The sequence below is a fragment of the Lotus japonicus genome, chromosome 3, assembly GCF_012489685.1.
Source record: "Lotus japonicus ecotype B-129 chromosome 3, LjGifu_v1.2".
In the NCBI taxonomy this organism is placed as follows: domain Eukaryota; kingdom Viridiplantae; phylum Streptophyta; class Magnoliopsida; order Fabales; family Fabaceae; genus Lotus; species Lotus japonicus.
Window position 1 is genome coordinate 51849319 of NC_080043.1, and position 72089 is coordinate 51921407.

At 40.4% G+C, this 72089-nt stretch overlaps 4 protein-coding genes across 4 annotated transcripts; 2 read left to right on the plus strand and 2 right to left on the minus strand.

Moving 5' to 3' along the window:
• Window positions 1–20226: 20226 nt before the first annotated feature.
• LOC130744291 (uncharacterized) lies at window positions 20227–21359 on the plus strand. The gene is made up of 2 exons (XM_057596478.1): window positions 20227–20267; window positions 20363–21359. Exons 1-2 carry the CDS (start codon window positions 20227–20229, stop codon window positions 21357–21359), a joined length of 1038 nt encoding a protein of 345 aa, XP_057452461.1.
• Window positions 21360–21569: 210 nt separating this feature from the next.
• On the plus strand, window positions 21570–25009 carry LOC130743257 (enoyl-[acyl-carrier-protein] reductase, mitochondrial). The gene is made up of 8 exons (XM_057595421.1): window positions 21570–22098; window positions 22358–22501; window positions 22738–22840; window positions 23061–23160; window positions 23421–23497; window positions 23599–23677; window positions 24453–24571; window positions 24703–25009. Exons 1-8 carry the CDS (start codon window positions 21681–21683, stop codon window positions 24794–24796), a joined length of 1134 nt encoding a protein of 377 aa, XP_057451404.1. The 5' UTR covers window positions 21570–21680; the 3' UTR covers window positions 24797–25009.
• A 1460-nt stretch (window positions 25010–26469) lies between these two features.
• LOC130743258 (pentatricopeptide repeat-containing protein At1g14470) lies at window positions 26470–31844 on the minus strand. The gene is given in 6 exon segments (XM_057595422.1): window positions 26470–28069; window positions 28183–28261; window positions 28706–28779; window positions 28933–29268; window positions 29270–29333; window positions 29335–31844. Coding segments are annotated over 3 exon segments (2082 nt in total). The 5' UTR covers window positions 31251–31844; the 3' UTR covers window positions 26470–28069; window positions 28183–28261; window positions 28706–28779; window positions 28933–29166.
• A 2752-nt stretch (window positions 31845–34596) lies between these two features.
• On the minus strand, window positions 34597–41009 carry LOC130743259 (uncharacterized protein YKR070W). The gene is made up of 12 exons (XM_057595423.1): window positions 40817–41009; window positions 40633–40736; window positions 40489–40524; window positions 40049–40122; window positions 39713–39753; window positions 39506–39577; window positions 39207–39393; window positions 36198–36293; window positions 36019–36086; window positions 35587–35782; window positions 35418–35501; window positions 34597–34829 (listed from the first exon to the last, which is right to left on the minus strand). Exons 1-12 carry the CDS (start codon window positions 40921–40923, stop codon window positions 34770–34772), a joined length of 1125 nt encoding a protein of 374 aa, XP_057451406.1. The 5' UTR covers window positions 40924–41009; the 3' UTR covers window positions 34597–34769.
• Between the last annotated feature and the right edge of the window lie 31080 nt (window positions 41010–72089).

The following is a 72089-nucleotide window of genomic DNA, read 5'->3' on the forward strand; positions in this document are numbered from 1 at the left end:
TCATCCTTGGTGAACCATTCCCGTTATTCACCGAATGATGAACCATTCCCGTTATTCATCATTTATGCAAGGTGAACCATTCCCGTTATTCACCATGATATGCACAGGTGAACCATTCCCGTTATTCACCCGATTGAATGCAACGTGGTTAGCCAAACAACGAATCGCCCTTACCACGAAAGTGTCTAGCGCACAACCCAATCTCAAACAACCCAATGAGTTAGTGTCGGTCAATACAACACAACTCGGAGTAAGTGTCGGTCAATACAACACAACTCCAACAAGAAAACACAAGGGTCTAGTGTCGGTCAATACAACACAGCCCAAACAACAAGAGCACTAGGTGTCGGTCAATACAACACGGCTCCACAACACTCCCCAAGAGTACTAAAGTACTCGGTGACTTCAATCATCACCATAGCTCACCTTAGTGGCTTTCCCCAATTCCGATAACTCTCCAAACCCACAACAACGGTCGACTTTTCCCCGTCTTTCGTAAATGTTTTCCCCTTTAGTTCTCCTATAACTATTCATTTAGTAAAAACGTTTCGAATTGAATTAGTCAGGTTATGAGTTTATTTCTCAAAGTCTAAGTCTCCCAAAGTCTCTAGTTTATAAAATTCTATTCATTCTAGGTTTTCCGAAAACCAACCACCCAAAGGAGTTTCCCGGGGAAAGTCTAAGTAAACCAACGAATCCCAACAAATGGCTAAGTCCCAAACCCCTCGTTTGAACTTGCCTAGGGTTGCTCATCCAACCCGAAACATCAAAGATCACCAGATCAATGAATCTCCACTCCGAAGTCGCGTCAAAACGCACAATCCAACAAAGCACAACATCACAACATCAGTTCATCAACACAATCAACATCAAAGTAAAGCATAAGTCGAATTGATCGACGCCTATCATGCATTCATAGCTAATATATAGTGAGTTGCCCTAACCTCGAGCTGTTCCAGCTTCGAAATCAAGGTTGTCCTCAAACAGTTGCTCTGAATATTCCAAAGTTCCTTCAACTGAACCTCGGAGAAAAACAAAGCAGAATTCAAACAAAATCGATTAGTTCGATCGCAAAACAATACATAAACGATAGACAAAGCATCAAAGCTTCAGAGTACGACAAACGGGTACGAAAGGACAAGCTTTCGAAAACGAAAAACTCCCCCCCCCCCTTAGGAAATAACCCACGGCCATAAGGAGAAAAGGGCTTCGGCTCTTTTTCTTCGATCAAATCAGTTTACAAGGTAGTTTTAGGGTAAAACTAAGGCAAAGAAACTGTCAGAACAATTTTCGGACAATCGGGTCGAAATACGACTACGCAGGGGCATTTTGGTCCAAAATAAAGGCTCAAAACTTCAAAGTTATCAGTTCTGAAAACAAATTTGACAGCAACGATCCTCATGACATCCGTGACAACAAATCCTAAAGGCACGAAGTCAGATTATAGCTTTACGACAATAAAGTTTCGAAATGTGAGACAAAAAGAGTTCTGAGTCAATTTTTCAGATCCTGTACAACTGAATCGCAATCAGAGTTTACTGATAGAGGTTTTAGACTCAGGGGAACATAAGGAACATAACCCAAGCGAGAAATCAGAGAAATCGGACAATTTTAGAAAAAGCTCAAAACTTAGAGCACAGAAACGACTTCAGAAACTCAGCAGAAACAGAAATCAGAGGCAGGATTCATGATAGTTACCTCGATACCTAGAAGTAGGGACGAACTGCACGAAGATTGGTCAAGATTTCACGAAAATCTCTTCTCCCCCCAAGCTCTCCACAATTCTCGGCCAAAATGGGTGAAATGGAGAAGATATTTGCTTTTTCGCCTATTTATAGGCGGGTGAAATCGCGGGAAAATGAAAATTTCGCGATTCCGATTTTTGCCGCACGATCACCGTGGAATTCTAAGAGAGATTCTAGCGTCAGAATTCCAGAACTCAAAACAAATATCTAGGATTTGGAAAAAAACGATATCGAAAAACTCAAAAGCGGTGTCGGTTAATCTGCCCCGAAAAACTACTTTTTGCTGTGATGCTCAGACGACAAAACTTCCTACTGAAGAAAGATTGGAAATGTCGAAACAAGTCTGGCAACGTGGACGGAATCTTCGTTAGAAGTCCCGAATAGAAAAAGTCTTCATCCATTGCTCGAAAATAGGGTTTCGAAGCAAAGAAATTAGCGTCGGCGGACATCCGAAAAGTGAAACCTATCGTGCGTACAGTCCAGAGTTCCGAAATGAAACGTTGGTCGATGGAAAAATAAAGAGAATCTTTAAATTTTCCGAGAGTTCGAAATCTCACTCAAAACGTTGCTTTAAGAGCGAAATAGCCTAATCTGGACACGCTCGCCCTAAGGCAAGTGTGCAGACGACTCGCACTAACTCCGAAAACGACTACGCAACATTCCTCAAGCAATTCCTGAACTTTCTTCTTCATTAATCTTCCTCAAATATCCAACTCCTGTCACGCTTACACTGATCCTACGCGTGAGTCGGAAACTAGCTTGTTCTGAAAATTCAGGTCTTACAACAACTATTTTGGTGATGTGATTTATATTGATGCAACATATTGCACTAATAGTTCGCATAGGCCATTAGCAGTGTTTTCCAAATATAACCATCATCGAAGAACAGTGATATTTGGGGTTGTGTTGTTATATGATGAGACAACAGACTCGTACAAGTGGATCTTTGAGAAGTTTCTAGAGGCACATAAGCATAAAATGCCTCAAACTGTTTTTACCGATCAAGACCAAGCAATGATGAAAGCATTAGCTGAGGTTATGCCTGAAGCTTATCATGGACTATGTACATGGCACTTGATGCAAAATGACATCAAACACTTAGGAAATTTAATGAAGGGTGAATCTCATTTTCTAAGTGACTTTCAAAAGTGAATGTATGCGTATGAAGATGAAGAAATTTTGAGGAAGGTTGGTAAACCCTTCTTGCAAAGTATGATGTTGAAGAAAATACCTGTCTGCAAAGAATATACACAATGAAGGAAGAGTGATCTTATTTTCACATGCAGAAGACTTTCTCTTTGGGAATACTAAGTACCCAAATTAGTGAAAGTGTGAACGCCGATATTAAAAGTTTTACAAATGTGAACTTGCATAGTATCAAGTTTTTTAAGCGTTTTGAGGATGTGGTAGAAGAAAAGAGATATAATGAATTGAAGTGTGAATATGAAGCACGCCAAGAGATATGTTCCAATATTTTACAACAAGTGTTTGAGCTTTACACTCCCACTATGTTTGATATATTCCAAAATGAGTATGCATTGTTTGAAGCATGTAGAGTGAAGAGCATGGAAAAAAATTCATCACGATTTGATTGTGTTATTGCCATGGAAGAGGACTTAGGAGAGTCGCAAGTGTCATATGATTCTGATAAGAAGTCAACTTCTTGCTCATGTCATAAGTTTGAGATCTTTGGCATTCTATGTTGTCATTGTGTGAGAGTCTTTATTCATCTGGATGTCAAATCAATGCCTGAGCATCTTGAAGAGGTGGACAAAGTTATCAAGAAGTGGAACTTCACCTAGTGTTGTTGTTAGTAATATAGTTGAAGATGAGCGTTTGTCTACAGATGAGTGTTATGCAGAGATTTATCCTCGCCTTATCAGGATAGCCACTGAAGCATGTAGAAGTCCAGAGACAACCATTTTCCTAAGAAAATTTGTTGATTTATTGGAGTAGAAAATCCTTGAGATTCAAAATAAAAAAGAAAGTGCTGATGAAGTTGAAAGGTTGCTTAACAAAGTTGTAGAGATAGAAAAAAACAATGGTGGTTCAATACATGTAACGGGTTTCAAGAAAAGAGAGGGTAAGAGACGTTCAAGATGTATGAGAGGTTGGCTGGAACGCCAATTTATCAAAAGAAAGAAGATTAGGAACTCAAGTGCTTCACAAAGTCAAGAACCTACTATGGTCTTTTGAAATTATGAAGTTTATTAAAAGTTAATTCAATTACGTACTTATAACCACTTTTATTTTTAACTTTTTTTCCATGTACAAAGATGATGGTAAAAAAGGTAAAAGGAGTAATGAAAAAGGAAAGGTAAACAACAAATTACCAAAAAAAAAAAAAGAAATGGTGATTCAAGTGCTGCACAAAGTCAAGAAACTATGATGAGTTGTCCAATACAAATGCATCTACATGACTCAATCTTGTACACAACCAACAATCTATGGTAAGATAATACTGATTTGAAAAGTTAGTGAATTGATAAATATTTAGTGATTAACAAGTTTATTTTCTTGTGTAGGAAACTAATGACATTTTGAGCCAATTCAGCGTCATTAGCTTTACTAGTTATATAAGCATCACTCTTAAGTGGGGTTATGCCTTTCCATTTTCATATTTAAAATATTTACATAATCTTTCAAATTGTAGGCACCACTTTATGAGGATATCACAACTTTGACCAATTCATGAAGATGTGAAGTGAAAGTCATTTTTGTTTTGGGGTTATGTTATTTAGTAGAAGATTTGGGGCACAACTTTATAACTTTATTTATGGAGGTTATGCTATTTTGTAATGTATTTCAGAATGACATGTAAGAAATGTACACAGAAAGTTGGACTTCAAATATCATTTTATTGCAGTTAGAACTTTTGTTACATCATGGTAAATCTAACAAAGAGTACATCATACTTATTCTATATGTTCTTCACACTTTACTTTACAACTTCATAATTGATCTTCAATTTCTTTGGTGTAATATCTTGAATCCTTACAACTAACTTCACACTTCACTTTCCATCTTCAAACTTTTCCTACATCATGGTTGTAACGCCCCGACTTTTGGGGATCACGATAGTAACCTGTCTCAATAAATATGCAACATGTTTACATAAATAGTTCTCAAATGCGAATATTTTTTTCTTTTCAAAGAATTTCTAAAAAATGTCATGCATACTCCCAAAAATAAATAAATATGCATCTAGCCTGGACCAAGGCAAGTACCCGGAGGTAGCAACAGATGAACACAACATATAAAACATAACAAATAGAATTAGATTCAACAAGGAATTCATTATGCAATGACTCCATAGATTCGATATACTCCCTACGATTTCCACACCGGAGAATCGCAGGATAGAAATACACTGGGGCCTACCCAATTCCTCAAACAATACTCGTAAAATAATCTTGTAAGCTTTAACCAACAACGGTAAGGTCTCTACCCAAAGGCTCTGCCTTACATCCGACTCCACTCTTACGAGTCTTCTATTAATCCTCCATTGAACTCATAGGATCGTTCCACTCATCTCTTGAGGAATTTTCCTCATCGATCAACACAACAACATTCTCCAAGTAAGGTAGCATCTGCTCGTATCGTCACCAGCCATTGGCTGGAAGTTTGCCGACTGCCCAAACACAAACATACAAACAAGGCATGCGAGGATCAACTTTCTGGAATAATGTATATTACAAAACAACATATCAAAGTATAGCAATTTATAGTACATATTAACGTGATTAACAACGACATATCAGATAAAACATCTAATCATGTTATCAGTTCACAAGTAATGAATTCATCATCAACACATCATCAGGTATAGTTAGTGATATGCGTTTCTAATGCGATGCATGCACGACACAATCCGGATAACGCCACCCTTCTAGTGATGGGGCAAGACAACGGAATTGCCACTTAGGCTGGAAAAAAATTGTTAAACTTTTTACTAATGTTTTTTTTAAACATAGCTTGATATGTAAATACAAAAATAATACATTAAAAATGTTTATATTTTCTGTTATATAACTACTTAATTATATTTTTAACAGTATGTAACTATTAGTATGTTGTTAATTTATTTAAAAATTATTATTTAGTTAACAACCGGTTCAATCACAGTTCAACCTCGGTTGAACCTTTAAACGTTGAACTAGTACTTCGACCGATTCAATGAGCGGTCCAGTTTTCTAAACATTGGTAAAACTTACGTAAACAATGAAACAAAAAAGTTTTCCCCCAAGACCCCACCCCCTCGTGCGTCTCAAATTGGGAATACTTCAAAAAAGTGGTGGAATTCACATCTCTCTCTCCCCTCCATTTTAGATATATAATTTAGTGACGGAATAACAACCGTCACTAACAATTATAGTTAAATTTAAATATAACAAACTTACATTATATATTACTAAAGTTAATGTCATTACTGATTTTCTCATTCAAAAACTTTAAAATATATATTTAATTCATTTTATCAAGTAAATTAATTATTACATTAAAAAGTACCTATATATAATTAAAAATTAATTATTAAACTTAGAAATTGAAGAAAGAGATACCTTTCCTATCTAACTACTACTCTGCTCGTCGTGGGCTTGGGAACCTACTGACAGTATGGGCTCTTAAACAGCTCATCCACTCTAAAGATCCCGATGTGGTGTTTATTTCAGAGACAAAGTTACATGAAGCGGAGGCCCTTCGTCATAGAGGATTGGGGGGTCTTTATAACATTTTCCCAGTTCAATGTGCAGGTCAAGGGAGATCTAGAGCCGGTGGTTTATGCTTATGGTGGCGTAGTGAACTGAAATTGGAGGTAATTAATGCATCTATGAATCATATTTTGTGTAAAATTTTGCATCCTGAGGACCAGACATCTATGTCACTGGTCGGTATTTATGGCTTCCCGGATGATCGTTTAAAAAATGACACTTGGACTCTTGTCCGAAATCTTTTGCCGAATGGCACTGATGCATGCTTAAATATAGGAGATTTTAATGATATCCTCTCTCCGGCTGATAAGCAGGGAGGGGATCCCCCAGATTTTAACCATATTCAGTGGGTTTCTAGTATGTGCAGGGATTCAGGGCTCCATGAGGTGGATTTCTCAGGGGATCGCTTCACTTGGTCAAATAATAGGACTGATCCAGAGACTATCCTAGAGAGGATTGATTATGCTTTAGTAAATGAGGCTTGGGATGCTATGTGGTCGAGAACCTCTGTGACGCATTTTGAGAGACACCAGTCTGACCATAGCCCTATCCTTTTGACATGTGGAGCAAGAAGGGGTAGAAGAGAGCTGAAGAGGACCCACATGTTTCGGTTTGAGGAGATGTGGCTTAGAGAGGGTAAGGAGTGTGCAGAGGTGGTGACTGAGACATGGTGTAATAGGGGGGATCATGTACTGACCAAATTAACAGGGGTGGGGAATGCACTTGATGGTTGGGGAAGAACAAAGTTTGGGGATCTTCCAAAGAGAATCAAGGCTCAGAGGGACCTGCTTCAAGAGTTACAACAGAAAACACAAACTGAGCAGGTTAGACTGGCAACAGTGGAGGCAGGGAAAGAGTTGGACTCGCTCCTGGAACAGGAGGAGGTGTGGTGGGGACAGCGATCTAGAGCGTCCTGGCTTAAGCATGGGGACCGGAACTCGAGGTTTTTTCATCATAAAGCTTCCTAGAGGAAGAAAAGGAATATGATAGAGCTCATCAAGGATGATCGAGGTAGAGAATTTGAGGATGATAAAGATATTTCGAGTGTCCTAATGGACTATTTTACTACACTTTTTGCAACCTCTCACCCTTCGGGGATTGGGGAGGCCACTTCTCTTGTTGCAGGTCGTGTTACTCCTTCTCACTTGGGGATCCTGGCGGAGCCTTTCTCGAAAGAGGAGGTGGAAGAAGCACTTTTTCAGATGCATCCGACGAAGGCCCCATGAGCGGATGGCCTTCCTGCGCTTTTCTATCAGAAATTTTGGCATGTGATTGGAGATGAGGTAGCTGCTTTCTGCTTGCAGATTCTGAGTGGAGATGTATCTCCAGGTATGATAAATCACACTTTATTGGTCCTAATCCCAAAGATAAAAAAGTCTGAGCATGCAACACATTTTAGGCCAATAAGTTTGTGTAATGTTATTTTTAAAATTGTCACTAAGACGATAGCGAATAGACTTAAAGTGATTTTACCAGATCTTATTTGTGAAAACCAGAGTGCCTTTGTACCAGGGCGTTTGATTACTGACAATGCGCTAATTGCATACGAATGTTTTCACTATATGAAAAAAAGAATCTCAGACCGGAATGGCATTATGGCACTAAAATTGGACATGTCCAAAGCGTATGACCGGATCGAATGGTCTTTCCTTGAATCGGTTTTACTTCAGATGGGTTTCCCTGTGAACTGGGTAAGACTCATCATGAATTGTGTCACATCTGTGTCTTTCTCTATTATGCTAAATGGTAATCCGCAGGAAAAGTTTTTCCCTCAAAGAGGACTCAGACAAGGTGACCCATTGTCCCCATATTTGTTTATACTTTGTGGTGAGGTTTTTTCAGCTATGATTGAGAAATCCATGGCTGCATCTGAAATTAGTGGAATAAAAATTAGCCGGCATGCGCCTGTGATATCTCACTTGCTTTTTGCAGATGACAGTGTTTTGTTTGCACGAGCAACTATGGAAGAGGCATAATGCATAAAGAACATTCTTGGCGCTTTTGAGCGTGCTTCTGGACAGCGGATTAATTTTGACAAATCAATGCTTTCTGTGAGCCGAAATGTGCATGATAATTGTAACACCCCGATTTTCGGGTGTCACTTTAGTAACCAAAAATAAACTTTACGCGGAAAACAGGTAATTTTTTTTTCGTTTGATTCCTTAAAGATAAAACGATAGAAAATAAAGACATAACCCAACACTAACTAACCCATATACAAATATATACACATGTACAGCCTCAGCTGTACTCCCACGTCACGCACACTCGCGGTGACTCCAAAGTAGTGTGCCCGTAGGCAAATATATACAGACCCAGAAGTTTGAGTGAGAAAGTGATAAGTACAATCCACTAAGAGAAAGTCGGCCTCAAAATGGCCTAAGCAAAGACCCCTACAGTCCGACTGACTCACTGTGATCCCTCCATAAGAGAACCACACGAAAAGCCATGCATCGGGAACCTACCCTGTCCCAAAAGTAAGACAAATCAGAGCTCTACACAAAATATGACGCCTGCCTAAACCTACCATCCCATTACTGCTCACATAACCGAGTCCACAGCGAACTGAAGACGGCAAGTTGAAGCTCAGCTCCATGCGTCGTAGAACTCTCTCCGTCAGACGTCCACGCTCGTCAGTACGGTCCTCCAACTCGAACCTGATCCCCCCCGAGGGAGAGACCATCGAAACCCAATCCACCGTCGACATCTGGCAGCAGGCCGACCGCCCAAACACAAACATGAAACCAAAGCCAAGGCGCTAGGGTCAACTCACGGAATAGAGTAGATATACACTCAACATGTGATATGGGGTGTAGATATATATATGTTGATATATATATATATATATATATATAAGCAATCCTAGCATGTTATTGGCTCTAACAATGCTTCAATAAATCAAACAGCACACAATTCCAGTCAGAATGAATGTATACATGAAATGCAATCAATATGATCCGGATTGTGACGCGTTCCCGTTCACCACAAGTGAAGCATTCCCGTTCTTCACTATGGATGAACCATTCCCGTTATTCATCCTTGGTGAACCATTCCCGTTATTCACCGTATGATGAACCATTCCCGTTATTCATCATTAATGCATTGGTGAACCATTCCCGTTATTCACCAAAAGATGCACAGGTGAACCATTCCCGTTATTCACCCGATTGATGCAATATGGTTAGCCAAACATCGAATCGTCCTCACCACACAAGCGTTTAGCTCAAACCCAATCTCAAAACAAACCCAAGAGTTAGTGTCGGTCAATACAACACAACTCAGAGTTAGTGTCGGTCAATACAACACAACTCCAACAACCAAAACCCAAGAGTTAGTGTCGGTCAATACAACACAACTCGAATAACAAACCCCAAGAGTTAGTGTCGGTCAATACAACACAACTCGAATAACAAACCCCAAGAGTTAGTGTCGGTCAATACAACACAACTCGAATAACAAGAGTACTAGAGTACCCGGTGACTTTCAATCATCACCGTAGCTCACCTCAATGGCTTTCCCCAAATCCAAAACCCACAACAGAAGTCGACTTTTCCCGTCTTTCGTAAATATTTTCCCCTTCAGTTTTCCTATGCTTAAACGTTAATAAAAATTGTTTCAATTCGAATTAGTCAAGTTATGAGTTTATTTCTCAAAGTCTAAGTTTCCCAAGTCTTTAGTTTTCGAAACTCTATTCATTCTAAATTTTTCCAAAAACCCACCAAAAGCAAATCCCGGGGAAAGTCTAAGGATACGAACAAATGGCTAAGTCTCAAACCCCACATTTGGACTTGCCTAGGGTTGTTCATCCAACCCGAAATATCAAAGATCACCAGATCAATGAATCTCCACTCCGAAGTCGCGTCAAAATGCACAATTCATCAACATCTCAACATCACAAGTTATGTAAAACACCATAACATCAATTCATCAACATAATCAACATCAAAGCAAAACATAAGTCGAGTTTATCGACGCCTATCATGCAGTCATAGCTATTAGTAAGTTGCCCTAACCTCGAGCTGTTCCAGCCTCGCAATCAAAGGTTCCTTCACTCAAATGCTCTGAAGATCCCAAAGTTCCTTCAACTGAACCTCGGAGAAAACAAAGCAGAATCCAAAAAAAATCGATTAGTTCGATCGCAATACAACACATAAACGATAGACAAAGCATTAAAGCTTCAGCATTGTTGGCCGTGGATTGAGGAGAGAGAGGGAGAGGAGATTTTTCGCCGAAACTCGACCGATCTTAGGGCAGTTCGTTCCTACTTCAAGGTACCGAGGTAACTAGCTTGATTCTTACCTCTGATTACTGTTTCTACTGCGTTTCTGTAGTGGTTTCTGTGCTCAAAGTTTTGAGCTTCTTGTAAAACTGTCTGTTTTTCCTGTTTTCTCGCTTGGGTTATCTTCCCTACGTGCCCAAGAGTCTAAAACCTCCGTCAGTATTCGCCGATTGTGATCGAGTTGTCCAAGATCTGAAAAACTGATTCAAAACCCTTTTTGTCGCACATTTCGAAACTTTACTGTCGAAAAGTCGTAATCTGACTTCGTGCCTTTAGGATTTGTTGTCACGGATGTTGTTAGGATCATTGCTGTCAAATTTGTTTTCCGAACTGATAACTTTGAGGTTTTGAGCTTTTATTTTGGACCAAAACGCCCCTGAACAACCGTATTTTGATCCGATCGTCCGAAAATTGTTCCGACAGTTTCTTTGCCTTAGTTTTACCCTAAAACTACCTTGTAAACAGATTTGATCGAAGAAAAAGAGCCGGAGCCCTTTTTCCCTTATGGCCGAGAACTATATCAATAGGGGGAGTTTTTTGTTTTCGAAAACTTGTCTTTTCGTATCCGATTGTTGTATTCTTGAGCTTTAACACTTTGTCTATCGTTTATGAGTTGTATTGTGATCGAGCTAATCGATTTTGTTTGGATTCTGCTTTGTTTTTCTCCGAGGTTCAGTTGAAGGAACTTTGGGATCTTCAGAGCATTTGAGTGAAGGAACTTTTGATTACGAGGCTGGAGCAGCTCGAGGTTAGGGCAACTTACTATTAGCTATGACTGCATGATAGGCGTCGATGAATTCGACCTATGTTTTACTTTGATGTTGATTATGTTGCTGAACTGATGTTGTGATGTTTTACATAACTGATGATGTTGAGATGATTGTTGGATTGTGCGTTTTGACGCGACTTCGGAGTGGAGATTCATTGATCTGGTGATCTTTGATATTTCGGGTTGGATGAACAACCCTAGGCAAGTCCAAACTCAAGGTTTGAGACTTAGCCATTTGTTGTGTACTTAGACTTTCCCCAGGAATTGCTTTTGGTGGGTTTTTGAAAAAAACTTAGAATGGAGCAGATTTTGAAAACTAGAGACTTTGGGAAACTTAGACCTTGAGAAATAAACTCATAATTTGACTAATTCGAATCGAAACAATTTTTGTTAACGTTTAAGCATAGGAAAACTAAAGGGGAAAATAATTTTGAAAGACGGGGAAAAGTCGACTTTTGTTGTGGGTTTTGGAATTGGGGAAAGCCACTGAGGTGAGCTACGGTGATGATTGAAAGTCACCGAGTACTCTAGTACTCTTGTTATTCGAGTTGTGTTGTATTGACCGACACTAACTCTGGGTTTTGACTTTGGGTTTTGTTGTTGGAGTTGTGTTGTATTGACCGACACTAAACTCCCGAGTACTTTAGTACTCGTGTTGTTTGAGTGGTGTTGTATTGACCGACACTAACTCTTGGGGTTTGTTATTCGAGTTGTGTTGTATTGACCGACACTAACTCTTGGGGTATGTTATTCGAGTTGTGTTGTATTGACCGACACTAACTCCGAGTTGTGTTGTATTGACCGACACTAACTCTTGGGTTTTTGATATTGGGTTTTGAGCTAAACAGTTGTGCGGTGAGGACGATTCGATGTTTGGCTAACCATATTGCATCAATCGGGTGAATAACGGGAATGGTTCACCTGTGCATCTCATGGTGAATAACGGGAATGGTTCACCAATGCATTAATGATGAATAACGGGAATGGTTCATCATACAGTGAATAACGGGAATGGTTCACCAATGATGAATAACGGGAATGGTTCATCCATAGTGAAGAACGGGAATGCTTCACTTGTGGCGAACGGGAACGCGTCACAATCCGGATCATATTGATTGCATTTCACGCATACATTCATTCTGACTAGGATTGTGTGCTGTTTGATTTATTGAAGCATTGTTAGAGCCATAACATGCTAGGATTATCTATATGTTTATATAACAACATATATATCTATACCCCATATCACATGTTGAGTGTATATCTACTTTATTCCGTGAGTTGACCCTAGCGCCTTGGCTTTGGTTTCATGTTTGTGTTTGGGCGGTCGGCATGCTGCCAGATGTCGATGGCCGACTGGTTCTCGATGGTCTCTCCCTCGGGGGGGATCAGGTTTGAGTTGGTGGATCGACATGCCCCCACCGCTTGGGTTATCGATGTTGTGGGTCATCGAGCGACGTACCGGGGAAGGGTCATGAAGGACCGGACTGACGAGCGTGGACGTCTGATGAAGGGAGTTCTACGACGCATGGAGTTGAGCTTCAACTTGCCAACTTCAGTTCGCTGTGGACTTGGTGCTGGGAGGGTAGGTTTAGGCAGGCGTCATGTTTTGGGTAGAGCTCTGATTCGTTTTGCTTTTGGGACAGGGTAGGTTCCCGACGCATGACTTTTTGTGTGGTTCTCTTACTGAGGAATCACATTGAGTTAGTCGGACCATAGGGGGTTTTGCTTAGGCCATTTTGAGACCGACTTTCTACTGGTGGATTGTAATTACAACTTTCTCACTCAAGCTTCTGGGTCTGTATATATTTGCCTACGGGCACACTACTTTGGAGTCACTGCGAGTGCGCGTGACGGGAGAGTGCAGCTGAGGCTGTACATGTGTATATATTTGTATACTGGTTAGTTAGTGTTGGGTTATGTCTTTATTCTCTATTGCTTGATTTAAAAGGAATCAAACGAAAAAAAAAAATTACCTGTTTTCCGCGTAAAGTTTATTTTTGGTTACTAAAGTGGCACCCGGAAATCGGGGTGTTACATTGTGGTATCAGAGCTTAGTCGAGTCTTTTGGGAGTCTTTGGGGAATAGGTCTTCTGTGCTAGGTTGTGTGACTCTACAAAGAGTGAAAATTGATTGTCTGCAGAGCGACTTTCGCTCTAATTGTTTGCGTTACCACTTAACCATATTGGATGGTTTGTCTAGTGCTACCTTATGGTTAGTACTAATTGGACGTTTGATGAGACATAGGACGGTGGACCTTAACCGAATGGCAGAGGCAATAGCTACACTGATCGAGGCAATGATGAACCAGGCTGCGGAAGACGCTTATATGCGCGTTGAAGAGGCTGCACGTGAGCATCACCAACGACTGATGGCAACGGCGATGTATCAACAAAGAGGAATTAACCGAACAGGAGCTGGGGGACCAATGAGGTCAGGTTCCCAAGCCTACAACAGAAGGGAGAGCTACTATCAGTGGGGACCGTATCAGCGTCCCGAGAGAAGAGACCTTATCTCAAGAGCGTACAAACCAACGACTGCTGATACTGGAGGGAAGCCAGTTGGCGACAAAGGTGTGACTTGTTTTCGTTGCGGAAAGTTTGGGCATTTTGCTAACAAGTGCTCAGGGATTGGACGAAGATGCTTCAAGTGTGACCGAGAGGGGCATCTAGCTGTGAACTGCAAGACACTCCAGGGGGAACGTCTAACGGTAAGATGAAAGGGAATGATGCTACCGGAGGGACAGGAAACAAGATTTCGGGAAAAACAGTGTTGTGTTACAGGTGCAGGAAAGTGGGGCACTACAGTAACAAGTGTCCAGACGGGGGATCTCTATGCTTCAACTGTGGGGAAAGCGGGCACTATGCCAGTAGGTGCAAGATCAAGGAAAGTCTATGCTTCAATTGCAACCAACCGGGACATTTCTCCAGAGATTGTAAGGCACCCAAGGGCGAATCATCAGGGCATGCTGGGAAAGGAAAACAACTTGCTGCAAAGGAAGAGGTTTACACCAAGGAGGGTGCAAGAGCTGAGGAGTTGAACGAGGAAGAACGTGGGAACGATGGTAATATTTTAACTGTCTTCTTATTCTAGGATAACTTACTCTTTTATCTTCGAAACGAGTGTGACGCGCCTAACTTGTATTTACTACTTAGACTATGATCTTATGATTATTATTCCTAGTAGGACCTTATTCGAAGTTGCTCTTGATTTAACTATAGAAGTTACACGAGGTCTAGAATAGCACGCTGAGCTAGGAAGTTGTTTTATCGATACGTCGATAAGGAAGCTAGGATCTCAGGGAAACTCCTTATGGGTACGATACGTAGGATTTTAGAGCGTTTAGTTTTGAAGCGGAGTCGTTAAAGGATCTTTCGGCAAGAGGGATTCATTCGACCAAGTGTTTCACCATGGGGAGCGCCAGTGCTTTTAGTCAAGAAGAAAGACGGGAAGTTGAGATTATGTGTGGACTATCGACAACTAAACAAGGCGACGATCAAGAACAGATACCCGTTACCGAGGATAGATGATTTGATGGATCAATTACGAGGGACTGCCGTATTTTCCAAGATAGACTTGAAGTCAGGTTATCATCAGATCAGAGTGAAGGCTGAGGATATACCAAAGACTGCATTCAGGACACGTTAAGGACACTACGAGTACCTAGTGATGCCGTTTGGAGGGATGAATGTACCTGCTGTTTTCATGGATTACATGAACCGCATCTTTCATGAATTCTTAGATCGGTTTGTGGTGGTGTTTATTGATGACATACTGATATATTCAAAGGACGCTAAGGAACATGAAGAGCATTTGCGCCAAGTTTTGCAAGTGTTGAGGGAGAAAAAGCTGTATGCGAACCCTTCCAAGTGTGAATTCTGGCTGGAGGAAGTTAATTTCTTAGGCCATGTTATCTCAAAGGAAGGCATAGCTGTGGATCCAGCGAAAGTGGAGACTGTTTTGGCTTGGGAGCAACCGAAGACAGTGACAGAAATCAGAAGTTTTGTGGGCTTAGCTGGATATTATAGACGCTTCATTGAGGGATTTGCCAAGATTGTTGGACCTTTGACTCAACTGACGAGGAAGGATCATCCTTTTGCATGGACTGAGGCGTGTGAATCAAGTTTTCAGACACTGAAGGAACGTTTGACGACGTCACTTGTGCTTATTTTGCCACAACTGGAGGAACCTTATGAAGTTTATTGTGATGCTTCGCATCAAGGCTTGGGATGTAATATCAGGATATTTGTGACTACTGGAGGATAGGAACTCATTGTCTGCTCCAGTGGGTTTTTCTAAATTTCCACCTTCGATGTATTAGGCCTGATCAACCTAATATTGAGGGGGTGATATTCGGAATCACAGCTGGTCATGGACTTTGATAGGAGGATGTGTAAGATGAATTTGAATCGATCGAGGATTAGTCTCGGGTTTGGGAGGAAAGTTCGTGTTAAGTAATTGATTTTCCTTGGGAAGGAGTTGTAGCTTTAAGAAATGAATATTCATTTAAGAAGTGTTGAAGAGTTAAAGGATATTGGTGGTCCAAACTTAGTGAAGGTTTGGATTTTAAGCCAAATGATTTTATCCCAAACGCGTGAGACATGAAGTCTTGTCAGGTTCTGATCGAGAGGCTAAGTGTTGGATTGATTGGAGGATGATTAAGTTACAGAAAGAAAAATGTTAGTATTAAGATGAATACCTGAGGTTGTTATATTTGAACAAGTTTCGTAGAGTTTAAGAGTCAATGGAACTTTGTTATGGATTTTGATGATGCATATTACGGATAACAAGTGAATTTTTGCTAAGTTGAATGAGAATCCTAGAGTTAAGATTGACTTCGGGAGTTGAAAATCATGTACGAATAAGAGATTTAGTGGTGTTGGCAGGTTACGATAGTAGTTAAATCTCAGAAGGTTGAAGGATCGGATGATAAAATGACTAGTTAAGACCCTTGAGGTATAGTTATGATTTGATCTTCTAGAGGATAAGTCTCGATTTATACGAAGTGTTAGGGATTTCAGTAAGTGTAAATTGGTTGGAGTGAGGAAAGTTTTGAGGACGAAGACGATAATAATGGATTGTTAGATATTAAGAGGAGGATTAGCTTATAAGTTGTTGATAAGTTAATGTTAAAGGGAATGAGTCTTGTGATGCACAAGGTATTAAGACTCAAGTCGAGTTTTAATTCGAATAGTGACTAAGTAGAAGTTTGATTTCTCGGTGTGCGTAAAGATAGTTACGAAGTTGGAGGTGTTTTAATGGACTAGCGGTTTCCAAGGGGACAATTCGTCTAGGAGTTATCGAACGGACAAGTGGAGTTTTGGACTGTAGATGAAGATCACGAGGCCAAGTTGAGTATTTACTTTGAAATGACAGAGAGACACCGAGTTTAAGAAGAATTACGGACGACCAAAGGTAAAGAAGCAAGTGGTTAAGATTGTGCGACTGCACGGAGTGCCAACTAGTATTATTTCAAACGGAGACCCGACACAAGTGGTCGACCCGGACAACATAGAGCTGAAGGATGATATGTCTTTTGAGACGCCGCAGGTCAGCATTGAGGATAGAAGACTGAAACAATCAAACGGAAAGCAGATTGTTTTAGTGAAAGTGATATGGAACAACGATACGGGAGACGCTACATGGGAATTGGAAGACAAGATCAAGGAACTGTATCCCGGACTTTTCGCAGAACTCTGAGTTTCGAGGACGAAACTTTCTTTTTGGAGGGGAGTATTGTAAGACCTGGATTTACAGAACAAGTTAATTTCCGACTCACGCGTGGAATCAGTGTAAGCGTGACAGGAGTTTGATGTTTGAGAAAGATCAATGAAGAAGAAAGTTCAGGAATTGCTTGAGGAATGTTGCGTAGTCGCTGTAGGAATTAGTGCGAGTCGTCTGCACACCTGCCTTATGGCAAGCGTGTCCAGAATAGCTTTAGAGCAACGTTTTAAGTGAGATTTCGAATCCTTGGAAAATTTAAAGATTCTCTTTATTTTTCCTTTGACCAGTGTTTCATTTCGGAACCCTGGACTGTACGCACGATAGTATTCACTTTTCGAAAGTCCGACGACGTTAATTTCTTTGCTTCGAAACCCTAGATTCGAGCGATGGATGAAGACTTTTTCTATTCGGGACTTCTAACGAAGTTTCCGTCCGCGTTGCCAGATTCGTTTCGACGTTTCCAATCTTTCTTCAGAACAAAGTTTTGTCATCTGACCATCATAGCAAAAAGTAGTTTTTCGGGACAGATTAACTTACACCGCTTTTGGGATTTTAGATATCGTTTTTCCCAAATGTCAGAGATTTGTTTTGAGTTCTGGAATTCTGTCGCCAGAATCTCTCTTAGAATTCATCGGTGAATGTGCTGCAAAAATCAGAATCGCGAAATTTTCATTTTTCCGCGATTTCACCTACCTATAAATAGTCGAAAAAGCAAAATATCTTCCATTTCTTCCCATTGTTGGCCGTGGATTAAGGAGAGAGAGGGAGAGGAGATTTTTCGCCGAAACTCGACCGATCTTCGCGCAGTTTGTTCCTACTTCAAGGTACCGAGGTAACTAGCTTGATTCTTACCTCTGATTACTGTTTTTACTGCGTTTCTGTAGTCGTTTCTGTGCTCAAAGTTTTGAGCTTCTTGTAAAACTGTCCGTTTTTCCTGTTTTCTCGCTTGGGTTATCTTCCCTACGTGCCCAAGAGTCTAAAACCTCCGTCAGTATTCGCCGATTGTGATCGAGTTGTCCAAGATCTGAAAAACTGATTCAAAACCCTTTTTGTCGCACATTTCGAAACTTTACTGTCGAAAAGTCGTAATCTGACTTCGTGCCTTTAGGATTTGTTGTCACGGATGTTGTTAGGATCATTGCTGTCAAATTTGTTTTCCGAACTGATAACTTTGAGGTTTTTAGCTTTTATTTTGGACCAAAACGCCCCTGAACAGCCGTATTTTGATCCGATCGTCCGAAAATTGTTCCGACAGTTTCTTTGCCTTAGTTTTACCCTAAAACTACCTTGTAAACAGATTTGATCGAAGAAAAAGAGCCTATGGCCGAGAGCTATATCAATAGGGGGAGTTTTTCGTTTTCGAAAACTTGTCTTTTCGTATCCGATTGTTGTATTCTGGAGCTTTAACACTTTGTCTATCGTTTATGAGTTGTATTGTGATCGAGCTAATCGATTTTGTTTGGATTCTGCTTTGTTTTTCTCCGAGGTTCAGTTGAAGGAACTTTGGGATCTTCAGAGCATTTGAGTGAAGGAACTTTTGATTACGAGGCTGGAGCAGCTCGAGGTTAGGGCAACTTACTATTAGCTATGACTGCATGATAGGCGTCGATGAATTCGACCTATGTTTTACTTTGATGTTGATTATGTTGCTGAACTGATGTTGTGATGTTTTACATAACTGATGATGTTGAGATGATTGTTGGATTGTGCGTTTTGACGCGACTTCGGAGTGGAGATTCATTGATCTGGTGATCTTTGATATTTCGGGTTGGATGAACAACCCTAGGCAAGTCCAAACTCAAGGTTTGAGACTTAGCCATTTGTTGTGTACTTAGACTTTCCCCGGGAATTGCTTTTGGTGGGTTTTTGGAAAAAACTTAGAATGGAACAGATTTTGAAAACTAGAGACTTTGGGAAACTTAGACCTTGAGAAATAAACTCATAATTTGACTAATTCGAATCGAAACAATTTTTGTTAACGTTTAAGCATAGGAAAACTAAAGGGGAAAATAATTTTGAAAGAAGGGGAAAAGTCGACTTTTGTTGTGGGTTTTGGAATTGAGGAAAGCCACTGAGGTGAGCTACGGTGATGATTGAAAGTCACCGAGTACTCTAGTACTCTTGTTATTCGAGTTGTGTTGTATTGACCGACACTAACTCTGGGTTTTAACTTTGGGTTTTGTTGTTGGAGTTGTGTTGTATTGACCGACACTAAACTCCCGAGTACTTTAGTACTCTTGTTGTTTGAGTGGTGTTGTATTGACCGACACTAACTCTTGGGGTTTGTTATTCGAGTTGTGTTGTATTGACCGACACTAAGTCTTGGGGTTTGTTATTCGAGTTGTGTTGTATTGACCGACACTAACTCCGAGTTGTGTTGTATTGACCGACACTAACTCTTGGGTTTTTGATATTGGGTTTTGAGCTAAACAGTTGTGCGGTGAGGACGATTCAATGTTTGGCTAACCATATTGCATCAATCGGGTGAATAACGGGAATGGTTCACCTGTGCTTCTCATGGTGAATAACGGGAATGGTTCACCAATGCATTAATGATGAATAACGGGAATGGTTCATCATACAGTGAATAACGGGAATGGTTCACCAATGATGAATAACGGGAATGGTTCATCCATAGTGAAGAACGGGAATGCTTCACTTGTGGCGAACGGGAACGCGTCACAATCCGGATCATATTGATTGCATTTCACGCATACATTCATTCTGACTAGGATTGTGTGCTGTTTGATTTATTGAAGCATTGTTAGAGCCATAACATGCTAGGATTATCTATATGTTTATATAACAACATATATATCTATACCCCATATCACATGTTGAGTGTATATCTACTTTATTCCGTGAGTTGACCCTAGCGCCTTGGCTTTGGTTTCATGTTTGTGTTTGGGCGGTCGGCCTGCTGCCATATGTCGATGGCCGACTGGTTCTCGATGGTCTCTCCCTCGGGGGGGATCAGGTTTGAGTTGGTGGATCGACATGCCCCCACCGCTTGGGTTCATATATGGAATGATAATTGGGTACTAGGGGGTGCACCCCTTATTTATAACCAGGATTTCGTTGATGAATTTCACTTAACACATGTCTCTATGCTTATTGATCATGCTTTGCACAGGTGGAGGACAGATTTGATTGAGCTTGTCTTTAATCCTAGCACTGCAGCTCGTATATTATCAATCCCTTTAGGGGTGCATGGTGGCCCGGATGAGTTCCATTGGCCTAGCACTACCAATTGTCATTACACATGCAAGGAGGGATACAAGGACATGAGAAACCTTCTGTCCATGGCTGAAGCTTTATCTTCCACGGCTGTCACGTTAGAGGCCAAGTTCTGGAATTTTTTATGGTCATCCCGAGCTCTCCCACGATGCAAAGAGACATGTTGGAGGGCTATCCAAGGTTACTTACCCTTGAAAGAAAGGTTGTTTAGCCGTCGAGTTGATGTGGATCCAGGATGCCCTTTTTGCGCGACGGAGAGGGAGAATGAGGACCATCTATTCATCCATTGTCCAGCAGCGAAGCATGTTTGGTTTGCTTCTCAACTTGTTGTCCGCGTGGCATCTTTCTCCACTTTTCGTGAACTTTGGCTTGCGGTTTTGGAGCTGCATGATGAGGAGGTCTTGGCCCTTGTACAGTCCACGGTATATGCTATTTGGGAGGCCAGGAACCATACTATTTTCCAGCAGCGGCAGTTCACGATGGATAATGTGCTCGGCCGAGTACGTTGCTTGACGGAGGAGGTTCGGGTGCGAGATCAGATGCGTGCACCATCGGTGGCCTTGCCTGCGACGTGGAAGACGCCAACTTCAGGTACTATCAAGTTCAATTTTGATGCTTACTATCATGTGAATGGTTCGACTGGATTGGGCATGGTGGCACGAAATTGTAATGGCGAGGTGATGGCTGCTGCATGCTCCTATCCCCATTCAGCTCTTTCACCACTTCTGGCGGAGGCTATGAGCTTGAGATGGACAATGCAATTGGCTATTGACCTTGGTTTTCGGAGGATTTGTTTGGAGACAGATTGTTTACAGCTGTTTAACTGCTTGAAAGCAAAGGAGAATGAGCGTTCTTATTTGAGCTCTATTATTAGGGAGTGTTGCACGCTCTGAGGTGCTTTTGATGTTGTTACTTTCTCTTTTGTTAGACGCACGGGTAATGCCGTTGCGGATTTTCTAGCTAGGAACGCTGAAACCCACGCTAATTTAGTTTGGGTGGAGGAAGTTCCGGAAGCTGCGTTATCTTTAGTTATTTCTGATGTACCAACTCGTTTGCCGAATGGCTATTAATGAATTTTCAGTTTACTTTGAAAAAAAACTACTGCTCTGAAGGAATGGGTATTGGGCAAGTGACTGAAGTGAGTGAGGGTGCAGAACAGCACAAGCACAAGCAGCGGAACTTGAGCCGAGCGAAGAAGAAAGTGAGTGTGAGTGATGGCACTGTTGCTCCGATCACTGCCTGCGAAGGCTCTAAAAGCACCATTCAATCTCAAATCCACGCTAATTCGCCGCGGCGTCGGCTTCCAATCCTTAACCACAAGAGCATTCTCCTCCGCCGCCGTATCACCGCCTTCGAAGGCCATCGTGTACGATTCGCACGGCCAACCCGACGCCGTGACGAAACTGGTGGAAGTTGCACCCGTCGAGGTGAAGGACAACGATGTCTGCGTCAAGATGCTCGCCGCTCCTATCAACCCTTCCGACATCAACAGGATACAAGGCGTCTATCCCGTCCGGCCTGAACTGCCAGCTGTCGGCGGCTACGAAGGCGTTGGAGAGGTTCTCTCCGTCGGCTCCGCCGTCACCTCTTTCGCTCCTGGTGACTTGGTCATTCCCTCTCCACCGTCCTTCGGTGCGTACCTCCTCCCTTAAATTCATCAATTTGGGAATAATTCATGAACGATTCTTTGAAGTTCTGGCAATAACTGAGTTTTAGGGCTTACATAACTAATCTTTTCATGAAATTCACTTTTGTTGAGCCTGTTTGATTTTCAGTTGGGTGAATGTGAAAGCACATTTTGTTGGCCGAATGTGCATTGAAAATTTCGTGATCTCAAATGCCAATGCTTCAAATGGACTTCCTAACTTTAGAATTTTTTTTCCGGGTGCAGGGACATGGCAGACATACATTGTGAAGAATCAGAGTGTGTGGCACAAAGTAGACAAGGGTGTGCCTTTGGAATATGCTGCTACCATTACTGTCAATCCCCTTACTGCTTTCCTCATGCTTGAACACTGCATTTCTTTGAACTCAGGTACTGTCCCATTGCAACAATTGTTCATTTTTGTTACTGTTTTTTGTTGTTGTTGATTCATGACTAGATTTTGGGTGTGTGGGTAAACAACTTAAATAAGCGTATGACAATAACCACCCCCTTATGCATAAACGCATATGCTATAAGGTAAACTCAAATAAGTTCGTCCAAACGGGACCTTTGTCTTTCATGCTTTTGTATGCCTGTGTTAACTTGGTAATTCTGGGTGTAAACAGGGGATGCTATTGTGCAGAATGGAGCTACCAGCATGGTTGGCCAGTGTGTCATTCAGCTTGCAAAATCTCGTGGCATTCACAACATCAATATTATACGGGACAGGTGCTCATTTGAAGGTCCTTTGCTTGTTTTGTTAACTTCTGAATATTGTTTTTACCATGATTTGCTTATTTAATTCTAATACACATTTTTCCTTCTTTTTAGAAACAGAAGGAATCATGATTAACATTCTCTTTTCCCTGGATTCCCCTCTCCCCTTTCCAGCTGAAGAAGAGATTTATGAAGAAACTTATTGTTTGCTCTACTAATCCTTTTGCTGCAGGCCTGGGGTTGATGAAGTCAAAGAAAGACTAAAGGATTTGGGTGCTGATGAAGTTTTTACTGAGAAAGAACTGGAAGTGAAGAATGTCAAGAGTCTCCTGGTATGACTTGGACTTATTGTTGCACTTTCGGATTATGCTATGAGGTGGATGCCAAATTTTCAAATGAATGATGCTGATAGTTATTGGTTAAGCATGTTGGAAGTGTTATTTGGATATGATTCTTTCTTTGTTATTTGAAGTTTTGCACTTAAACTCCTGAGATGCTAAGGAAGCTAGCTGACAAGCAAACAACTTTTTTTGAAGAATTATATTCTATATTAAAATCAAATGGCTTACTTGACATGAGACTTATGTGGTAGGGTGGTATACCTGAACCTGCACTGGGGTTTAACTGTGTTGGTGGCAATGCTGCTTCTCTGGTTCTCAAATTTTTGAGGTTTGACATGAAATATTGGTTTAAGACTTTAAGAACAAAAGCTTTTATTTTTATTACTGTATATCATTATTTTGAAGATTTAATTCAGTTAATCCTCGCAGGCAGGGAGGAACTATGGTGACATATGGTGGAATGTCCCTAAAACCTGTCACAGTGTCAACCTCATCCTTCATATTTAAGGTCTGGCTGTAACTTCTGGCTATTGTCTTCCTACTCATTATTGATTACTTCAGTCTATTATGCAACACAAATCTAGTTAAAATCTTAATGTATCTTGGCTAACAAGGATTGACATGAAACATAATAATCAATCATAGACAGTTTAATTTAATTAACATATCTGGTAAAATTTGTGTTGGCCTGCTTGAGGTTTCTCCTTCCACTGATATACATGCCAGGGCATTAGTTGGCACCTGGAAGTGATTGAAATTAATAAGGTTTCAAGTTAAGAAGTTATTCAGATAATTGATTGCAGTTCCCTAACAAATTGATAATATATATTTGACTGAATATGTAGAAGTTGGGTATAAATGATACTGGAAAAGTAGTCCTGGGCTCCTGGCCATTTAACTTGGGTTTCTTGAAAGATTAGCTGAGAAATACTTCTTAATGAACCTACTCATGGGTCCAGGACCCATGAGTAATACTTCTCCATATGAACATGTTTTTAGCAGGGTACTAGTCATGTTTATCAACTATCCATCCACTGGATACATTTTTGTTTTGAGTGGTGTAAAACTCTGTCTAGTAGCCTCAAATGAATCAAATTTTAAAAGTTCTGTGAATGAGTTCAAGACATAATTTCAGAGTTCCAGACCTTTGTAGTGCTGGGAGATTACTTATTTCAGAGTTGCAGACCTTTGTAAACTTTCAAATAATGTGTCTATATTTTTACTATATTAGCATTGCTCTAGTTTGTTAAATGTAACTATAGTATAAAACCACATATTTGCAGGATCTTTCCTTGAGGGGATTCTGGCTGCAGAAGTGGCTGAGCACAGAGAAAGCTGAAGAGAGCAGAGGAATGATAGACAAGCTTTTGGGTCTTGTACAAGACGGGAAATTAAAATACAAGTATGTTTCTAGCTTTATAGAAAAGGAAAAGTCTGGGATGGGTTGATATCACTTCAGGGGTCAAGTTGCTCATGAAAACTTAATATTCGTGTCCATAAATTTCTGATTCTCTCATTGGGTTCTGTTTGCAGGATGGAATTGACTCCCTTTAACGATTTCAATACAGCATTGGATAAAGCTCTAGGAAAACTTGGGAGCCAACCAAAGCAAGTGATCAAGTTCTAAAATTGTGGGATCAGATTTAAGGCGTTTGTGTGTTGGTATTATATCTTTTTGTGGGAGAGTGAGCTCTGTATTTTAGTTAGCATTTCGATCTCACTGTTAAGTATCACATGATGAAGAATCCCATTTGTACAGTTTACAAATACGAATACCGAGTGACCTATAAATAAAATTCATTTTAGAATATGCAGAGTAATGAATCTGTTTGTTGGAAAACGTTAATGTATGTGCACCTTGTATAGCTTTCATGCTTAAGACCTTGTCTTTTTTTAATAAAAATACTATTATTGGTCTTCAAAATAGTTTATCCTTTTATTGCTGAGGGTATAAAATAACTAGCAACAGAGTGGAAGAACTATATATTTATAGACAGAATTTATCGGACATTTTTTAAGACTATATTAACTGAGTTATTTATTATTTTCACTCATACGTTATAAAGTTTCATGACTTGGTACCATTTCAGTCATGCTTTTGTTTAGCTGAGGCTGATGAATTTAATAGCGAAACTCCCACACAAATGAACTTACAAGCACAACAAAGTGTAGTTAATCTTTTTTTGGTTACAAAAGTGTAGTTAATCTGAAGCAACTAACTAAAAGCTCTTAATCTATCATAAAAAGAGAGCAAACATGAGAGGGTGAGTGAATAATAACCAATTTAAACCAATGTTTCATAGTACAGAGATTCCAACTCACAGGTGCCAAGAGTGCCTTTGCTGTTCTCCGGAGTTTCCAGCTGAGAGATACACTAACTGAACATGCTGAAAACTGAGAAATTGGAATGTTAAAAGAGCTTGAAGAGGATAATTCAATGGTGCAGAAGTTCAAAGGAACGAACCTAAATCTTTAACCACTTTCAGGTGACTTTCAGAGGCTGAGATGCAGGAAAAGAAGAAAAGGGAATGATTCACATGTGATGAGAAGTATGAAGGAAAAGGAAAAGGGCCTCTAATCAGATTGACTCACCAAAGGAATTGAGATTTAACTAACCTAGAGAATTTGATAATCAATTGAAATTCTATATCTAAACTCCATGCTATAAACCATAACATAGAGTAAGAATTGGAAGGAGTCAAAACCTAACCACTACTGTTACTGTTGAAATTTCAATTACTTGGGAATTCAGTTCATTGAGGTTCTCTTATTTCATCCTCATTAAACTCCGCACCTTAAAATTCAGCTTCATTTTACATTCTGCACTTTAAATTTGTGCCCACATTTTAAATCTCAATTTCAAATTCACTCAATAAGATGCTCTCCTGGGATGATCCTTGTACTCATCACTTGAACTACTTGTACAATTTGGCACATTTGCCAGTTTGTCAACATCAAGTTATCGTTCAAAATTTCAAATATGATTAATATAAACTGATAAAGTTGAAGCAGCTAGAAAGTGTCAACCTTAGTTGAATGTTTCTCATCTCAAATTTGGATCCTTGGAGTATGTATTGTAGTTTTTCCGTTTCAAGTTTCTTCTTTCTGTTTTCTTCTTTTTATTTCATTTCATTTCATTTCTTGTTCTAGGTATGAAATGCAGATAAATTCATGGCCCATGAATAGCACAAACACTCAATTACTCTCATAAGGAATTGCCTTGTGCACATAACATTAAATCTCATAAACTAAAATCTAAACATAGAAGCAGTTTAACTAACACAGGCTGATTTTGCTCTGCTGAACATCCACCCAAGTGGATAGCGTTGAGCCCTAAACTACCAGTTAGGTACAAAAAACCCATCAGCAATTCGGTTTCCCGTCGTGGGGGAGACCAAAACCACTAATATTGTGTGTTTCATTTCACGTACAAATCATGCTGCTTTGTGAGAAAGAACGGCTGCACAACAATTAAACTTTCCATTAAATTTTCGATGCTTATGGTAAAAGCTGTATAATTATATCATTTGCTATTTGTAATCTTGATTCATACATATTAACCATAAAATCTTTAAGTGCCCACTAGGGTGGACCTTTATTATTTTGGTCCACCGATGCACCAAGGGTATTACAGACTTTGCATAAGGGCTATTTCAGACTTTACCCCTTTCTCTCCTTCTCCCTCCCACTCTCCTTCCTCTCCCTGCCTCCCAGACCAATCTCTCCACCATTGTCGCACCAGTTGCTCTATCATGATCAGCACAAGGATGTCCATCCAAAGGAGAATAAAGGATCAAAATATGGGTTTAAGTCTGTGGTAATAAAGGATCTTCTCCAATATGATTGCTTTTAATGTTTGACTATTCCGATATTGTGCTATCTCTTTAGAAAGCCACTTGTAAGGGTCCTGAAACTTGGATATCTCATCATCAGAAATTCCAACACTTCTCATAATCTCCCAAGGTACTACCTGTGCTCCTGATTTAGCAGCAGCCTTGGACTTCTTCCCTTTGAATTTCTCATGAGGGGCACCTTCATTTGCATCCATAGGTGTCTGTGTGAACAAGGTACGATTATCACCCAATGGTGCGACATGCAACAGACAGTGAAGAGGAAATATGTGATCTTGGGGCAACAAATGGGAAGACGATGACAGCTTGCTCGCTGTGATCTGAAACCCATCGCCGCCAGCGGCGAGTGAGGACGATGACAGGGGTCTGGGTCGGAGTTGCCGGTGAGGGACGGGATGAAGGAACTGGGAGCAAACACCCCTAAATCAAACACCCTCACACCCACCAATTTCATCATCGCAAGCTTCTGCACCACCATCATTCACCCAACCTACATCTTTCTCTCTCGGGAAAAAATCAGATCTGGAGGTTGCAATAGATTTCTTCAATATAAGGGAGAGTGGCTTGCTGGACCAAGAAGAGTGGTGAGGTGGCGGTGGCCAAGATTGGTACCACGCCGGAGATAAGCTCTGCCATCATCTCGTCCTTCCACTGTTGGGGTTGACAAGCTAGGTGAAAGAGGGTTTTCAGTGCATTTTACATTTTTAGCCTTTCATCCTTCATTCAATCATAACCATTTATTTGAAGAATATTCTGAGAATCTCTAATCCAATGGTGTTTAATGAATGCTCCACCGGTGGACCAAAAAATTAAAGGTCCACCCTAGTGGGCACCCAATCTTTGTAACCTGCATGTCCCTGCTCCAATCAACAGGATCGCTAACTATGAATACTGCTTGAACCATTTCAGATAAGACATCATTCCTTGAAGCACACTCATTAAACTTAGCATTTTGAGTAGTAGCCAGCTTGGTCGTCCACCTCTTGTAGGGTCCCAATGGATCAATGTTTTCAAAGCATGATGCATATTCATCCATTGAAAGAACATTTCTGAAGATAAAAATCAACAAAGTAAAAAATAATTAAGATATGGGATATGATGTTGGATTGATTATTCAACAAACCCATGAAACATCAGACAAGCCAATATCTTAAAACCTTACTTAAAACCATATTCAGAGTTCAGACATCACAGCAGCAGGTTTCCCTTTTCCCACAGCAACAATGAGTTTATTCTCAAATCTGAAAAGTGAAAGATCTGTAAGATAAACATAATGCAACAAATAGACCTGAAGACCCTGCAGGCGTATGTTAACCTTATTGATTTCACATTTCAGCATGTAATATTAACATGCAACCATCATCAAATAAGAAGCATATTCATACATCCAGTTGTTTAAATGATGAATGGCCCTGTAAAACCTGCATAATGATGATAACTTCAAGAAAGAAATTCAGAGGGAACCAAAGTGAGAAGACAATCTTTTAGTGTAGCTTTGGACAAAGACATGCATGCAGCGAATAGACCACAAAATTAAACCAAACGTGTATATATTGATGGATAATTACAATATCAATAACTCTAAATACTCTTAATTTCTAAAGGAGTATTGGAATTATTTTTATGTCCTTAACATATTAAATGCATCTACTTTTTCATTACACAGCAAGACTCTTCCAACACACCTGTGAAGGTAAGACGTTTAAACCCAAAAGTTGACTCAGCTCAGAGGCTCTTTTAGCTTCAGGAAAGCCTCCCCCTGCATGAAAGACAAAATTAACATTAAAATTAGAGGCGCCATTAATTGAACCACGCTCATGCAGCAAGGATATTTCAAGTATCCATCTGAACCTAAATACACAGAACGAGACAATTTCATAACAGAACAAGTAAAATTAGGGGGAGAACTTACCATTGGTGGGGAAAGCAAAAGGGATTTTCAGTCTACCTGACAACACAAATGGATCAACAAATTCATGAGCCGATAATGGTAAATAAGAAATGGCGGAAATGAATAGAGAGTTTCTTTTATTATACTTTTTTGGGGAGAAAACTTAGGTGCAATACCCACCGTACAGTTTTTACTGTCCGCTAAATTGTGTAACAAACTCAGATTCATTCATTCAATAACGGAATCATTCACAATTCAGTTCTCTGAGTCACATTTACTTTGAATCTCCTTTTCTTTTTTATACAGCATCCTCAGTATGCAGCTATTATCAGATACATATCCTTCCCTCCTCAACTTCACCTTGATTGAGATCTTCCAGTAGCTTATAGATATCATTTGATCGTTTCACAATGAACATGTGAGGGATGCTCCACCCAGCTCCAGGCAGTTATTTTCTTCACTCCCTGTTTTCTCATTATATTCCTTACATTGCCAACCTCTTTCCACCTACCAGCCAAAGCATATATGTTAGAGAGCAACACGTAATTGCTAGAATTGTGCGGCTCAACTGTGAACAGTTTAGCTGCAGCGAGCTCACCGAGCTCAACTTGTTTATGAATGCGGGTAGCATTTAAAAGAGATCCATAAATTCCTGCATGGGGCTCCATTGGCATGCTATGAATCAATTTCATAGCTTCTTCCAATTTACCGACTCGACCTAGCATATCAATCATACACGCATAATGGTCTACATCAGGAACCTTGATCGATTCAAAAACTTTCTGACCCTCTTCCAATAATCCTGCATGACTACATGCAGTCAATATACCAATATATGTTATGCGGTCTGGTTCAATACCATCTTCTTTCATTTTTGATATTAGCTTGATGCATTCAATTCCATGTCCATGGGATGCAAGCCCTGAAATCAATGTGTTATAGGAGACTAAATCTCTGGTTGCCATTTCTTGAAATATTAATGTGGCCTCTTCCATGCTCCCACATCTCGAGTACATGAAAATCAATGAATTGTATCCTAAGATGCTAAGCTTGATTTGATATTCATTAAGGATGCTCACAGCCCAAATTCCCAAACTTAGTGATCCGAGGTGTCCACAAGCAGAAAAAACACTCACCATAGTAAGCTCATCTGGTTTTGAGTCATTAGTAGAGATCATTTCCTTGAACAGCTTGATTGCCATCAGTGACTCGCCATTTTGAGCATAACCAGCAATCATTGAATTCCAGGAGACAGTATCCCGTTCTGGCATCTTATTAAAGAGGTCTCTTGCAAAAGATAAATCCCCTAGTCTTGCATAAGCAGAGATCATGGCATTACAAGAAACAGAATTTCTATACACGCCCAATTGGTCAAAAATCTCCTGAGCTGCCTTGAGGTTCCCGCATTTTGCATGCATATCAAGCAGAGCTGTCTTGACAAAATAATTTGAGTGGAACTTCACTTTGTCTAGCTTTCTAACAATTGACTCTGCAAGACAAGGATCACCAAGAGATGAACAAGATGATATGACAGTCACCCATGTTGTTTCATCTGGTTCATTTCCAGAGCTAAGCATGTCATTGAACAATCTTACAGTCTCTAGTGGTGCTCCACTCTGAGCATATCCTGATAGCATTGCATTCCAAGATACCACACTTCTTTCAGGCATCTTATCAAAATATATCCTTGCAGTCTTCAAATTCCCAGACTTTGCATACCCAGTAACCATGGTGGTCCAAGTAACGACGTTCCTTTGTGGCTCACCCATCATATGAAAAAGTTTACTTGCTTCCTCTTCATTCCCGCTCTTCCAGTATCCAGAGATAATTACATTCCAATCTGCAACGGTTCTATCAGACATTTCATCAAATTGTTTCCTGGCAAGCTGTATAGATCCATATTTTGCATACATGTATAAAATTGAATTTCGAACATAATGATCATGACCATGTCCCAGTTTCAGGACATGAGCATGAAACAGCATGCTGTCCTTTCTAGCAGATTTTATCAAAAGCGGATAGAAAGATGTATCAGGCTTTATGTCATAGCACCGCATACATTTAAAGAGAGAAACTACTTCTGAGTGAGCATCAATTTGGGAGTAGTATTTGAGCATTCTGGTGAAGACATGTACATCAGGGCATTGTGCAACATGAAAAATGTGGCAGGTGTAGCTTGAGGGCGCAAGGAGGCGCGTGCATTGGGTCAGGAGAAGCGCCACCCACTGGTTGTGGTGGTGCAGGGAGTGGTGGACAAGCTGTGCATGTAACTGTGTAAGATGATGGAGATTGGTAATTTTGCTTGCTATGTTTTTTATGTTCAAAATCAATGGTGGCATGACAGGCGCAACTATGCACTAATCTGTGATGGAAAACAAAACTCTGCAGATTTAAACAAATCTGTGATGTTAAACAACCACCCTTGAGTCCACTTTCATGAGTTTCTTCCTACTCAATCATACTGCTTCTCATTGTCCTTAGTTATACTATCCATGGTGTTTTTCGTTTTTCTAGTGTGTCCATGGTGTCCTTTTTTCTATCTTCCTCTTCTTACATCCATTCCTTATCTGAATCAATATTAGTAAATCTTTTAAAAGTACACATGTTCACCTCCAAAGATGATGCTAACTTATGACATTGTCACCCCCTCTCCCTTTGTCTTCCAGCAAAGGTAATGTGATATGCACAAATGAACCATCAAATATGTCCTTTTTCCCACTCAACAGAACCAATAAACTGTAATTGGCCCCAAAACAACACACCTTCTTCTTATCCTAATTCTAGTTATATTCCCATTGAATTCCTCCAGAAAAATTGAAAAAACAACAACATCCATATTTACAATTTAACATTGGTGCATTCATGTTGGATTGATCAAAATCATATCAATAAAAAAAATGGCAACCCAACAGTAAATAGCACAGCAGAGGAGTGTTCACCTAAACGCTCACTTCTAGTACCAGCTCTTCGTGGCGCCCGAAACACTGTCGGATTTGCAAGAATTTCCAGTTGCCGGTGACACTTTCTCGGGAAAATAGAAGAGAGAAAGTATTGAAACGTGGCCAGAGGGGTGCGGTGCGTCGGTCACGACGAGTCGGCGACGTCGAGGCGGTGAGAGATTTGTGGTGGAGAGAGAACCCCGCCGGAGACGGCGTCGGTGGGAGGCAGAGTAGGGAGGAGAGGGTGTACTTGGCGGCAGAAAGATGAGTAATATGACTTTCTTCAGAGTTACGGAGGATTGGAAATGCTGGATTGTACAATAATAAGGGAATAAGAATCGGTACCCTTCTTTGAATTGCTACCTCCTTATTTTCTAAATAAATTCAAAATTGCCCCCATGTTTTAACACCCTCCCTTCTCCTTTTCTCGAGCCTTTGTGTTCTCTGCAGTGCATCACGTTCCTCTTCACTTTCTCCCCAGCTTTAGGGCTCGGGGCTGAAAGTTATTTGCTTTAGGGCTCGGGACTGAAGTTGTTTCCTTACGTTTTCCTTACCGAGGTTTAAGGTTCAGGAATTGTTCCAATTTCTTCAAGGAAGATTTTCAAGGTTAGGCAACCTCGGGAACACATTTTTCACATTCCAAGCTTGACAAACCTCGGGAAATCCACGTTTATAAATTGCCGAGGCATAGCCCTCGGAAGGATTCCGGGAATTAGACCATTGGGATGTTCCCGAGGTAACAAAGCTCGGGAAATTCATCAAGAAAATTATAATATATCTCGAGACTTAAAGCTCGGGAAATTCATTAGGAAAATTATAATATATCCCGAGACTTAAGGCTCGGGGTGTTCCCGAGGTCCCAAAACTCGGGAATTATTTTGGCTAAAAAGCATTTTTGGCCCCTGATGTTTCAAGTTTGTGCAAATTCTGCCCCTACTCTATTTTTGTCGATGTTTCTACCCCTCATGTTTTCAAACAGTGCATCGTCTACCCCTCATATTTTCAAACAGTGCATCGTCTACCCCTGACGGAGGGGTAGACGGTGCACTGTTTGAAAACATGAGGGGTAGAAACATCGACAAAAATAGATAGGGGCAGAATTTGCACAAACTTGAAACATCAGGGGCCAAAAATGCTTTTTAGCCAATTATTTTTAACATGGATATTTTGGAGATTTCTCACTTTAAAGCGGGTCGCAATTCTAAGAGTGGGGTACCAATTTTACATCTCATTGCACAACCCTTCTCTAGCACTACATTGCACTACCAGTTATAATTAACACTCAATGAATGTGTCGTGCTATATGGCATCGTGTCATATAGCATTGTTGTGTTAATTATAAACGTAGAGGAATAAGGGAATCCCTAAAGGAGTTGTAAGTATGATAAGTGTTGATGTTATAATTCGAGGTTGAAAGGTTTTTGTTAAGAAAAAGTTTTAAACTATGTGAGGGACCTCAACATAACGAAACCCTGAAGATGGCGAAGACGCACCCATCCTTGCAAGACAATCAGTAGCATTGTTACGAATCCAGTTAACATGATTCCACGTCACTCTCTAATCTTTGTCTAGTATCTCTCGGATCTTCTCAATTAAAAGACAAAATGACTCTCCTCATTCTACAATGCGAAAGGAAGATCAACACAATCTACCTCACAAATATCATCTTTGTGGCCCCGAGACCAAACCAACACGAGACCATCCCTCTTAGCACTACCTTCAGCCAACAATGAGCCCCCCCCCCCCCCCCCCCCCCTATATGAGTGAAAACCATAAAGCCACAGACCCTTATCATCACGCACCAATATGTTTCTTCCCATGTAGTTCTCATACTCCCTGAAGCTACCATCAACATTAAGCTTCATAACACCCACCAAAGGTGGTGACCATCTATTGCTTATTCCCATAGAATTCACGCCAACACTTTGCTAGTCCAAAAATGTAATGAAATCGTCGTGATCATGGCCGATATGATGCCAAGCTTCATGCACCATCCATGAGTGCGAACAAGCCCTTAGATGAATTATTTATTAAGTGTTTGGATAGTCATTTGTACTTTAATTAATTCTTTTCAGGAAAAATTATATTTTAGTTAGCTAAATTGCAGGTAATGGGTACGAGCATATAAATATTATGCGATGATGAGTATTCAAGTTGCTACTCACGCAGGTATGAGGATGGGGTGCAGGTACTTTTTGTAAACGCGAGTATAGAAATATGCATTATAGTACCCTACCCTACCCTAACCTATCCATTGTCATCCTATAAACTGTTCAAAACACCATTTTCCATCAACTGTGTGACTGATTACATGATGTCATTTTTAGTACTTATTTGTTCTTTAGATCAAAGATGCATGCCTAAACCATTTAAAGCCGAAAAGGTGTTCTTAAAACAAATTTTAAATGGTATACATGAGAGATTAATAATTTTAATTTTTAAACAATATGAATGTACTTTTTTCCAAATTTCTCTATTAACTGAGTAATTTACTTATTTAGAACTTTATAAAGTTTCATGATTTGGTACCATTTCATTAATACTTTTTTTTTAAAGTCATTGATTCATACTTCAATTCAGCCCAAGGCTGAGGAATTTAATAGCGAAACTCCCACCCAAATGAATTTTATTTTTGAAAGGCCCACCCAAATGAACTTACAAGCACAAGAAAGTGTAGTTAAACTGAAGCAACTAACTAAAAGCTCTTGATCTATCAGAAAAGCAAGCAAACATGGGTAAACAAGGGTAGAATGAATAAAAACCAATTTAATCCAATGTTTCATAGTGCAACTTGTCATCAAATGAATGGCAGGAATAAGCCTTAAATTATTCCATTCTTTATTGATCACTCAAATATCATCTTTTAAGAATCTTCCTCCTTAAAAAATCAGAGCCTTCGCCATGTAAAGCTGATGGGATTTATGAAGCGGATTCCCTTGTCAAGATGAAGTCCACAGCTTCTTCTACAGTATCAACAACCTGCGATGGCAAATGCGAAGTTGTATTGTAATCCCACCCCCAAGTTATTTTACTTGAGAGTAGCAATTTCAGTTGCAAAATGCAAAATAAACACAAGGCTGTTATGGTGTGGTGTTGTCTTGATTACTACTTCATAGTTCACACACATTTCAGGCAAAATTATGCTTTGTATAATTCAATCCTATGGTGGCATTATCTGTGTCAATATCACCGAGTCCTCCATCCTTTTTTTCATTAGGTAAAAAATTCAAACATGACAACTAACACAACTGTCTTTTTCCACTATATTGAACCGGCTAGATGAATTGATCAGATATCAAGTATACAAATAATATTCCTTAGACTTACTCTATCCATAATTACTAGACTATCCTGATAAAACATTTTTTTTGTTTATCCTGATTCTATACTATATGTCCAACTCAGATTACTCACAAACCCACAAGAAAAAGAAAAGCATTTCTATACCTTTATTCTTACATCTCCAACTATCTATGACGGCTACCTTCCAACGAAATTAAAATAACAAAGTGGGGAAAAATGCATTTTGTGTATGAGATTTTTCTAGAGGAACTTGAAAGAGATTACCAGATCTGCTGGAAATTTGTCATGATTTTCCTTCCCTTTGAAAACTCCAGTTCTTGTGAGAATAGAAAACCAAGGATGCCCAGTCTGAAATGTGATGTTTTCATTAATGGCATTTGTCACCAAATAAATTTACCTATGATACTAGTGAATCTAGCTGCAAGAGACAAACCTGCTGTGCACCTCTAATGTCAACTGCAGGATTATCTCCAATCATATAAAGTGTTTGAAAATATTGAGCATTTTTATTATTAAAATCATTGAGATCAACACATGGCACGAATTGTTGTAACACATTTTCTGCATTCTTGAATACAGATGGATGAGGTTTTCCAAAACATGTGTACTCCAGGGAATGAGGGGAAATCCTGCATATAGAGTGTTTCAGGATATAGTCGAAGATTCTTGAAAGTCTAGATATTAATTAAATCAGCACACACCACTACACTAATTTGGCTGCAGTTTTGAATAATGAATATGCTTAAATGGTTTCTTATGTAACTTGTATGTATATGTATATATTGAAGATAGATTCTAGTGCAATCCAGTTAAAGGAGCTAAAGTATAGAGCTGCCATTAACAGTTAGATAATAGGCAGTCGTACCTATTGAAGATAGATTCTAGTGCAATCCTGAAAGCTCCCATGCCCAGACGTTCAGAAGGAAATTTAGTCTACCTTTCGCGGGACCTTGTGTCAGTAAGTATAGTAGTATAGTATTTTTAATTGGATCCATATAATGTCTTCTTCTGTATAAGACTTTTCAGTAGCAAACATCAACCAACCTGGTACTCAAGGTCATCATTTGCAAAATATAAATGTGGCTGCTGTCCAATGTTTCTTCCAGGAAGGCCTCCTGATTTTAAGATGTCACAGAGAACCTGAATGAAAAGTCTTGGTTAGTCCCCAGATCCATCAATTCCATGCATAAAACAAAAACAAAAATCTAAGAACTTCTAGCAAATACTGTTTTTTTATTTGTTTTGGCTTCTTAGAAATACAATCCATGTGATAAATCCACGTTTGAAGTTGATTGATATAGTTAGTTTGTAGTATTTTTTTGATAGTTATGCCAAGATGTGTCCAGAAACTAGGATATGTGATTGTGGTGTTAGACCACTTATTCCATTGGTCAGTTTATAATGTTTTAATGTAGGAATTATCTTAAGGGACCAGGGGAGCCAAAGATAAATAGAAAATGAGATCACTGCTGGTGCTTGTTGGCTGGAACATCCAATGGTGGTACTTAGAACATCCAGGGATAAATTCATTCAGTGTCATTTTAGACTCTGCACTTTAAGGGCCTGTTTGGTTTGAGAAAACATTTTCTATTTTCATTTCCGGTTTTCATTTTCAATTTTTTAACATTTAGAAAACGTGTTTGGTTTAACTTCATATTTTCCATTTTCTCAAACTGAAAATAATGGAAATGTGTTTGATTCAACTGTTTTCAATTTTTGAAATAATTGAGGAAAATACACTCACCAATGTTTGTCATAATTTATAATATATTTTATATCTAATACTAATTATATTTTCAAATATAAAAATTGGTATATGTGTTTTATATTACTATTATAACAAAAAACTATTATTCAAGTGTTAAATACAATTGTCACAACACGTTGCAAGTAAGAGGAATATAATAAGTATTATTGGTCTTAAAAATAAAAATTATACAATTCTTCTTAAGATTTATGGTAATTTTCCCACATTTGATCTGCATAAGTTTGGCACCTTGATTAACATCAACATTGGCACCTTGCTGATCTACTCTAAGCCTTGTGCATCCATAATAATGGGAATCAAGAGGTATCCTAACTTAGTACAAGAAGAGAAAAACAGAAGAAAAAAAATCAAGCAGAGAAACAATCATCTGCACCTCCTGTCTTATTTTCGTAAGGACTAGAGTAAAAAACCAAAGCTGTCAAAACTAGGCCATATTCCCAGCCAATACAACTCAGACCCTGCAAAGCACAATTTAAAGAAGCACAAGAGACAAGCATGTATATGGATGCCATAGCATTCAGTTTATTGATAAGACCATGCAACATTTTTTTTATGAGCCAAAATCAAAAGTCCCACCAAATTGACGGGAAAGGTTAATGGAGGTAGCAGTGAGGAATTGAACCCAATTAAATAGCAATCCTAGATGCTTGAAGAATAGAGCAGCGAAGCCCTTCATCACAAAGAGAACCAGCACCTGTCATTGGAAAGCCAACCCAGATGCAAGAATTCCTAGATATCTTGAGCATCCATGTGTGACCGTACATAAGCTTTCCAAAGCCAAAGTAAAATGTTTCATGTTTTCTTTTTTTTAATGTCAATTTGCTCAAATTTCTAACAATTGAAGACAGAAACTCAAATAAATACAAACAGATCAGCGTTCATAGTTCTTGTTCCGCCAAAATTTGAAATGGAAAAAACTATGCAACACAAAAAAAATAGCAAGCCATATAAGTAGAGGAGAACAACAGAGTTCCTTTAAACAAGGATTGGAACACCAAACAAAAAAAGAAGCTCCAAAATCAACCAAAACCCATCAAGTAAAGCACCCAAAAATAGAGGAACCAAAGGTTCATAGCAGATCGGACCTAAAAAAGGCATAAATAGGTTCCCAGTGAAACCAGGTAATCGAAATTTGAAGAGGGAAGAAGGAAGAATCTTGGCTGTGAGATGAAGCAGGTAGCAGAGAATAACGCAGAACTGAGATGTTAGGGTTGGCACCAACAGATGCACTTCTTTCAGAACGAAAAGAAAAAAAAAATCAATGTGATTATAATTACAAGTATGCCACCGCGTGTTTTCATCATTCCCGTTTCCGTTTTCATTGAAAATGTGAAAACGACTTTTTTTTATTTTCAAAATTTAACCCATTTTCGAAAATGTTTTCAAAGAAAATATTTTCAAAATTTTAACCAAACACATTTTCACATCTATTTTCTGTTTTCTCTGAAAATGGAAACAGAAAATGGGTAAACCAAACAGGCCCTAAATTTGTGTTCACATTTTAAATCTCAATTTGAAATTCATTCAATTAGATACTCTCCTTGTATATCTTCCTATGTTACCAAAAAAAGATACTCTATTTGTGAACTGGTACTTGGATTTCAAATCCCTATGGGATGATACTTGCAGTCATCATTGAACTAATTGAATAATTGTCAACACCATGTTATCATTCAAATTTTCAAATATGATTAATCTAAACTGAAAAAGATGACAGCAGCTTGAAAGCGTCAAACTTAGTTGTATGTTTCTCACCTACAATTTGGATCCTTGTAGAGTATCTATTGTAGCATTTCCGTTTCTTATGTTTCTTTTTTCTGTTTTCTACTTTTTATTTCATTTCATTTCTAGTTCTAGCTATGAAATGCAGACAAAATTCATGGCCAATGAATAGCACAAACACTCAATTACTCTCACAGGGAATAGCCATGTGCACATGCATTAGATCTAATAAACTAAAACCTGACCATAGAAGTAGTCTAACACAGCTTGATTTTTCTCTCCTGAACATCCACCAAAGTGGATGGCATTGTGCCCTAAACTAACAAAAAAAAAACCTCAGCAGTTCGGTTTCCCATATGGGGGAGACCAAAACCACTGATAATATACTTGTTTGTTTCATTTCACATACACATAACGCTGCTTTGTGAGAAAGAATGGCTGCACAACAATTAAACTTCCCATTGAATATTTGATGTTTATGGTAAAAACTGTTTAATTATATCATTTGCTAATTGCTATTTATAATCTTGATTCATACAAATTAGTTATAGAATCTTTGTAACCTGTATGTCCCTGCTCCAATCAACAGGATCGCTGACTATGAATGCTGCTCGAACCCTTTCAGATAAGACATCATTCCTTGACGCACACTCATGAGTAGTAGCCAGCTTGGTCGTCCATTTCTTGTAGGTTGCCAATGGATCAATGTTTTCAAAGCATGATGCATATTCATCCATTGAAAGAACATTTCTGAAGATAAAAACCAGCAAAAGCAAAATAATAAGACGGAGGATATGATGTTGGATTGATTATTCAATACAACCGTGAGACATCAGACAAGCCAAATATCTTAAAACCTTACTTAAAACCATATTCAGACATCACAGCAGCAGGTTCCCCTTTTCCTACAGCAACAATGAGTTTATTCTCAAATCTGAAAACTGAAATTCTGTCAGATAAATATTATGCAACAAATATGCCTGAAGATCCTGCAGCGCATGTTAACCTTATTGATTTCAGCATGTAATATTCACATGGAACCATTATCAAATAAGAAGCATATTCATACCTATTGACCAATTGTTTAAATGGTGAATGGCCCTGTAAAACCTGCATAATATGATAACTTCAGTTAATGACGCTTTGCAATTTCAAAACAGAAATTAGGGAACCAAAGTGACAAGGCAGTCTTTTAGTGTGACTTTGGACAGAGACATGTATGCGGCGAATAGACCAGAAAATTAAGCCTCATGTGTATATATTATGATTACGATTAATGAATCTTTCCAAAATGAATAACTCTAAATCCTCTTAATTTCTAAATGAATGTTGGATTTATTTTCATGTTCATAAGATATTAAATGCATCTTCTTCTTCATAACATAGCAAGATATTTCCAACACACCTGTGAAGGTAAGACGTCTAAACCCAAAAGTTGACTCAGCTCAGATGCTCTTGTAGCTTCAGGAAAGCCACCACCTGCGTGAAAGATAAAATTAACATTAAAATTAAGTGCTAGTTTGAATTTCGTTGAACTCACGTGTCATAATCATGCTTCTCCGATCCATATTAAACTCAAATGTCACACTCTAGCTTCTCTGTACTGCCATGAGATACGTGAAATCACATTTGTCTAGGCTCTAAGGCCGAAACAAACATGCACTAAACTGACTAAAGCAAGTAGCGTTTAATTTCAAAATAATATAGTTGCCAGAAGAGCCATTAATTGAACCACACTCGTGCAGCAAGGAAATTTCAAGTATTGATCTGAACCTAAATACACAGAACGAGACAATTTCAAAACAGAAAAAGTAAGATTAGAGGAAGAAAGAACTCAGAACTCACCATTTGTGAGGAAAACGAAAGGGATTTTCAGTCTACCTGACAACACAAACAGATCAATAAATTCATGAGCCGATAATGGTCAATAAAAAATAGCAGAAATTAATTTAGAGAGTTTCTTTAATTTTGTTGAAATTTCTTGTTTACCGTCGGCGTCGTATAATCTTCTGAGGGCTCCCGGAGAGCCACCAACGGGGGAGTTTCCGAGCAGAATGACACCGTCAATGTCGAACGCAATGCCGAATGAAGGCCTGGGAATTCGAAAACACAAATTAACGAAACGGAAAAGCCACAAAAGAGAGAATGATGAGAGGTTTGAGGAATCACGGACCGTGGTTCAGATCGCTGAGAGAAAGAGCGTGAAACAAGAGAGGAAAACGCGGTTCGGTTTCTCGCTTGGCTTTGCCGGCAAGCTTTGGTGAAGAGATGGAAGCTCATCGTTTCAGTAGAGGAGCACACGATACCGCAAACGAAAAGTTTGTTGCTCACTTCCAAGTTCCCTCTAACCAATTATTTTCTGAGTTAAGAAAATAAACCAATTATTTTGGGATAAAATGATGATTTTCAAATGTTGGGCTTGGCCCATTCAGGTGAAAGGTTAAATGGGGATTTGGATCCCTAATGTGTTAATTGTTCACTTTCAAAAAAAAAATGTGTTAATTGTTTCTCACATGATCATGCCATATGAACATTTGGGCCTTTAATTTTATTTTAATGAAATATAGGACCTTAATGAGTATACGGAGAGAAAATTAAAATTGTGCGAGAAATAATACTGACCATCATATTTCATTAAAAAAGAAATTAAAGGTTCAGATCTTTCACATGACATGGTTATGTGAGATACACATGAGGGGATCTAAATCCATTAAATGGCCAGCCCTGTAGTTGAGGTCTTGGGCTTTTAGGGTCTTAGTGGTTTTTTGGGGTATCATGTAGGCCTTTGGTTGTTTCATTAGGCGGTTGTGTATAGGCTGGTATAGGCCTTTAGGGGATCTTTTTCCTTTCGTTCTTTTGGGTTGGTTCCTTTTTTATATTGGTTCATTGTTGTTGTTTGGTCGTGTTACTATTTGACCATTTATGAGGAGGGTGTACATCCATGTCTATTTCCTCATCTTCATTCAATCAATACAATTTCTATTTTCAGGAAAAAAAAATGGTCAGCTTTGTTTGAAATAATACTTGACAAAAAGAAGAGATTTTTTTTGTTTACAAAAAGAAAAAGAAGAGATTGAAATAATATATTGATTTTGACGTAGCCGCCTAGTTTCTCTAGTTTGTTTATCTTCCTATGTAACCAAAAAAAAATATTGATTTTGACAAAAAAAATAATATATTGATGACCTTTTTTTTACTTTCAAAACTTCGACTTCTAAAAGCGTAATATTTGTTTACTTGTAGAAGCTTAACTTTCATAAATGTGATTCATAAGAAAAAATTTACAATTTCAGAAGTTTAAGTTCCAAAAGTTTACTATCGAAGTGTAGAATTTTTTTGCTTCTGACATTTAAGGGTGAAGTATAAGGTGCAATAGTGGTTAGGTCTTGCACCCATGCCACACATGTTTGGGCCAATGAGATTACACCAGCTATCATGGTGGAAGCTGGTAGCCGGTTATTCTGTTAATTGATGTTTTTAATTTATTTCAATTTTATTTTATCTTTGTCAATAAAGCCCTTTACTTTCAACAACAAGACCCAACAAAAAAGCACGAGGAGGTGGTCTCCGCCGTCACATCCCATCTTTCCGGTGCCTCCGCCACCCTTTTCTCCTTCTCCTCCTCTGTCGCATCTCATCTTTCACCCCATCTGAAGCGCCTTGTGTTGGTACTTGATGACCCTAGTTTAGTAGTGTTTTTAGGGTCATTTCTTTGTTTTAAGTCTTTTTGTCGAGTCTCATGTAGTGTCTCATGCATTCTCATGCATTTTTATCTTTCTTTGAGTCTTTACTTTTTTTTGGTAATTTTGTGGTTTTATAGGGACTTTTCTCACATTTTAAGTAAGTTTAGGACTTGCATGATTTTCTTATGTTATTTGAGGGTCCTCTTTGCTAATAAGCTCTTTGAGCTTCTGGATATTTTCCTTGTCTTGTTGGTTAAGTTTTCAGATCAGAAACTGAAGGAGAAAGAAGGCCAAGAAGCATGGAATTGATGGATGACTTAAAGGTGCTTGAAGAGGAGTTATGAAGAAGCTAAAAAGCCTTTCCAGCGAGCTTCGAGCTCCTAGGCGCTGGGAACCAATGATTTATTCGGAGTAACCACATGTTATTCCTATTATCAACGAACATAACTCAATTCAATTGCATACCAACTCAGTTCAATGACAGAAACCAGTAAACGGCCGAAGCCTCTCAGAAAACGGAGAAACACGTCTCAATAAGTTCACTCGGCCGAAGCCTCCAGAAAACATTTTCTCAGTTCAACATAATAATCATAATCATCTGCCAATCAATATAAACATCTTCATCTCAAACGCAGGTAGTGCGATAAATACATGCAAGACTCAAGGACACTCTAAAACTGAGTTACCCTTACCTTCGTGAGTAGAAGTTGTGCATGGAAGTTGTGAACCTAGAACAAGGAAACACAATCATCAACACAAGCCTCACTAGGAGCAACACGATCTATTAATACTAATCGAAATCGTAAGGAAAGCTTTAAAGTTTCGGAGTTCCTATATAGGCACGAATTGAAAACAGAGACTTCGTTCGCTAAAACGAGCATAACTCGAGCTACAGAACTCGGAATGACACGAAACCAACGCCAAAATTTCGACAATTGAAAAAGCTACGCAATGGCTCAGGTCATAGAGACCCAAAAATTATTTTTGGACACGGTACCCTAACAAATAGGTTTCGGCCACTCTCAAAAATAGGGTTTCCGACATTTTTCTTCGATCTAAATCAATTCCTAGGTATTCTTAGGCGATATCTAGGCCAGGGAAACTCTCAGAAAAATTATCGGGTCAAAAACTGTCGCAGGGGTATTTTGGTCAATATTTTTAGCTCGAAAACTCAAAATCAGAATTTCGAAAAACAAATTAGATGGGGTTGATACCAACGACAATTATGACGACTAATCCTACTAACGCTAAGCTCAGTCGAGAGTTTTAAGCCTAAAGGGTGAAACTTTAGCCAAAAATGGGTATTTCAAGCAGAATTGAAACTCGGCGGCAATTCGGCGAGATTCGGCGAAATGTAATCCGCTAAACATGCTCATGGGCACGCAGGGAAGAAGTTTAGATAGAAAGATGAAGTTATTTGGACGGTTTTACAGAAAGCTCAAAACTTTGAGCCCAGAAAGACATAGAGAAAAGCGACAGAATTTACGATCAGAGGTAAGGAAAAGCATCAGTACCTTGAGGCCTACGCGTAGCAACGAACTGTGCGACGATCAGACAAGAATCGGCGAAAAGCTCTCCTCCTCCTTCTCCTCTCCAAGCCGCGGGTTGTGTGTGTGTGTTGGTGAGGTTTTTTTGTTTTTTTTTTTTTTCATTTTCCAAGCTATTTATAGAAAATGGAAAATGCGGAAAAATGAAAATTTCGCGATTCCGATTTCTCCTGTGCCATCCTCTGTGAATTCTAAGATAGGTTCTGGCGACAGAATTCCAGAACTCAAAATAGGTTTCTTGGAATTAAGACAAACGATCCAAAGTCGGTGTAAATCTATTTTACCCGAAAAACTACTTTTTGCAGTTGATGTCGGATGAGAAAACTTCTTTCTGAAGAAAGATTGGAAACATCGAAAGAAATGGGTGTACGCGTGTGGAATCTTCATTTGAAGCTCCGAATAGAAAAAGTCTTCATCAACCGTTTATTCTAGGTTTCTTGAGCTATCAGGGTTTTAGTTTCGGCAAGCCTCCGAGAACTAGAATCGGACGTTCGTACATTCCAGGGTTTCGTATCGAAACACTTATCATGGAAGGATTACGAGAAGTTCTAACATTTCTCTGAAGATTTTTGGAATTAGTTTCCACCGTGTCTTTAAGTGGAAATTAGTCGTTTACTGACGCTCTCGTCCTAGGTATAAACGAATACTACTTGTGCTATAAATTGTATCGACTATAGTACTATTCTTAGTCATTTCCTGAACTTTCTTCTTCATAATATTAATCCACCCATTAAACACGAGTCAAGTTCCTCTCACGCTTACACATAATCCTATGCGTGAGTTGGAAATTATTTATTTATTTAATTCTAAAATCTTGGGTCTTACAAGATGAATTACCGATTCTTCATGGGAACCACACAGAGGGCACAAGTCATTCTCTACTTGAACATGTCTTCGAATCAGATTATCCTTTGTCTGCACTCTATTTAATAAAACCCTCCAACCCTAAGCCAAGCAATTCGAGGGGGGCGCCACCTTCCATAGTAGAGAAAAGCATTGTTCTACTTCACCAATTTTGGAGAAGAAAATATCCTCATATGCTGATTTTACTGAATAGATGCCATCGCCCTCCCTAGTCCAAAACATGAATCTTTCGTTCCACGTTTTAATGAGAAAGACGAGATAACACTCCACAATTCTTCTAAATGACCCAACAATTCCCCTTCCACAGGTTTATTCCATTGAAGACCAATTCCAGAGTTCCTCAATCCACGAACCCATCTCTGTCAATTTCTTATTCTGTTGCGTTGAAATTCTGAACAAGCCTTCAAATTTGTCCTTGAATTTACCAATATCGTGCCAGTTTTCTTCCCAGAAAAGTGTATCATCACCTTCCCCTATTCTCCTGCAGATACCATTAACAAACCATTTTCCAGTAAGGTTGTTTCCACAGCAAGAGATTAAATCCACCCACCAATTGGATTTTCTAGTAGTTGATCCTTGTCATATTTTGCTAGAACTACCCGACACCACAAGTGATCCTGATTCTGTAATAGTTTCCAGCACCATTTTCCAAGTCGAGCAATATTAAAGCTATCAAGATCCTTGATGCTGTTGGTCAATTCGCAAGTGTACGAATACCTCCGGGTTTTAAAATATCGAACCACAGGGATTGTGAGTGAGAATTGTTGATTTAAGCCTAAAGTTTGCAAGTGAAAGATAAAAACGACTAATGTACAGATATATTTACAGCCCCCGCTGTAAGTAGCATGCCACGTCACGAGTAACCTCCAGTGACGGAAAAGTAGTGCCCGTGGGAAAATATGTACAAACCAAAATAAAAGGTCAAGTATTTTGAATACAGTCCTCCAACGAAAGTAGGTCAGCCCGAAGACCTCCTAGTCCGACCAACTCTCTGTGATTCCCGTAAAGAGAACCACACAAAAAGCTAGAGGTCGGGGACCTACCCTGCCCCAAAATGAGAAACTAAAGACCAGAGCCGCAACGCTACTCCTACCCTAATCCTGACTAGAGGAGCACACCACAGCACTCCCAACTATGCATCACCATGGTCGTCGTCTAAATCTGAATCCAAGACGACTAGGTCGATGTCTCCGATCATCTCTCCTCTCGCTACTGGAATCTGCTCCTGGGCTGATCTCACGGGTCCAGGTCTCGAACCAAGGTCGGCAGCAACGACAATAGTAGGTGAGCTAGAGTCCGATGAAGTCCCTCCCACAGGCACCTCCTCCGAGGGGTCCTCGTCGTCCGAAGGCCACGGTGGTGGTGGAACTACGACTCCAGTCCACAGTGCACACCTGGTGGTAGGTTGAAGCTGACGGTGTAGCGTCTCAAAACTCCGTGCGTCAAGTTTCCCATCCTGTCGACGCGATCCTCCATTATTCGCCCCGAATAGATGGCTCGGTGACCGGCGGGGTCGACCACCCATGAGCCCGGGGTGTCCTGATCCAACATCTCGAACCTAGTCCCCCCCGAAGGGACGACCATCTCGAACCAATTTGCCATCGACATCTGACAATAAGGGCATACATAGCCCCCCAAACACAGGTAGCACGCGCGAGGGTCAACTCCAAAGAATTACATAAGTAATACACCTAGTAGATAAAGATTAAGGAATAGCTACTTAGGCTTAGAAGTTTGTGATAGCATTATAAATTGTATAATTTCCAATGAATATAAAAGACAAATAATGACAATTAGCATGTATCAAATAAGATTAACAAGTAACAATCACACTCGGCAACTAAGTCAGTATGCATGGTGCATGAATGAGATGCCGGTTGACAAGATGCATTCCGGAGGGATGGGCACCATCGAGTCAGCCTTAACACCGGCCAAGGTGGGACCATTTCTGCTCGGGCGTCTCTTACACCAAACAAAATGAAGTCAGATCAGCAGTGAACCCGTAGATCTGCCATTTCCGTCTGCTTCTAAGAATCACCGTAGTGTTCTTATATGGAAATCCGGGTCTTAGGACCATTTTGGAATCCATCGAGGTCCGACTTCCTGCCGTGTATAAACCTCAAAATGTGTGCATGAATGCAAAGTGATTAGCCAAACAACGTCTCCGACCTCACTCGTCACGTCGTCACGTGTTCTAGCTAACTTATTGTCTCTAAAAAGAATACCCTAAGGTAAAAGTCGATTCTGCGACAAAAGACAATTAAATATAAAAAGAGTGCAACCACTCATGATGACTTCTCGAGTCATCTGACTCATCTAATTCCGATGGTCAAAAACTGCTCAGCGAGCAAAGAGTAACAATGTACTTGGAAACTTATAGTTCCCTGACTTATCCTTTAGATAGTCAAATAAATAAACTGCTCATCGAGCAAAGAGTATAAAATACTCAGAAACTTATTAGTTTTCCTGAATCTTGGATTCGACGACACTTCTCATTTTCCAAAGCTAATATCCAAACCCTAAGCTTTCATCTGAGATTGTTATCATTCTTTAAAGGGTTCAGAGGTTGTTTAATGTATTATGAATTTTCCTTGTGAAATGGTTTCCATTTAGTTTTTTCTCTAATCTTATGAGTTTAAAAGATCTCATAATCCCAAGTAACTCCCAGAGAAGGTCTCGATCCACTAAAATATTAGGTCCGAACCTCGGTTCGTCCCGTCAATCTTTCCCAAAGTCTCATGATGAGTGTGGCATAACTGCCCGTTATCCTCACTCTGACGTACAACAGATATATGTGTATTTGCATAATCAAAGTAACACAATCCAACAGTCTTGGCACATATATCAACACATCCTAGATTAACCATTTAGCACATAGCATGTGAATCAATATCAACACATCCTAGATTAACCATTTAGCACATAGCATGTGAATCAATCTCAAAAACAATTCAAGCGATAAATGATTATCAATTGTCAGCCGTAGCCTTAGAAAACATTTTTCCCAGTCAAAACACAATCAAGTGCATAAACAGTAAATCAAGTCGAATTCGTCGACACCTAAAACATTAGCTAGTATTCAGTTAGTAGCCCTCACCTGTAGTTCCTCCAGGGTGTTCCTCAAGTTCTCCTTCACAACCTTCCTCTCCGACTCCACAGAGTTCCTCAAACGAACCTTAGAGCAAATTCACATAAATCAATCACAATGAGTCAGAAACTCAGCAAACAATAAGTACTAGGGTTACACGAAGCATTATAAACTCTGAAGTACGATAATCTAACGCGTTAAGACAAGTTTTCGAAAAACAAAATTTTCCTCCCCCTATAGAGGAGCTCTCGGCCACACATCATAATTGTGTGCGCCGATTTTTCTTCAATCAAACTTGGTTCCTAGGTTATCATTAGTCGTAACTAAGACGAATCAAAGCTCGGAAAAATTTTCGGATCGAAAACTGTCGCAGGGGTATTTTGGTCAGTGTCTTTAGCTCGGAATTTCAAAATTGGAATTTCGAAAAACAAATTTGATGGTGACGTCACCAACGACGTTTATGACAAATAATCCTACTGACACTAAGCTAGGTCGAGAGTTTTAAACTGAAAGAACGAAACTTTGGCTAAAAATGGGTTTTTCAAGCAGAATTTGAATTCGGCGGCATTTCGGCGACATTCGGCAAAATGTAATCCGCTAAACATGCTCTTGGGCATGCAGGGAATAAGTATAGACAGAGAAATCGAGTTATTTGGACAGTTTTACAAAAAGCTAAAAACTTTGAGCACAGAAAGACATAGAGAAAGACGACATAATTGACGATCAGAAGTGAGAGATAGCATTTATACCTCGATGTCTTCGAGTAGCAACGAACGGTGCAGCGATCGGGCAAGAAACGGCGAAAATCTCTTCCTCCCTCCTTCTCCTTCAAGCTCGCGGGTTTGGGTTCAAAATGGGTGAAGGTTTTGAAATTTTTTCATTTTCTTGCTATTTATAGGTTTTGGAAAATGCGGAAAAATGAAAATTTCGCGATTCCGATTTTTCCTACGTATTCCTCTGTGAATTCTAAGATAGGTTCTGGCGACAGAATTCCAGAACTCAAATCAGGTTTCTTGGAATTAAAGCAAACGATCCAAAGTCGGTGTAAATCTATTTTTACCCGAAAAGTTACTTTTTGCAGTTGATGTCGGATGAGAAAACTTCGTTCTGAAGAAATATTGAAAATATCAAGAGAAATGGGCGTATGCGTGTGGAATCTTCGTTTGAAGCTCCGAATAGAAAAAGTCTTCATCGTCCGTTGATTTTAGGTTTCTTGAACTATCAGTGATTTAGTTTCGGCAAACTTCCGAGTATTGGAATTTGACCTTCGTACATTCCAGGGTTTCGTATCGAAACGCTTGTTATGGAAGAATTTAAGAGAAGTTCTAACATTTCTCTGAAGATTTTTGGAATTAGTTTCCATCGTGTCTTTAAGTGCAAATTAGCTATTTACTAGCGTTCTTTCCCTAGGTTTAAGCGAATACTAATCGTGCTATAACTTTTATCGACTTTGATACAATCCTTAGCTTTTTCCTGAACTTTCTCCTTCACAAATTTATTCCATTCAATAAACACTTGTTCAGGTTTTTCCTTCACGTTACATCAAACTAATCGTGAATAGGAATTTTATTCGATTTATTCTAAGCTTAAAAACTTGGGTCTCACAGTTAGGTTACTTAATGTGATTCCTCAGTTGAGAAATTGGGGCGTTACAGTTACAATCCAAAGTTTGATTGATTTTGTGGCAGAACTAACGCCTACTGAAGGTGACAAAGAAAATTAAGAGTGGGTTCTCTCACTGGATGGTTCGTCAAATGAGTTAGGAAGCGGGGCCGGTGTGTCAATTGGAAGTCCAGATAAAATGTTAATTTAACAATCCTTAAAGTTTGGGTTCAGGGCGAGCAACAATCAGGATGAGTATGAGGCACTAATAGCTGGTTTAAGACTTGTCATTGAGTTGGGCGTGCAAAAACTATACATAAAGGGTGACTCTCAGTTGGTGGTGAAACAAGTTTGAGGTGAGTATCAAGTAAAGGATCCTCAGCTGTCTAAATATCTAGATATTGTGCAGAGACTTATGCAGGCGGTCGGGCAAGTTAAGATCGAGCACATCCCAAGAAGTCAGAATGAGCGAGCAGGCATCTGGGAAACTGGGAAATTACCATACGGTAATACAAGAAACTTTACCTCGTCCAAGTACGGATATGGTAGAGTTTAAAGTGGCAAAGGCGATAGAGAATGGAGAGCCATCATGGATGGACCCAATCATAGAAGTTTTAAGTCAGCAACCTCAAGATGACAGCAAAAATACCAGGGAAAGAAGAAGGGAGGCTAGTTTTTACGCTTTGGTTGGCAGACAATTGTACTGACGAGGAATCATGTCACCAATGCTAAAATGTGTAGATGCTGGTAAGTCTCAAGAAATAATGGACGAAGTTCATGAAGGGTTTGCTCAAGTCACATTGGAGGGCGGTCTTTGGCCGTGAAGGTGCTTAGGGCGGGATTCTATTGGCCAACAATCAAGAAAGATTGCTTGGAATATGTGAAGAAATGTTCAAAGTGTCAAATTTTTTCTGATTTACACAAGGCACCGCCTGAACAACTCACGACAATGACCGCCCCATGGCCTTTCGCCATGTGGGGGACGGACATTCTGGGACCTTTTCCAACAGCTAAGGCTCAAATGAAGTTTATTGTGGTGGCGGTGGACTATTTCACCAAGTGGATAGAAGCTGAAGCGGTGGCCACAATCACTGCCGCCAAGATTCGAAATTTCTTGTGGCGACGTGTTGTGTGCCTTTTTGGTGTTCCAATGGCATTAGTCATGGATAATGGCACGCAATTCACAAGTGCATTAACCAAAGAATTTTGTGCTGATTTTGGAATAGACATGCAGTTCGCCTCAGTCGACCACCCACTGTAAGACCCTACTTTGATGAATAAAATTATTTATTTTAGAATAAATGATAAAATGTGACTTGCTTGTGAATTGTGAATTCTCCTTGATGCATTAAAGTGTATAGTATTATTAATATTGAAATGATAATACTTGGGGGTTAGGAAATAATTATGTGTAAGGTCAAGGACTCCAAGATAAGTGATTTTGGGTTGCTTGAGGGCCAAGAATGAGGGCCATAGTCGAGTATGTGAAGAGGAGAGGAGAGGAGACTTGTTGTTGACTAGGATTGCATGAATTAAGGGGAATTTTGGGAGTTGTGTCTCCTAGTTAAGTATAGATCAGTTTTGGGACAAGAGAGTTATAGGCAAATGATGAGCCCTTAATGCTTGGTCTCCTTTCAAATTGTTGAGATTTTTGTGAAGGCTTGGGAGAAGTGTGTATAGCCGCGGGTATAGGGGTAAAAGGGGGAGAGTTTCAGCCTTTTGAGAGACAAAAAGGGGCTGACTGAGAAACCCAAACCCACACCGTTATTTTCCACACACATTCAGAAAAAGAAAGAAAGAAAGAAAGAAAGAAAGAGTGAGAGAGTGAGAGAGGGGCGGCGGCAAGGCGGAAAGAAAGAAGAAGAAGAAGAAGGAGAGAAAGCAAGAGAGATCAAGAGAGAAAGAAGTAGATCAAGCAAAGGCTGAAGGAGCAGCAAGGAGAGGACTTCTTCATTAATCTTTTCCATCACATTTCTATCATCTCTTTCAAACCCAAAAGCTAAGGTAAGGGGTGAATCTAGTGGGTAGAGTCTAGGATCAAGATGATGAAGGTTACATGATTTACATGACTATAGTTTGAGTTTTGTGATGATGATGATGTATGAGGGTTGGGGGTCGAGTGACACGTAGTTCTGAACTATCCTTTACTAGTTTTATTGTTCTGAGATTATCGATGTATTATGATTTAGGGCTTTAGCCCGAGGTTTCAGTTTATGTACTGTTCAATTATTATTTCTTTTGATTAAAGAGTTGTCTTATTCAGAAATTTATGCATTATTTATTCCACAAGTTTAAGACGTAAAGTTTTCAAGAGTTTCACAATAATTGAACTTTTGTCATTAATTCAAGATTAATAATTGAATCGACGAAAATTCTTTACGAAAATTGAGTAATTGGTTACTGTGTGACACTCGAGAAATCGGGGCGTTACACCCACAAACAAATGTCCAGGCCGAGGCAGCCAACAAAGTTATATTGAATGGGCTGAAGAAGAAATTGGACGAGGCCAAAGGTTGGTGGGCGGAGGAGTTACCAGGAGTCTTATGGGCGTACAACACGACTGTGCAGACTAGCACTGGGAGACACCGTATAGGCTAACTTATGGTTCTGATGCCATGTTACCCGTGGAAGTGGAAAATCAGAGTTGGCTGGTGACAACAATGAATGAGGAAGAAAATAATGATATTTGATTGTGAACTTGATTATGCTTCTTGAGCTGCAAAGAGAAGCACACTTACGTAATGAGCTGGAAAAGGAAGGGTCGCCCGTAAATATGCAACTAAGGTCGTCCCTCGGAAAATGAAGGCGGGAGACTTAGAGCTACGCCAAAGGACAATGAATGCAGGGCGTAACAAATTGACGCCAAATTGGGAAGGACCTTTCCGAATCAAAGCGGAAGTGGGCGCAAGGGCGTATAAGCTTGAACAGCTTGATGGGGGCCAAGTTCGTCGTACATGGAACGCCTCTAGTCTAAGACAGTATTATAGTTAAGCAAAAGAAAGTCGCACTCTTTTTTTCTTCAAAAAGGTTTTTAATGAGGCGACCTATGTAAATGAAGGGAGAACACTCCCTTGTAAGGATCTATAGATCCTAGTTTTATTTAAAGAAATGAGAAGTGTTTTAACAGTTTGATGATCGTCACAACTGACAAGATCTAACTCACAAACTTTCTAATTCTTTCTATGGCATGATCTAACACGACTAAAACTTTCAAAATCAGAAAGCGTTGTCACTGAGCACACATAGCCTTGATAATTCTAGTGGCCACTAGAATCCAAGCCCATCTATAAAACGACTAAGGCCAGTAAAATGTGCCTAAGCCTTGGTTAATATACCGAGCATTAAACAGCTTCGCTAAAAGGAGAATTAAGCCTCAGAATAAATGCCAAACGATTGAATAGATTGAAGCACGCATTTGCATTAAAATAAAGGGCTCGAATCGGCGGGACCAACAACGTGGCCGTCCACAATCTTCTTCATAAACCCAAATTGAGAGCAGTCAAGCTTGGGATGAAGAATTTGAAGTTGATCTTTGGCATCTAGAAACCCAAGCACATACTGGCGAGAGCTCTTTTCCAAAAGAGTCTCGTCATATTTCTTCAGCTTGGCTTCAAATTCCCGCAGCCTTTTTTCAGCAACCTCGAGTTTACCCTCAGCACTCGCCTTCGCAGCCCTCTCCTTAGTAAGTTCCTCTTGAGCTTCTTGCAGCTGTTGGCGTACGCCCGCTAAGGTGTCTTCAGACTGTTTCTTAGCAATGTCAGCGCGCTTGGCAGCGGTTTTAGCATCAACCTTCAATTATCGGCTCTAACCATAATTCAGTAATGCAAACAGCACACAATTCCAGTCAGGATGAATGTATGCGTGAAATGCAATTCAATATGATCCGGATAGTTGTGAAGCATTCCCGTTCTTCACTAGTGAAGCATTCCCGTTCTTCACTATTGATGAAGCATTCCCGTTCTTCATCCTTGACGAAGCATTCCCGTTCTTCATCGAATGATGCATTGGTGAAGCATTCCCGTTCTTCACCATCGATGAAGCATTCCCGTTCTTCATCGAATTATGCATTGGTGAAGCATTCCCGTTCCTCACCAAATGATGCATGATGCAATATGGTTAGCCAAACATCGAATCGTCCTCACAACACAAGCGTTTAGCTTAAAACCCAAACCCAAAAGCCAAGAGTTAGTGTCGGTCAATACAACACAACTCCAACGACAAGACCCAAGAGTTTAGTGTCGGTCAATACAACACAACTCCAACGACAAGACCCAAGAGTTTAGTGTCGGTCAATACAACACAACTCCAACGACAAGAGTACTTAAAGTAATCGGTGACTTTCAATCATCACCGTAGCTCACCTCAGTGGCTTTCCCCAATTCCCAGTAACTTCAAGACTTGACGACTTTTCCCCGTCTTTCGCAATCATTTTTCCCATTGAGATTCCGTATGATTTATTCGTTAATAAAAATGTTTCGAATTCAATTAGTCAAGTTATGAGTTTATTTCTCGAAGTCTAAGTTTCCCAAAGTCTCTAGTTTTCAAAATTCTATTCATTCTAAGTTTTCCAAAAACCCACCAAATGAAATTCCCGGGGAAAGTCTAAGTATATAAACGATAGCTAAGTCTCAAACCTTGAGTTTGGACTTGCCTAGGGTTGTTCATCCAACCCGAAATATCAAAGATAACCAGTTCAAAGAATCCCCACTCTGAAGTCGCGTCAAAACACACAATTCAATAACATCTCAACATCATAAGTTATGGAAAACATCGTAACATCATCTCATCATCATAATCAATATCAAAGTAAAGCATAAGTCGAGTTTATCGACGCCTATCATGCAGTCATAGCTAATAGGTAAGTTGCCCTAACCTCGGGCTGCTCCAGTCTCGTGGTTTAAATATCCTTCACATTATTGCTCTGAAATATCCAAAGTCCCTTCAACTGAACCTCGGAGAAAACAAAGCAGAAATCCAAACAAAATCGATTAGCTCGATCACAATACAGCCAATTAACGATAGACAAAGCATTAAAGCTTCAGAACTCAACAATCGGGTGCGAAAAGACAAGTTTTCGAAAACGAAAAACTCCCCCCCTTGAAATAGCTCTCGGCCATGAAGGGAAAAGAGCTCCGGCTCTTTTTCTTCGATCTAATCAGTTTACAAGGTAGTTTTAGAGTAAAACTAAGGCAAAGAAACTGTCGGAAAAATTTTCGGACGATCGGATCGAAATACGGCTATTCAGGGGCGTTTTGGTCCAAAATAAAAGCTCAAAACCTCAAAGTTATCACTTCGGAAAACAAATTTGACAGCAATGATCCTAACGACATTCGTAACAACTAATCCTAAAGGCACGAAGTCAGATTACGACTTTTTGACAATAAAGTTTCGAAATGTGCGCCAAAAAGGGTTTTGAATCAGTTTTTCAGATCCTTGACAACTCGATCAAAATCGGCGAATACCGATGAAGGTTCTAGCCTCTTGGGCACGTATAGAAGATACCCCAAAAGAGAAATCAGGAAAAACGGACAGTTTTACGAAAAGCTCGAAACTTTGAGCACAGAAACAGCTAAAGAAACGCAGTAGAAACGATGATCAGAGATAAGAATCAAGCTAGTTACCTCGATACCTTGAAGTATGAACGAACTGCGCGAAGATCGGTCAAGTTTCGGCGAAAAATCTCCTCTCCCTTTCCTCTCCTCAATCCGCGGCCCCAAATGGAAGAAAATGAAGATATTTTGATTTTTTTTACTATTTATAGGAAGGTGAAATCGCGGGAAAATGAAAATTTCGCGATTCCGATTTTTGCAGTACATTCACCGATGAATTCTAAGAGAGATTCTGGCAACAGAATTCCAGAACTCAAAACAAATCTCTAACATTTGGGAAAAACGATATCTAAAATCCCAAAAGCAGTGTAAGTTAATCTATCCCGAAAAACTACTTTTTGCTGTGATGGTCAGACGACAAAACTTCGTTCTGAAGAAAGATTGGAAACATCGAAACAAATCTGGAAACGCGGACGGAAACTTCGTTAGAAGTCCCGAATAGAAAAAGTCTTCATTCAACGATTGAATTTAGGGTTTCGAAGCAAAGAAATTAGCGTCGTCGGTCTTCCGAAAAGTGAATACCATCTTGCGTATAGTCCAGGATTTCGAAATGAAACACTGGTCGAAGGAAAAATAAAGAGAACCTTTAAATTTTCCAAGGATTTGAAATCTCACTTAATACGTTGCTCTAAAAGCGAAATTAGCCTATTCTGGACACTCTCGCCATAAGGCAGGTGTGCAGACGACTTGCACTAACTCCTAAAACAACTATGAAACATTCCTCAAGCAATTCCTGAACTTTCTTCTTCATTAATCTTCCTCGAACAGCGAACTCCTGTCACGCTTACACTGATTCTACGCGTGAGTCGGAAATTAAACTTGCTCTGTAAATCCATGTCTTACAATACTCCCCTCCAAAAAGAAAGTTTCGTCCTCGAAACTCAGAGTTCTGGGAAAAGTCCGGGATACAGTTCCTTGATCTTGTCTTCTAATTCCCATGTAGCGTCTCCCATATCGTTGTTCCATGTCACTTTCACTAACGCAACCTGCTTCCCCCTCAGCTGTTTCACTCTTCTATCCCCAATACTCACTGGCGGTGCCTCAAAGGTCAAATCATCCTTCAGATCTAAAGGTGCTGGCAAACTTGCTGTGGGAAATCCCTCCCCGGCCAAGTCAGCTAGCCAACGTGAGGAAATGCAGCAAGGTGGTGATCAAGGTGTTGGTCAGCAAGCTTCCAGTCCTCTTCTTCAAGGCACTACCCCTATTCCTGTCGAGATGGCTCCGGCCAAGAAGACCTCCAGGAAGAAGTCTAGTCGTAAGTCTGGCAGCTCCTCTTCCCACCACTCCAAGAGTTCAACCAGCTCCAGTCCTCTCAAAGAATCTGGCCCTAAGGTAAATCATTATGATTCACATCTTGTCTCAATCTGCTTTCTTTTCTTCCCTCTCAATCATTTCCGCTTTTATTCTTCAGAGGGTTGGCATGTCGTGCCTCGAGCCGCATGGTTTTCTTCTAAACCCCCACCAATTGTCCTGTCTAGCTCTTTGAGCAGTTTAGAATCCTCGAGCTCGAGTTTGGACTCTAATGAGTCAGACCCTGTGTGGGACAAGCTGACATTCTATTTTAACTCGAAACCAATTGCTTGGAAACATCCTGTTTGTGAACCCTATTATACCAAAGAATGTCGAGATAACCTTTCTAATTTTCCTCCGCAGGATATTCAGAACATGCCTTCCCCTGCTCGTGAAGAAAATGCACCACATGATGAGGTACATGGTGGTGAGGATCAAGTGCCTCCAATCATTCAGCCTGACCAGGTGATTGGTGTTATGCTCCCACCAAAGGCTGATGTTCCGGCCTCAACTCATTCTGAACCTTCTCCTCGACAGCTTCAGACTTCTCCCCAACAGCTTCAACCTTCCTCCCAACAGCTTCAACCTTCTCCTCAAAAACTTCAACAAGGTGCCAGGGTCGCTTTGCTTTCTCCTCATGCTAAGGGAGGTTCAGCTTCTTCTAAAACGGCTGCTTCTTCCCACACTTCCGGTGAGAGGCTCAGTGCCCTTTTGGCTGAAGATCCTCTTTCCATCTTTCAGAGCTTCTTTGATGGCACTTTGGATCTCGATTCTCCGCCACGTCATGCTGAAACTACTGAGACTGCTCAGTCTGGTGGAGTAGTTAATGATAGCCAGATTGAGGAAGCTTTTGGCAAGTTGAAAAGGCTGGTTTTCGATGAAGGCTTCATCGACGGGGTCCGGGCTAACCCTCGATTGGGCCAGGAAGTTAAAGAGCTGCTTGCCTTTCTATTAGGCCAACGACTTGACCAAATTCGGGCAGATGCTCTCGTCGAGCTTCAGACTCTCTTGGTCGATATTTTGGCCACACTTGACAAAGCCATTGCGGTGGAACAACTCATCGAGACTAAACAGGCACAAGTGGCTTCCAACACCAATGGACTCTTGCCCGCGAAAGATGAAATTCTCAAACTGACTGCTAGGAAAACTCTTATAGCAGCTGAGTTGTCAAGTGTTGATGCTCGACTGGATGAGCTTCAAAGGGAGGTGGCAAGGCTCGAGAAGCAGAGAGCGACGTTGATTGATGAAAGTACGGCTGTGAATTCCTGGCTAAACACTCTAGCTGCCGAATGCACCAATGTGATGTTATCGACATCTTTACTCTCTAAGGAGGTTGTAGCGGAGCAACGTGTGAAGCAAAGCTTGGATTCCAGGATTGCTGCTGCCAGGGTTCAACTTGAAGCTTTCAAGTCGAGGGTTTAGGTTTTATGATTGTTACTTGTTGTAGTGGCCATGGGTTTTTATGGCCTTTGTTGCCAATCTTGTAGTGTTCATTCCTGTAACTCAGCTCAACATTTTAATCAATGAATGAATTTCGTATTGGTGATACTCGACATGCCTTACTTTTCGATTTGCATTTTATTGTCGATGTTTCAGTCTTTTGTTAAATTATTTCTTGCGTAGTATTGCTGAATTTCATACCATTTAGTTTGGCATCTAATCTAACTTTTCATCTTCTAAGTCTCCTTGGAAACCACAGTAATTTATAACGCTCTTTTATCACGTTCTTGTTTAACGACTTAAGAACTTCCTCCACTCGCGGAAGTGGCTGACGTGGCTTGCTGTGTTTGGCTGACGCTTTGGCAACTGCATGCTCTGCATTAATGCGGCTCTTTGTTACATTCCCGTTATAAATGGAGCCGTTTTTACTCGTCTTTCATCAGTAATTTCTCTTCTTTCCATTCTCACCTTCTTCCTGCAACTGAGAACCTTCCATCCTTGACCATGGATAGCAGGCTCATTCTTCGTCGTATCAGAGACCTGGCTTTCCAGGATGACCTTTTCCAGAACCTGTATGAATCCTCTGCTTGCCTTGATGAGCTTTTAGGGCTCATTGATCAACTGCTTCACAGGTCAATCATTGCGCGCGTTAGAATTCCTCTTCAGGAATTCCAGGGCTTCTCTTGGAAGCCAAGCCCCTTTTTGAAGAGTTCAGGGAGCTTTCAGTGATGGTGTTCTTTCAGGAACACCAAATAGATGAATGGAAGGAGAAATTCGATTTTCTCCAGGCCTCTTTGGACCGGCAAGACCCGGAAGGTCTCGTTCGACTAGCCGTCGAGATGTCTGCGGTCTCCTTTGAAGACCTGGCCGCTCGTCAAAAGAAGGCTCGATTTGAGGGCCAGATGGTGGCGCTGGTGGATCGATTAGCACCCATGCAAGCTAGATACGACGGATACAGAGCCATTCTTCCGTTTTAGGCTTTTAGTTTATTTGTACTTTGCCATACTTGTAATGTTCTTTTTGACTAATGAATTCGATTTGGCAATTTCGACATTTGTCCCTTATTTAATTTTGATTTTGTGCAACATTGGCTTATATGCTTTTAAATACTTGCCATTTATCGTAACACACTGACGCTGACTGCTCAATTCCTTAATCACGTAGGCATTATTAGGTAACATTTTCTTGACTCTAAATGGCCCTTCCCAATTGGGGGTCCATTTCCCGTAAGCTCTATCCTTCTTATCCATTGGGAGGATAACTTTCCACACGTAATCCCCTGTGACAAAAAATCGGTCTTTAACCTTTTTATTGTATGCTTTAGCTATGCGATCCTTTTGCCTCGTTAGAACGTCTAGCGCCGAGATTCTTTCTTCGTCGAGGTTAACCAATTCATCTAGCATCATATTCCAGTAAACTTCACTTGGGATTTCCTCTTGTCTTTGAATTCGACACGACTGCCAATATACTTCTGCGGGCAGCACGGCTTCTTGGCCGTCCTATTGCTTCCCTTGGTGAATTCCTGTAAGCCCACAGGATTTGGCTCAGAGACTCATGCCAGCTTTTTGGTTTTCGACCTACATGCTTTTTGATTAAGCTTATTAGGATTTTATTGGCCGCCTCTACTTGGTCGTTAGCCTGAGCGTAGTAGGGGGTCAAGGTCAAAAGCTTGATGCCCCAGGATTTTGCAAAGGCCACCACTTTGCGTCCCACGAACACTGTGCCTTGGTCCGTTGTGATTGACTCTGGTAATCCAAATCGATACACAATGTGGTTCTGTATAAATTCGATCACCGTTTCTTGTGTCACGTTCTGTAGTGGAATGGCTTCGACCCATTTAGTGAAATAGTCGACTGCCACAATGATATATTTGTGCTGCCTCGATGAGGCTGGGTGAATCTCGCCAATTAAGTCTATTGCCCATCCCCTAAAAGGCCATGGCTTAATAATAGAGTGCAATTCGCTAGCTGGCACGTGTTGGATTCCTGAATGTTTCTGACAATCTTGACAGCCCTTTGCATATTCGATGCAATCTTTCATGATAGTTGGCCAATACAACCCTTGCCTAAACAAGATCCATTTCATTTTTGCCCCTGCTTGGTGAGCGCCACACAGGTCATCGTGAGCAGCTGATACGGCTATGAATGCGTCGTCCTCGCTTAAACATTTCAACAATGTGTCGTCGACGTTCTTTTTGAACAACTCGTTGCCTAAGATGGTGTAACTTAGAGCCCTGTACTTGACTCTCCTATCAGTCGACCCTACTGGGTTCTGCAAGTACTCGACAATTGGCTTTCTCCAATCATTGGGGGTTAGGTTATCAATAACCATAACGTCGAGATCCAAAGGGCTCAGCTTTTCTTTGATCTTGATTAGCTCTTTCAATTTCAGTTTAACTATCATGTACCCGGAAGCGATCTGCGCCAGTTCATTGGCTTCTTGGTTATCTATTCTAGGAACATGACCTATTCCAACCTCGTTGAATTTAGCCAACAAATTGTTTGCTTTTACATAATATCTGGCTAAATTCTCGCTAACACACTTGTATTCTTTAGTGAGCTGCTTTACTATTAACTCAGAATCCCCTTTCACGACAACGTTCTTTGCCCCAAGAGCTAACAAGATCTCGAGGCCTGATATTAACGTCTCATACTCAACTTCATTATTTGAGCAATTATCCTTGATTCTAAATTTGAATTTAGTGGAGATGCCTTGCGGGGACACTATGAACATTCCAATTCCAGTTCCATCTTTATGGCTAGAACCGTCGAAAAATAACTTCCAAGGTTGAATGCCTACGTAAGTTATGATTTCTTTAGGCAGAGTATGATCCGCCAAGAAATCAGCCACCGCTTGCTCCTTAATTGCTTTTAATGGGGCATAAGTTAGTGAATATTCGGTTATGGCCAAAGCCCATTTGCCAATTTGACTGTGCAAGATAGGTTTGGATAACATGTGCTTTATTATATCATAATGAGAAAAAACCATTACATCGATTGGCTTTATATAATATTTCAGCTTTACACAAGAGAAGTACAAGCATAAGCACAATTTCTCGATCATAGTGTATCGAGTTTCTGCGCTATTCAACACTCTACTTAAGTAAAATATGGCCCTTTCGTTGCCATTTTCGTCTTCTTGAGCCAACATGCTTCCAATGGTTTCATCTGTGGCAGAGATATAGAGCTTCATTGGCCTCCCCCTTATGGGTGGTACCATCACAGGTGGGTTGGACAGGTACTCTTTGAGTTCATCGAATGCCTTTTGGTGCTCTGCTTCCCAGCGGAACACATCTTCCTTCTTCAGTCGAAGAAGCGAGGAAAATGACTTGGTTTTCTCGCTGAGGTTGGTAATGAATCTCCTTAGGAAGTTAATCTTCCCCAGTAATGATTGCAGCTGCTTTCTTGCTGGTTGGTGGACTTGTGTCGAGAATGGCTTTAGTTTTGTTTTTGTTGATCTCGATGCCTTTTTTATGCACCACAAAACCCAAAAAATCACCTGCAATAACACCAAAGGCACATTTGAGGGGGTTCATTTTCAAGCCATATTTTCTCATCCTCTCAAAGGATTTCCTTAGATGCAATAAATGGTCATCCCTTGATGGGGATTTCACCACAATATCATCGATGTACACCTGCATAAAAGTTTCAATAAAATCATGAAAAATGGTATTCATTACCCTTTGGTAGGTCGCGCCAGCGTTTTTCAACCCAAATGGCATGACCACCCACTCATATGTCCCCAAGGCACCAGGACATCGAAAAGCTGTCTTCGACACATCCTCCTCTGCTATGAAGATTTGGTTGTAACCTGAATAACCATCCAACAAACTTAAGTATTCGTGACCAGCAGCTGAATCCACCATCATCTCGGCAATGCGCATGTGATACTCATCTTTTGGAGTGGCAGCATTAAGATCTCGAAAGTCAATGCAAACTCTCATTTTTCCATTTTTCTTGATCACTGGGACCACGTTGGCTAACCAATCCACATATTGAGCTGTTCTGATAAATTTGCACCTAAGGAGCCTTTCGATTTCTTCCTTGATTTTTACCAACACATCTGGATGGAACCTCCTGGGTAATTGCTTGACTGGTTTCTTGTCTTCCTTGATAGGTAACTGCAATTCCACCAGTTCTCGACTAAGTCCTGGCATTTCATCGTAATCCCAAGCGAAACAGTCTTTGAATTCTTTGAGTAATTTCACCATCCTATCCTTCAACTCAGGGTCAATGAGAGCGCTGATGTATGTTGGTTTCTTCTCTGAACCATCACCCAAGTCCACTTCTTCCAAAGGATCCTGTGCTTCCATTTTCTTGGAAACGTCGATCACTGGTTTCTCGAAACCCAAGGGACTATCATCATAGATGCAATCCAGCCTCAAATTGCGGAGATCTTCGAATTCTTCGACGCTCTGCTCGTCTTCTTCCAAGCACGTGTTATCCTTATTCGTTGTTGCCTCCTCCTGAAGTATCATCTCGACAGGCAGAATTGAGACATCAGCTTCGTCAATAGCCATTTCTTTGGCCATTCTCGCGGCCTCTAAAGCCGTTCTCACTCTATTTTCGGCTGCGTAAGCCGAAATTCGAGCTATGCTCGAATTAATCATTTTTACTATTGTTTTTCCACTCAGTGGTGGCATCTTTCTCTTCATCACTGTGCCATCCACTCATGGCATCAGGTTTGCACGCTTCATTGAGGTTTAGCCCCCGGATGGGATCCAATGTCACTGAGTACTCTGAGTATGGATTGAAATATTGATTGACCACTGTGTCCAAAGGAGCAATTGTGGCTAAGCTCTTCTCGAAATTCTTTTTGCCAACATAGCCTGTCTCTGCTAAATAATAGCTTTGATCTGCTTGTACATTTTCGACGACCCCATCAGATTTCCAAATGGATATACGTTGGTGCAAAGTTGAGGGCACTTCCCCTACGCCATGAATCCATTCTCTCCCCAGCAGCAAATTATAATTGGCCTTTGAAGGGACCACGATGAACAATGTGGAGCGGGCCACCGTTCCTACGGTTATATTCAGCATGATTGCCCCCAGGGAAGAACCCGTCTTTCCTTCATAATCAGAAAGTACCATATCATGTGGTATTAGATCTGCTTCAGTTTTGGTCAACTTCTTGAGCATAAACCTAGGCATCAGATTGATCGCAGCCCCTCCATCGACAAGGACTTTGTTAACTCCTTTTTCCTCGACTTTAGCCCAAACAAATAGTGGCTTCAAATGGCTCTTCATCTGTTCAGTTGGCCTCTGGAAAATAGCTCTCTCATCCTCGACAGATCCTTTCTGCATCACATAATAACACAAAGGGTTATCATCTGGCTCTTCCTCGACATAGTAGTCTTCCTCGCTTTCAGTAACCTCTGAGATTCTATCGAATTCTGCAGGTAAGATAGACACTATGCAAATGATGTTGAGGTCCTCTCCATCACTGTCATCGAAATTCTCTAGCATGTCTTCATCCTCATCTTCAACAGCATCTTTTCCCTTTTCCTTGGCTGGGTTTTGTGGCACAGTTGTTCCCTGTTTGATGGCGTGGTCCAGCTGATTGATAATCGACGCCACGCTAGGTTCATTGCTAGGATTGTCTTCTGGCTTTATGTCCCATAGTGAACGAAACTTGCCACCTCTTTTCCTTTCAGCTTTCCTTTTCCTCAAGAAACGTCTGAACTGAGTTCTGGTCATTTTCTCAGGAGCATAATAGTTCCCGGAGCCATAGGAGTAGCTTCGCGACATGCGGGAATTGTTGATGTAAGAAGACCCCTGGCCTAAGTCGATTTTCTGCCACCTTTGGTGTTGTTTTGGCCTCGGAGGTGCTGGCCTGAACCATTGGTTTTTTGGTAATCCAGCATCAGGGACGTAAGTCTTGTCCTTGCCTCTTAACTTCTGGCCTTTATGGCCATCGAGTTCCTGATCTCTCTCAACCCACTCCTCGTGGGGATACTTCAGCCTTCTAGACACAGGCACTTTCTTCTGATAATGTTTTTTCATTTCAGAATCTTGGTAGGCTTTAGCTGCGGACTTGTTGAAGACGGCGCTACATCGAGGGCACAGCATGACTTCTTTCTCGCCATCTTTGCTCCGAGATAGAAATTCAACAAGAGTTTCTCCAGCCTTGGGGTAAACTTCATTTAAGCTCACCTCTTTCTCGACCTCTGGTTCCTCGACATCAGTGTTTTCCTCCTTTGCCTCCCCGAGTGTCAGGCCCAGATCTAGCTTTTCAGAAATGTCGACCATGCCAATATAGAAAGGTTCCACATAGTTGGTCTCAGCTACCTGCAACGGATCAGAGTCAATCTTCATTTGGCCTTTAGCTTTTTCATCATACTTGAGTCTCCCTGAATCCAATGCCCCCTGCACAAGGTCCCTGAAACGAACACACTATGAGGTCCAATGACCAAAAAAGTTGTGATACTTACAATATTTCTTCCCTTTCCTTTGTCCAGGAGAAGGAAGCTTTTGGTCTTTAGGGACCACAAGCAAACCATCAGACACAAATATATCATAAATTGCATCACATTTGGTCACATCAAAAGTATAAGTTTTTACAGCGGGAGTAGTATCCTTGGGGATTTCTTCCCCAAGTTTGTTTTCATAGGGTTTCAATGCTTTACAAACGTAAGGATCGCCTGGCTGGAGCTCAGCCAGATTGACATCATTTATGTCAACGTTTGAAGGGACTTCTCGATAAACACAAGGAGTTTGACACATTGGATCAGCGTCTATGTACGCTACTTTTTCCTTCTTTGGCCACTTAGTAGTCTTGGCCTTTTCTTCAGACTTTTCAGCCTTTAGTAATTCGATGTGCCTCACTCTGTTTACGAGTAGGGACATATCTCGAATATATTGAGTATCGATTTTCTTTCTAATAGAATACTCTAGACCACCAGCGGCTAAGACAACTAGCTCATGTTCAGGGACATGAGTGAAACATCGAGATTTAAGCATCCTAAACCTGTTTAGATAATCATCAATGGACTCTGTTGTCTTCCTTTTGACACTAGCCAAATCCTTCAAACTCACCTTGCACTCTCCCCTAAAGAATTGTTCATGGAAAATTCTTTCCAATTGAGCCCATGTATGGACTGACCTTGGGGCGAGGGTGGTAAACCAGGTAAACGCATTCTTAGTTAAAGAACTTGGGAAGTACTTCATTTTCAAATTTTCATTGATGGCTAAGTCCCCTGCTTCAATCTGGTACCTGGCTATGTGCTCTACAGTAGACTCTCCTGAGTCTCCAGAGAACTTGGTGAACTTAGGGACCTTCCAGCCTCGAGGAAGTTCAGATTCGAGAACTTCTTCAGTAAAGGCCGATACGAAATGAGGCCTATTTGCGAAACCTACGTTGAAGCCATGTTGGTTCAACAATTGTTCCACTACCGCAGCAACATTTTATTGCCCCCCAACGTTCTGTTGTCGCATTCTTTCCAGCACACCATCAGCGTGCTCATCCCTGTTCACCATATACACATTTTGCAATGGTGGTTGCACTCCCTCATTTCCCCTAAACAAAGGGTTTGCCCCCAAATCTTGGTGTTGTGGCGCTTGATAGCGCACAGGAGCTGGGACATGATTAGGCAATGGGATTTGATTAATCCCTGGTGCCGGTTGGATTTCGACTGGTGCCCCCAGGGCTGTAGCCAAACGATCCATCTGATGTGCTAGATGCTGATTATTTGCATTATTATTTTGGAGCACGGGGTTAATTATTTCACCTATCTGTCGAGATAGCATGTTAATCATCTCATGGTTGCTATCATCCACTTGCTGCCTAATGGCTTGAAGTGAACCAGAGTTCATACCTGTGGACAAATAAATTTGTGAACTGGGCCCAGGGGTAGGGCTAGGAGGACTAACTCGACTTCCTAAGTTCAACATTGTCCCATTCGCCCCAAAGGGGGTATGCTGAATGGGGGAACATTCTCGGAGAATGTCGAATAGGTACCTTGTAAGCCTTGCATCATAGATGCAGGCATACCAAAAGGCACGTCTCTTACGGGCAAAGAGACATTCTGCGTAAATGAGGTTGGTGGCTAGAGCTGTCAATATGGGTTTCAACCCGCGAGCCAGCTCGACGGGTTGGCTAAATGAGCCGGGTTGGGTTGGTTAAATTCCAGCTCGAAAAGAACTTAGGTTAGTGCAACCCGGCTCGTTTAACCCGCGGGTTAGACGGGCCAACCCACGGGTCAAGCGAGCCAACCCGTCGGGTCAGAGTTATTTTTCATTAAAAAAATTATTTTATTTCTCTTTAATTCCAAGTTAGTTTTATGGATTAATTTTAGATAGAAAAATGAAAATTTTAATTTCTTTTAATTTGAGTCAATTTTTTATGTTTTATTTATTGTTATTATATTATTTATCTCATTTTAAATGTGGCAGTAAAATAATTGTGTTCTTAAATCCTGTAAACTAAATTCTTTTTCTATATTTCAAATGTGAGATAAAAATAATTGCGTTGATAAACCTTTTTTTTATGAGTTGATACCTATTTTTTTGAAATTATTTTTTATAACATTTTAAACAATTTCTAATCCAATTTCGCAATTTTTTATATTCATTTCACTCAACCCGCGAGCTAGCCCGCCAACCCGCGAGCTCGTAGCGAGCCGGGTTGGGTTCATATTTCCCTGACTCGTTAAGACCCCGGGTTGACACAACCCAACCCGTTTTCAACCCAACCCATACGGGCTGACCCATATGGGCCGGGCTGACCCGTATTGACAGCTCTATTGGTGGCAGGTTTACCACTCCCCTTGTCACCGTTGGGACAATTTGTGCCTGCACTGACGTAGACACAGGTATTTCTGCAACTGCAGAAATCATCATATTCTGGGTTGGCATAGTGGTGTCAGGCCCCATTCCAGTGGACACTTCTTCATTATTGTTACCGCTACTTCCCCCGGGGCTGCTCTGATTGCCCACGTTAGACCCTTGGGGGGAGGTTCTTCCTCGATTGCTTGCCATACTTACAGTCTTACCACTTCTCAGGTGCATATAAAACGTAAATCACAATCAAGGCAAGTAACAAATACCAAATAGCATGCAATAAACCAAACACACAAAAACGCTTCTGTAAAACTTAGTTTTCACAAAAACGGTCCCACTGGGCGTGCCAATTTGTTTACGGTGGTTTTTGGTAAGCAAATATCCTCTTAGTTCGACTAAAGGAAGTTTAGATTCGGGGTCCTTTTGGGAAAACGTCTTGCCAAAGTGTTGTGTGTGTGAGTTGATATTTTCGACAACGATGCACAATTCGAAAGGAACTGGATTTCATTAAACACGGATCAATTACATGAAGATCAAAGAGTAACAAAGTGAAAAGAAAACTGCAGGGAACGTAAATTTCGACAGGAAATTAAACAACAGGACTAGTGAAAACCAGGAAATTAACAAATAATACGACAAGCTTAAACGCAGCAAAGATAAACAACTGGTTCTGCAACGTACTCCTCCATCATCACGTCTTGCTCCTTGAGTCTCATTGATGCGGACATTAGAGCTTTTTAGTGAGTTTTTTCAGAGTTGAGTTGGGAACCCTTTTTCTGACTTGAATTCTCCCATTTATAGAGCATATCCTTGGCGGTTTTCTTCTTCTTCTTGGATGGGTTAGTGGGTCGAATCCCCTCTTCCCACGATCTGGAGTTGGTTTTGGAAGTCCCTTGTGCAGTGGTGGAGATCGTGTGCCTCAACTGCTTCAACCGCTGCTTGGCCACGTATTCAACCAACGTGGTGAGAATCCGACTTGGTCAATGCTGCACATGTTAAATGTGCCTATGTTTGTAGCGATAGTTCCCATTGTTGAATTCGACCGCTTCTTTAACTTGGTACATTTTTCCTTTCCTTTCTTTAGTCTAAATTCGACTACCTCGTGTGCTTTGTGCCGAATGTGTTTTTTTTTTCTTTTTTGGGCCAAAATATTGGGCCAACACATTCACAATTATGCACTCCTCATCATGATTTGCCCAACTTCCTCGCAGGCTAATCCATCTCGAATTTCTTGTAATTTCAGTAACATTAAAGCTACTTTTCCTCCGAATACATAGTAATCCACCCCCTCTATATATGGCTGGAGTGAATTCCCAACCAATGTCTTCGTTAGTCGTTACCCCAAATCTAATTGCATAACACACTGTCTATAGATGCCAATTTAGTTTGCTGGAAACAGCTATGTCTATCTTTTCCTTGCTAATGAGACTCCTGATTGCTCTCCCTTTTATTCAATGGTATTTTAAGATTTTTTTTAATTTATTAAGTGTTTTATGATTTTTTTTTATAAGCATTAAGTGTTTTATGATGCATCTCTTTTCCGAGAGTGCGGCTAGATTAGGCATGTCACTATTACTCGGGCTTGGGCTGACATTATAAACATTTAAAATAAATTGTACTATTAAAAATTAATTAATAAAAAATTAATTAAAAGATGGTCGAAAAAGGACCACAACCCACACCTATCAAAAATAAATTGTACCATTACTCGGATATGGTAGTGCTTACACTGAAATGTAGAAGAAGATGGTCGAAAATGGAATACAAAGTCCTTGGCCACGTGTGGATATAAACGTTGACAATTGATGTCTACAGGCTACAGCTGGCATTATTGAGTTGAGGTTAAAACAAACGGATGTTCACATTATAGGAGTCTTTTAGTTCACACTAGGGAATTACCATGAATGTTCACAAAATTTCACTTTGCTGGTTCTAAATATCTAATCATCATATTCTTATAAATTGCAACTGGGTTGTGGTCACTTTATCGAGGCAAAATGAATTATATATTACCTCACCTCTTAGAGGATCTCCAATGCTAGTTCTTAATTCTTAGTTCTTAGCACTATTTATATGGACTCGTATTGCCACATGTGTTTTTGCTCAAACTATGAGTTTTTAGTTCTTAGTTCTTACCACTATTCATTTGGTCTCACCAACCACATTATTTATACTTTTTATCTTCATAAAAGTAGTAAAACAAAACTCATAAAGTAATAAAGTAATTTGGATGAGAGAGAAAAAATATTTTTTTATTCTAAAAACTCAAAAAGTAAAATTCTTTATATAAGAACTGAGTTCTTATTTTTAAGAACTAAGAACTTCATGTCAGCACCTCCAATGGTTAAGAACTCAGTTCTTAGTGTTTAACTCAGAAATAAGAACTAAGAACCTTGCATTGGAGATGCTCTTAGTAATGGTTTGTGATGAAAATATGTTAGGTATTTGTTTACACTGATTTTTGGTAAACAAATATCCTCTTAGTTCGACTAAAGGAAGTTTAGATTTCAGGGTCCTTTTGAGAAAACGTCTTGCCAAAGTGTCGTGTGTGAACTAGTGCTTTTCGACAATAGTGAAGAAAACTGGATTTAATTACATAAGGATCGATTACATAAAGTCAGAGAAATCAAAATAACATGAATACTACCAAAGATGTAGAATTCGACAAGAAACTAAACAAGCTTAACACAAGAAAACTAAAAATGCTGGTTCTGCAACATACTCCTCCATCATCACGCCTTGCTCCTTGAGTCTCATTGATGCAGACATTAGAGCTTTTGATGAATTTTTCAGAGTTTTGAGTTGGGAACCCTCTTTCTGAATTGGATTCTCCTATTTATAGAGCATCGTGCCCCGCGTGTCCTTGACGGTTTTCCTCCTCAATGGATAGGTTAGTGGGCCTGGTTTCTCCCACGATCTGATGCTTGCTCCGGAAGTTCCATGGATGGTGGTGGAGATCGTGTGCTTCAACTGCTTCAACCGTTTCCTGGCCACGTTTTCGACCATCGTGGGGAGAATTTGACTTGGTCAATGTGGCACGTGTTACATGTGCCTGTGTTTAGTAGTGATTGTTATTGTCGAATTTGGCTGCCCCATTAACTTGGTGCATTTTCCTTTCCCTTTCTTAAGTCAGAATTCGACTACCTTGAGTGTTTTGGGCTGAATGCGTTTTTTCTTTCTTGGGCCAAAACATTGGGCTAACAGATGCCCCCCAAAAATGTTGATTCTCGACTACCAGATCTTGGAGGGATCAAGCATTTTTTGCTCGTGCAATTCGACGGAGCTTGACGGTTGTTCGCGACTTTCCGCTTTTCTGATTTCACGTCCCATCAGAGATCCAATCGTTTGACTTTTTCTCCAATCAGAAGCCTTGACGTCTGACTTCGTGTGCCGTGTGTCGTCTCTACTTTAGAGTAATCATGGCCCTTTTCTAGCCTTTTCATTAGGGTTTGCGGTTATATAATAAAATAACCGTTGGATTTCAAAAATTTTTATGCAACGTTCTATAATGCAGCCTCACTTCCGACTCTTCGTTTGCTTATAAATACGCCATTGTTGGCCTTCTGCAAGCTTTACCGTTTTCAAGCATTCAATCTTTTGCCTGATTCTACTTGTGATTATCGTTTGGTTTTTGCTTTCCTGGTTCACTCTCTGAACATTTCCATGGCTTCCAGTTCAGACAATGTCATTCCCTTGGCCGCTGCGTGTGAGATGAATGAGGCCAAACGCACTCCCATTCCAGACCCGCCGTACGAAGTGGAAAAACGGGCCATCTGGAAATCCCAGGTATTTATTCCTATTTCTGTGAATGGCAATTTACGTGCCATTTTAGGCCCTTTGAAGAAGGCGAAGAAGGGAAGGCCTAACAGTCTTCCTGAAGATTATGAGCAGTTTCACCCCAGCGTTCGTGGGGATGAGCTTATCCTTGCATTTCGACCTTCTTACCGCTTGCCTTTTCTGAAAGATCCCAAAAGGACTTTTAGGTCTGCGCCTCCTAACCCAACTGCTGGTGAAGGAGCCTATCTGAAATGGCTCGACAGAGTGGAGGCCAGTAAGTCCGGGCATTGGAAGGTCACTGGAATCTTCGACCTCATTCAGTTGTCGAGGTCGCCAATTTCTTACAACCCTGCCATGCTTTTAAGTTCTCTTTTCTTCTGGGAGCGGTCTACCAATAGTTTTCATGTCCCCTTTGGGATGCTTTCTCCCACTCTTCTTGATGTTGCTGCAATTACTGACCTTTGGGTGGTGGGTGATGATTACCATTCTTCTGCTGCTCCCACCAATCCTATCGCCATTCCGACAGATAACGTAGCTTTTAGTAAGTTTATTAAAGATCATTATGTCGAGAATGGTGAAGTCTCTGATGCTGAGCATGTCGCGTTTCTATTGTATTGGCTTTCTGCCTATGTGTTCTGCACCAAATCCTTGAGGATTCCGGCTAAACTTCTTCCTTTGGCCAACCTGCTGCATGAGGGTCGAATTATCGCCATGGCTAGGCTTGTGCTTGGCAATCTTTACCAAATGATCAATGAAGCGATAGCTGACATTCGAGACCCTAAGGTTGCGTCTTTGAATGCAGCTGGTCCTTTCTGGCTTCTTCAGCTTTGGATGAATGCAGTTTTCGAACACTCTCTTCCTGCCAAGAACCCTCCTCCCGTCGTGTCTAACACAAGGATCGATGCTTTCAGGCTTGAAGCCCTTACTCCTCCTTATGATGCCTCCACGTTCGAGTTTGACTTCAAGAAGTATTTCACCATGTTTTTCGAGCTGAAACGTTTCCGCTCGAGCTTTGCACCGTATCACAAACCTTCTTATGGCCCTCGGTGGCTAAGGAACTCTTACCCCAATCTTCCTGGCTCAGAGAACCTCTCTCAGCATCAAGTCGAGCTTTGGCAGACTATACTATCTCCCAGGGTGCTGACCATCAACTTTGCTAGTAATGACTTCACTCTTTGTGGGTACAATCCTCAGCTCGTGTCTCGACAATTTGGGCTGAGCCAGGATTTGCCCAATACCTTGTTCGACAAATCCCTCGTCCTCTACCCTGGTACCATCACCAAACGTAATGCTTTCGACACTACCATTGGCTACTACAACGAGGAGGAGCTGCTGGGTCTTAGTCCTTTCAGTTTTACTCCATCCTTCTACGTCACTCAGGCGTTTAAGGCGTGGTGGTATGCTTATTGGCACGATATTTCGGAGCCAATTGAAGGTTGCTTCCAGCGCTTAACGAATGTTTTTCTCTTGCAGAAGCAGGCCCCAAAGAAAACCAAAGGTATGCACACCTCTGAGATCAACGCTTTTCAACAATTCTTCGGTGTAGTATACTTTCCGGGTCCTCGACTTCAGGAAACGGTGGCCAAAGCAGCCCAAGTTCTAAGGCAGATGTGGGAAGCTAAAGCCAAGAAAACCCGATTGAGCATTCCTTCTAACGAGGATGGTCATTCTTTCATTATTCGAAAAACGAGCTTTAGGTTCCCACCACTGCCTACTTGTAAATATGCTTTGGCTTTTCCGGTTGTAACACCCCGATTTCCAGGTGTCAC

Bases quoted from the DNA above. Each gene is read 5' to 3' on its own strand.
- LOC130744291 (XM_057596478.1), top strand. From the start codon at position 20,227: ATGCCCCCACCGCTTGGGTTCATATATGGAATGATAATTGG. The intron at 20,268-20,362 runs GTACTAGGGGGT...TGCTTTGCACAG, and splicing joins ATATATGGAATGATAATTGG to GTGGAGGACAGATTTGATTG.
- LOC130743257 (XM_057595421.1), top strand. From the start codon at position 21,681: ATGGCACTGTTGCTCCGATCACTGCCTGCGAAGGCTCTAAAAGCACCA. The intron at 22,841-23,060 runs GTGCTCATTTGA...CTTTTGCTGCAG, and splicing joins ATCAATATTATACGGGACAG to GCCTGGGGTTGATGAAGTCA. The intron at 23,678-24,452 runs GTCTGGCTGTAA...ACATATTTGCAG, and splicing joins CCTCATCCTTCATATTTAAG to GATCTTTCCTTGAGGGGATT.
- LOC130743259 (XM_057595423.1), bottom strand. From the start codon at position 40,923: ATGAGCTTCCATCTCTTCACCAAAGCTTGCCGGCAAAGCCAAGCGAGA. The intron at 40,123-40,488 runs GTGAGTTCTGAG...TCTTTCACGCAG, and splicing joins TTTCGTTTTCCTCACAAATG to GTGGTGGCTTTCCTGAAGCT. The intron at 39,394-39,505 runs GTAAGGTTTTAA...TTTTATCTTCAG, and splicing joins ATGTCTGAATATGGTTTTAA to AAATGTTCTTTCAATGGATG.